At 32.2% G+C, this 72,089-nt stretch overlaps 1 protein-coding gene across 1 annotated transcript; it reads right to left on the bottom strand.

Moving 5' to 3' along the window:
- Positions 1-14,438: 14,438 nt before the first annotated feature.
- Positions 14,439-53,829, bottom strand: LOC124365422. Its single transcript, XM_046821403.1, has 2 exons — positions 53,485-53,829; positions 14,439-14,489 (listed from the first exon to the last, which is right to left on the bottom strand). The coding sequence occupies exons 1-2, from the start codon at positions 53,827-53,829 to the stop codon at positions 14,439-14,441; spliced, it is 396 nt and encodes a 131-aa protein (XP_046677359.1).
- Between the last annotated feature and the right edge of the window lie 18,260 nt (positions 53,830-72,089).

Genomic DNA, 72,089 nt, shown 5'->3' with positions numbered 1-72,089 from the left:
TTGTTTTAAATATGAAATTTTCCGTTGATAAAATGTTTTTAAATAAAAAAACACATTTTTTTATAAAATAGTTTTTTGTATTTTTACAGACGTTTGTGAAACCAGACAGAAATTGGTGCAAAGGGACTTTTAGTTATTCATGTAATACTATAGTTTATATTACCCCATACATTGTTATATGGTTTAATTTTTGTTCTTATGCTAGGTTCATAAATATACATAATGTACATCATAGGTACATAAATGTATTACACAAAGTTTGAGGTCCAGTGTATCCAAAACTCGTTGCCTTTGTATAATATGCACAATCAAAGCATGATTTTCTCAAATAATTGTCATTGATAACCCATGCATCAATGACAGTTACGATTAAACAGTTATAAGTGTAAACGCTGTGGACAGATGAGACGACGCTTGTACACAATTAGTGTAATAGGTCTACAACGAACCTCACAATGAAAGGGGGCGCTCAGAACAACAATGTTATGATGATTGTTGTTAAATGTGTCACTGTGTGCGGTTATTTCCAGGAGCTCAATTTTTTATTCGGGATATAATTTTCGTTTGTTTTTTTTTAATTAAAAAGGAAATTATAAATAAATATAAACATTTAAATATTCAGAAAAACTTTTTAATGTTATTCTTATTTCATATCAATATTACGTGAGGATTCACGAATCATTAACTATAATAACAGTTAATATGCTTTGAAACGAAATTAAAATAACTAAAATAGAGTATAACAATAAAAAGTAAAACAAATTGAAAATGAACAACTTCTAAGTTTTTTTCCTATAATAATATCAGGAAGTTATGGGCTGATAGACCACTTTTGTCTGTTCTGGAAATATATGACTAATGTTGAAAAATATTCCGGAGCAACGTATTGATATAGATAAATGGGTAATAGATGCCTTAGTGACGAAATTGGTTTTAATACTTTTAATCTTTCCATAAGACAATCTGATAAATTAATAGCTTTATGAAATGTATTTCCGTAATTCGCGAATAATGCAGGCAGGCAAAAATAAACAGGATGTTAACAGGAAAGGAACTTTGTGAACAGCAAGGGTAGTCTTAATAACAAAATTTCCAATGATTCATCTAACTCTCACATTTGGGATGAGCGTAATAACTACATTACATTACCAAAATCTGGTGACCACATCAATAGTAGTTAAGTTGGAGGACCTTGGCTATAATTTCCCTAAGCAGCCAAAAACGTAAGAATCGTATTATAATAAGCTTAGTTATCTGTAAAAAATAATTGCACCCTACAAAAATGTAGTGTATGCGATATTTTATCTCTTCCCATGCTAAAATAAATAATTTTTTTTTTATTTTGAGCGATTATCAGATACATATTTTTCATAATAACTCACGTCGACATATTTCAATATATTTTACTGGTTATAACTTATTTGGAACAATTACCAGAACAAAACGTTTACTCAAGTGAAAAGAGATGTTTTTTTAATATCAAATGTAAAATGGCAAACTTTCAGCAATTTAACGTCTCAGGGCAGACCATTTCACAACTTTGGACCGAAATATGAAAACGTCCTTGACCAATCACCAACCTTACTTAGTTAAAGTGTAGATGGTCATTCTGCCGAGTGCTGCGGTAAACGATCTCGCTGCGACTTCTTAGCTAATCTTTAGTTTTCTTTGCCAGTCCTGATTTACATGTTACTCTCTTTAATACACTGCAGCTGAGCTGCCAGTTCTATGTAGAGATCAGTGCATTTATTAGCATTCAACTTAAGACCATGTCATCCCGAACACATCCGTATTATATTCAATTCAATATTTTTTTATGGATCCATGAGCATGTGCGGTTCATTTGCAGGAGAGCCAACTCCACGCTTGGCTTCGTCTTTCGTTTCTCTGAGGGGCTGCATGTTGACTCTCTAGTAACATTGTATAAGACACTAGTGCGTCCGCTCCTGGAGTACAACTCTTCTGTGTGGGCTCCGTATCAATCTACGCTCATATCGGATATTGAGAGAGTCCAGGTCCGATTCATCAGAGTTATTGGCTGCCGAATGGGATACAACTACCTTGAAGTCCCTGTACCACTACTGAAGTCTCACTTCTGTCTTCATGACTTAGACATTCGCAGAAGGATTCAAGACTCAGTTCTCCTCATGAAGTTGATCAATGGTGTTGTGGGCTGCCCTGAGCTGTTACAGGAGCTTCCTTTTCACATTCCTGGTCGTACAAGATCCCAGGACTTGTTTGAGAGGCATCAGTACTCTACGTTATACCAGCAACGCAGTACGCTCCCACGCCTTTTACAACTCGGCAATGAGATAGGTGGATCTGTGAACTTTTTCTCTCCTGGTGTGGCTCGATTTCGTGGCCAAGCCGTGCGCCTTCTTACTGCGAATGATGGAGTTAGTGATGAGCGATTGGTGACGCCTTTAGAGGGTTACATATCAGTGTGATGACAAAAGTTGAGTGCATCAGTGATTCTTCTCTACACATTCTGGCATCGTGATTGTACTGTAATAAGAAGTTTTATAATTGCTTGTTATCTTGTTTTTTATTGCTTGTTAAATATTATAAATGTATTTATTGCTTGTTATTATATATTATAAGATAGGTACTTTATTACTTGTCGAAACTTCATATTCTACTGAAAATTAGATTTAATTATACACGCATATATATATATATATTATACGCACACACAGCTCAAACCTCCTTCGAACCGCACCGTTTGTGGCACCGTTTGTGATTATTGCCATATTTGTTTTAATTGTTCATATAGTTGATGTTATTTATTTGTTGCTTGTTATCTTTAAATATAATATTGCTTGTTGTAATGTATTATAAGATAATTTATCTCTTGTTGAATCGGATTTAACATTTGTTGTAAAATGGTGTATGCCGTATATAAATAAATAAATTCCAAATTCATTCACAGTAGAGTTTTCCAACCCATTTAACCCAAAGGGCTTTAACCCCCAGCAGGGAAAAATTTTGGCTGGTTTATACCTTCCAGTTGAACCCACCATTGGGCACAGCAAAAACCGATGTGTCACTTAAATCTGGGCAACCGTATGGATGTCTAGGAGCGGCACATCACTAACCGCAAATTTTGAGATTCTGGGGTTCATGGGCAATTCGATAGGTCTAGTCTACTGTGGGAGATGATTATAGGAGTTGGTGGGGTTTGTGACTTTTGAGATGTGCTGTCCTAATTCTTCCTCATGGATCTCGATAGGAGGCGGCCCCTACTCCCTAACCTTACACATCCTGCATATCCTATCATTCCGGAAGCAGCGCAAAGGTTCTTACAGAACTAAGTGCAATTTATAAGCTTCTTGTTCTAAGAGAATACCCAAAAGGGCGCAACTTGCTGTCGTTAGAATATTGATGCACTGTCGAGGGGTGCATACAGTTGTTCAGATCTGATGTGTACAAAGTGAAGAGGATCGGGTCCAGACAACTTCCTTGCGGGACGCCTCTAGCTTTCACCCGAGAAGAAATCTTTGAAACCATCCTCATTACTTGTTACCTCCCAACAAGATGTGACCTAAACCATTTTACTTCATGATCTCTAAAACTGAGACAATCTATCTTGGCAAGCAATGAAGTATGGGATAATTCAGTCAAACGCCAGCGATTAGTCGAGCATGACTAGTGAACTACACCGGCCTCCGACACCAGTCTCAAACAAGTTGACCAGTTCATTAAAAGTGTCCTGTGGTTTTTTCTGACCAGACTGAAGTTTAGGGAGAATATTATGCTCTCACCAATAAAATCAGCAATATGTGTCATAATCAGTTTTCTTCTTCTGGATACGGCCACGAGAATAAGAAGAATATTGAAGATATTAATTATAATGGTCCTATGGACAGACATTTAATTTGTTAAAATAACAATATTATAAAAAGAAACATTATATTTAAATTAAAATCTTATATATCCTGAAGGAAACAGGATTTTTCCGGACATTTGCCATCGTTCAGTGAAACAAGAAAACAGTAACACTACGTTTCGAGATCTGCCATTCCTGTTCCCCTTCCCTTGTATTTCCCGCCATCTTGTTTTAGCCAGCCGTCACGATTACCATTGGCTAGTCCTTCTGGTCAGTCGTAGGTGGTTAGTAGACGATTGAAGACGTATTGTGACCTGTATTCCGTAGTTTTAGTTAATGATTAGTGTTTTGTATAGTTTTGTATTAAGTGCATGTCTTTAGTGTTAGTGAAGTTGACAAACAACATGTAGGTTGTGATTCCTGACTTAGGCGTGCCACAACGCTTTAGTAAGATTTGTTTATTTTAACCTAGTTTGTAATTATGTATTAGGTTAGTTTCTTTACCTGAAGAAGAGATCAGATTGCAGATCTCGAAACGTAGTGTTACTGTTTTCTTGTTTCACTGAACGATGGCAAATGTCCGGAAAAATCCTGTTTCCTTCACAATCCTTCCATCGTCAAAAATAACCTTCAAACTATATATCCTATTATAATAATGAAATGAAAATGAAATGAAATGAAAAATTCTTTATTTTTACAAGCAAATTTAGGGCCGCATGGCCCTTTCTTACACTTAACCTGTTGCAATGTAAAATTTAAAACATTAAATAAATATTACCTAAGAATAAAACAAAACATAATAAAGATAATAAAATAAAGAAATAATTACATTTACACAAAGTAGTGAAATTACTGTAATATTTTAACGTGTAATAATTAAAATTTAACACCTTAATAAATTAACCATCTCTACTATTCTTAAAACATAAAATATATTTATATTTTTAATATACAAATAAATTAAAGTATTTATTGCTAAATGAACTTTTTCAAACACAATCTCACATTCATCCCTCTGCCAGCGTCACGCCCACAGCATCTCAGACCGGAACTGCCCCGGCTAACCGTTTAAGATACATATCTTTCAGTTTCGCCACAAACCGGGAACTGCTATCGATGGAAAGTAATTGTTTGGGGAAGGGCATTCCACAACCTACAAGCCATTACATGGAATGACTTATCAAACACTGCAGTCCTGTGCTGAGGCATTCTCAAAATGTATGAGCCAGAGCGAGTGCTTCTTACACCTACATGAGACACAGATTTAAAATATTCAGAAAAAATATCTTGGAAAACCAAATTTCAATATTGAATGAACTAGTTTTAAAATTTTGATGGATCTTTGATCTTTTAATTTTAGAATATTTGACTGAATATAGTACGGTGTGATGTGCTGCTCCCGTCTCACATCGTAAACGTAACGTATACAGTAGTTTTGAGTTCTTTGCAGCTTCTCACTCAGCACTATGGTCATATCATTGATCACGGAGTTACAGTAATTGAAATGTGGAAGTACGAGTGATTTAGTCAAGAGCAGCTTGATATGTTCTGGTAAAAAATCGTTGTAAACGTTTCAGAGAGTGAATAGATGCGGAAACCCGTTTACAAACCTCCGCAACAGCGTCAGTCCAAGTCAAAGTCGAGTTTATAGTCAAACCAAGATCCTTCACCTTGTCGTAGTATGGCAGGGTGTTACCATTTACAGTTAACGTTTCAATAGTATTGAAGTTTATTGAGTTTCGTAAACGAGAGTGACAAATAATGATTGGTTTCGTTTTTGCATGGTTTAGTCTCAGGCCATGATTTTTGGACCACATAACGATATTTGTAATGTCACTATTGATTTTGGTGATACATTCATTAATGGAGTCAATTTTAAAGTGTGAATAGATTTGCAGGTCATCAGCATACATGTGATATGAGCTATGTTTAAGTACAGAATGAATGTCATTCACGTACAGTACAAATAATAAAGGACCAAGAATCGATCCCTGTGGCACCCCACAAGTAACCATTTCCCAGTCCGAAGTCATGGCATTCACTTTTACACACTGCCGTCTCCCTGACAGATAAGATCTCAGCCAAGTTAATACATGACTAGAAAACCCTATTAGCCTTAGTTTAGCTAGCAATACTTTATGGTTTACGCTGTCGAAAGCTTTTTGAGAAATCGAAAAGAGTGAGAATTGTGCCCTGTCTGTGATCCATAGCAAGCCTAATGTCATCCGTCACTTTTAAAAGTGCAGTTTCTGTACTGTGGTTGGTCCGAAAACCAGATTGATAGTCATTAAATATGTTGTTTTAAGATAGATATTCAGTGAATTGGCAGTGCACAATTCTCTCTAGGCCTTTAGATAATGCAGGAAGAATATTTATCGGCCTATAATCTGAAAATGACGCTGGTGCTGAAATCTTATTAAGAGGAACGGACAAAAGCAGACTTCCATTGTGATGGGAAAATACCACTCCTAAGAGACGTGTTGAAAATAAATGTGACTATTGGAAGGACAGCAAATAGAATATTCTTTATGAGGCGTATTGGGATGCCATCGTACCCAACAGCATTACTGCGAATACGGCGTATAGCTTTCAACACGTCACCTTGTATCACAGGTTTAAAAGTAAACTCAGGATAACCACAATTACGGCGAGGTAGGTTTTGAAGATGTTTTAAGTAGTCCTCCACTTTTTCCTAACTGAAACTTTGACTACAAGATGTAAAAAATTGGTTCAACTCATTCAGAGGTATAAGAACTGGCTGTGAAATACGTTGTTTTTCCTATTTCAAGGCTTTTAACCTTGAGCCGGTTCAATACCTATATCTCCCCGGCTCATGTGTGTTTTATATAGTGTATGTGTGTGTGGTTTATTGGCTGCAGAGACCATTGACCATTTGAAGGCGTTTGGCCTTTCCGGAGAGTGGTGAAAAGACTCCGAGCCGTGGTGTACAAGTTAGGAGTAGCTCCAGTTAAAAATTTTGTTTTACTAAGTGTTTTATTTAGTTTGCTGAGCTGTTCTCCTTCTGACATGTGCGGCTAAGTTTACGGCCCCTCACTGATGAGGTCCAAGAGATGAATTGTTTCCTCCTGTCATCTCTCCATCATGCGTGGTCGCAGAGAACCTTCGCTTTTGCGCTCTGCTGAAGGAGGGCCACCATGATGGACATTTCTTCTAGTCAACACCCTGCTTCTAGTCTTCTGTGATACCCTACTTATATTCTTTATTTATTTGTTATTGTTATTGTTGCCATTTATATAGTTTATATTTTGTTATTTAATTTTAAGTTAGTTTTAGATATATTTAGTTATTTCTTGGATTTCATTAGGAGCCGCCGCCCTTAGCCGAAGGATACCGGGTGAAATTGGCATTTCTTGTTTCAAATTATGGCGTTTCTAATTTTTGTATGCAGGTGCACCTGACAAGGATTGTTTGAGGTATCTACTACTGCAGGCACTTTTTTATTTTTTTTATTTATAGTATATATACTTATATATTTTCTATTGACTGGATAGGCCTATGTTTTGTCTTAGTGAATGAACCTGAGTATACTGACCACGGTGTTCTTATTTTACCTAGTTAGTTTTGATCCGGCATCCCGTTCGCCGCCATGGGCACGCGCTTCCCTGATGTTTGCTGTGGGTGTGCGAGCGGCGATGTAACGGTTTCAATGGTAGCAGAGCGTGGTTCGCTGCTCTCTCAGCTGTCTCCTCAGTTCTGGTTTTGTTTGTTGGTGTAGGTTAGTGTTAGGTAGGGGGAGGTTAGAGTACACAACTTTTTTTTATTAGGAGCTCGCCCTAGCACAGGATACCGGGTGGAATTGGTTTAGTGTCTTGCTTCCTGCAGACTTACCCTTTGCAGGGAGCAAGGGACTCTAAATTGCTTAACCGCTAAATTTATCTAACTGTACTCTACTTCTCCCCCTATCAATGTGTTGTTTTGTTATACTTATTGCTTCTGTGTTTGTAGGTTGTGGTTAGTGTATATTTGCAGGGTATCCTTCTATTGGGTAGCAGGTGTTGAGTTCTTCACTTGGACCTCGTCAGTGTAAGCCTTTTGTGAGTTGAGTCCACTTAGGTTACTAAGTAATTGTTGCGTACGCTTTGTTGTTTATTGTTGTATTTATTTGTCTTAATTGTTTGGTATGGCGTTTTCCCTGGTGCCTGAACATCTACGCAAGCCCGAGTTGGTTTTTGAGGTCCTGGCGAGAGGACAGAAGCCCGAGGGAGATGTGAGGGCATTAAGAGCTCAATTACGGGCTTGTATAGCGTTGGACCGCAGCTGGAATGCAGAGTTCCAAATTAACACAGAATTTGAGTTTTGTAAAACCCGAATGGAGGAATTAGAAGACGATATTAATTTTGAGTCACTTCCCATGTTCGGGTCAGCAAAGGCTAGATTGGCATCTCAGCTTTTACATTGGCGTGACAGAATAGTTTTACTTATGTCAGCTCCTAGTTTAGACTCTGATATTAAAAGTTGGGCTTTTTCGGCCAGTAATAAATTAAAACAAGCCTTAGATGGTTTGAGTGAGGTGCGCTCGGTGAAAGAGAAGGGGGTACTAATTACCGCTGTCACTCCTACGGAGGTTCCCACTACCATTACTTTTGCTAACCATCCACCGGCTCTTTCTTTCGAGCCTCCCAGAGTTACTATGTCTCCGATGGGTAGTGGCCCTCCTGAAGCGGCTGGTGAGGCATCATCTATAGTTGTGCCTTCCTTTTCTAGCTTTGGCAAACTGCCTCATCCTTTGGGGAGTGTTTTACAACACTTCCCCAGAGTTGATGGACTTGACACTAATTTACTTATCCATTTCCTTCTGGAAGTTTTTAAGCTAAGAGAATTTCCTGGTATGACAGATGCCATGCTTATGCAGATTTTAGCGCAGTTTTTCCTTAAGGCCGCTTTTTGATCGCCTTCTAGACTGCCTTAAGAGAGGTGCCACCTTTGACCAGTTCCACGCCGAGATCTTGGAGTTCTTTGTACCTGCTCGGGTTAGGGAGCGCTTGCGGGTGGAACGCGTTTACCGTCCTCAGGCACCAGACGAGACGTTGAGCCATTTTTGTCGGGGAGATACGGGATGTAGCCCGGGTGTTGCGCTTGAGCTTGAGCGAAACGGAGTTGGTGAGCCTTATTTTGGAGGGCATTAAACCTGAAGAACGCTCCCGTTTGATTTTTTGTAGCCGTCCCGCATCTTTTGCGGATTTGGACCGCCTCTCCATCATCTCTAGAGGGGTTCAGGATGCGGATGATCAAAGGGAGGCCATGTCGAGGCATCTTCCTCACTTGCCTCCGGGGCCGGTCCATGCTCCGGTGCAGTCTGAGCCAGCAGCTGCTCCTTCCCGTAGGCAGCCTCCTACCTGTTATGGCTGCAAGCAAGTGGGACATATTAGACCGTTTTGTCCACTTAATAAAAAAAAACTAGTAAGCTTGCGGACGAGTAAGCCCGACTCGTGCCGTAAAGGTAATTTTGAGGGCAAATATGTACCTAATTTTGATGGTAAAAGGGTAGCTGGTTTAATACAGAACAGAAAGAAAACAGAAAGAAATAGACTTGGGGACAGTTATCATCGTTGGCCGAGAGGGGAGGTTGATGCTCTGGCTGCGCAGGGAGTAAGGGCTGCCCGCTCAACCTGCCCACAAACTGGATGTGCTTGTGGGGAATGTGGTGCAGAAGGCCCTGGTTGATTCTGGGTCAGCACGCAGCCTGATTTCTTTGTCGTTTTTTTGAAGATCTAAAATCCTCTGGGCTAATACGGCAGGTTGAGCCTAGTTCACTTATCTGCTGGACTGCTTCACCCACACCTTTACCTATTATCTGTAGTGCCCAGATTCACATCAAAATTAATTATTTCTCTTGGGATTGGAGCTTTTTGGTGGCTAAGGACCTGACTTTTCCTTTCATCTTGGGAGCAGATTTTATCGGAAAAACTGGCATGATTTTGGATTTGGCCTCCAGTCATGTTTTCTTTGCTTTCGCCAGGCGGGTGCTCGTTCCCTTTTTCAGATGTCGAGTCTAGTGGGACTGCTGCCTTAGAGATGGAAGATAAGAGCTTGACTCCTCCTGACCAACTAGGACATCTTACGCCGAAAGAGGCTGAGGACATAAGGCAGATTTGTTCCAGTTTTCCTGAAGTCCTAACTGACAAACTGGGCACGACCAATCTCTTGGAATACGAGATTCGTCTTACAGACACCCGTCCTGTACGTTCCCATCCATATAAGCTTGCTCCGCCCAAGATGGAAATTCTGAGAAATATGATTGATGATTTACTTAAGAGTGGGGTAATCGAGCCGTCTTGCTCAAATTTTTCCAGTCCAGCGTTTCTAGTGCCGAAACCTAATGGGAAGTCCAGATTGGTCCTGGATTATCGAAAGCTCAATGCTCAGATAGAAATTGACTCCGTGCCTCTCCCCGATTTGCATTCTGCTTTCGACTGGTTTGGTAAGGCCAAGTATTTCTCCATTTTTGATCTTAATCAGGCATATCATCAGATTCCTCTAAAACACGAGTCTCGACCTCTCACTGCCTTTTGTGTGCCTTGGAATTTGTACCAGTTCACCCGAGTGCCAATGGGCTTGGCTGTGGGGGCCCAGACACTCACCAGACTCCTGGATTCTATCTTTCATGATGTCAAAATTTAAGTTCGTGTTCAACTATCTGGATGACCTGCTTGTGTACAGTGAGAGTTATGAGGAGCACTTGACTCATCTAGAGGAAGTTCTAACTAGGCTGCGAGAGTCTGGCCTTACCGTCAATCCTGAAAAGGTGAGTTTTGCTCAGCCTGAAATATCGTTTCTGGGTCATCTTGTCTCTTCTCGAGGTGTTTGTATTGATCCAGAGAGAACCCAGGCAATCAGGGAGTTTCCTCCTCCTAAGGATGCCAAGGGGATTGCCCGTTTTGTGGGAATGATAAATTTTTATCGTCGTTTCATCCCCAATGTTGCTGAAGTGGCGGCCCCTCTGAACTCTCTTAGGAAAAAGGGTGCCAAGTTTGAGTGGGGTGAAGCGCAACAGACTGCTTTTGAGCAGCTGAAAGAGGCAGTGATGCAGCCTTCCAGTCCTTGGCTATGCCTGATTTCAGTCGTAAGTTCGTCTTGCAAACTGATGCTTCCTCCTTAGCCGTTGCTGCTGTTTTATCGCAAGAAGTAGATGGTATCCGGCAGCCCATAGCTTATGCTTCACGCACGTTAACCCCTTGTGAGAAGAAGAGTTGTTCTGTTTATGAGCTGGAGTGTTTGGCTGTCGTGTTTTGGAATTAACAAGTTCAGGCGTTACCTAGAACATAAAGAATTTTTGTTTGGAAACCGACAACCAGGCTCTTTCTTGGCTCCTTGCCCACCCCCGTCAGCTCGGGAAGATTGGTCGCTGGGTAGTCCAGATTTCTGCCCTTAAGTTCACAGTGCAGCACGTGCGAGGCACCCAAAATATCATAGCGGACACTCTGTCACGCATGTATCACTTACCCAACGACCACCAGAATTTATCAGAGCCGCCATGTTGTGGCGTGCTCCTAGACTTTCCTCTGGCATTTTCGGACATTGTTCCACACCAACTTAAGGATCCCGAGCTGACTGCTATCATCAATGAGCTTAAAAACGGAGGTGCCTACCCTCCTTATTTTCTGTACCGAGGTGCTCTATGCTGCCGTGACAAGCAGCGGAGAAAACCTAAGTTAGTGCTGCCAAGCTTTCTTGTACCGATGGTCTTTCAGTATTTTCATTCTTCTCCTGTGGGCGGACATCAAGGAATTCATAAGACCATCGCGAAGATTAGGGATCAGTTCATCTGGAAAGGTAATGGACCGGGATATTGCAGCTCGAGTACGTTCTTGTGAACTGTGCTCGCTAAGCAAACCCGCTCAAAATACCAAGTTGGGTCTTTTGTCATCTGAGGTGGCGGAAAAAACCTTTGGAGAAGGTTTTCATTGACTATGTTGGGCCTCTCCCGCGTAGCAAGTCCGGAAATAAGTTCCTACTTGTTTGTGTGGATGCCTTCTCCAAGTTTGTTTGGTTGTTCCCATTGCGGAGTGCTACCGCGCAGCTCACGGTGCAAGCACTTCGTAACCATTTTTTTCAACACTTTGGAATCCCCGCCACCTTAGTTTCCGATAATGGTTCACAGTTTGTCTCCAATATCTTTAAAAGAATGTGCTTTGGGCACGGAATCCGCCATGTGACTACTTCCCCTTTCTATCCTCAGCCTTCTCACGCCGAACGGTTTTAATCGCAATCTTCGATCTGCTCTCATTGCCTTTCATGCGGAAAATCAGACCACCTGGGATCAACAACTACCTTGGATCCAATTTGCCTTTAATACGGCCCAGCATGAAAGTCACAAGGCGGTACCTTTCGAGTTATTATTTGGCTTTCCGCCAAACAACCCTTTGGCGAACCTTTGGAAAATTAGCGATCTTCTGCCACCTCCTGGTACTCCCAATGTGAAAGCCACTTGGGAGGCAGCCAGGCGGAATCTCATTCGGGCTAGGGAGTTAGTAAGGAGGAAGTACAACCGAGGTCGTATTGCCAATCCCTTCCAGGTGGGGGATCTAGTTTACTGCAAGGCTCACCCAGTCAGTTCGGCTGTGGATAAAAGAGCTGCTAAACTTTGCTACAGGTGGACTGGTCCCCACCGCATCTTGAAGTTTCTGACTCCGGTGGACTGCCCGACTGGGAGATCCTCAGTCCGGGAAGATTTTCAGGAAGGCGCACATATCCCATCTGAAGCCTTGCCGGAGTCATCCGTGATTTCTCTTTAGTCTGTGCGGGAGGGTTTTAGGTCCAGAGGCCTGATCACCTCTGCTCTTTCTTCCTGATCAAGGTTCCTGTTTTCTTCTTTGTACCCACGCAACTCTTGGAGTGATTTCTTGCCTCCAACTGGATTTTCTTGGTTTTCCCTTCTGCAGACTTCAGGTTTCCGGTTTATAATTCTTCAACCATTGGAGGGGAGAGGCATTTCGTTCGGTTCTTCTTTTTGAAGAAATTAACAGAGGGGAGTTCCTCCTTTTGGGGGGGGGGAGTCTGAGCCGGTTCAATACCTATATCTCCCCGGCTCATGTGTGTTTTATATAGTGTATGTGTGTGTGGTTTATTGGCTGCAGAGACCATTGACCATTTGAAGGCGTTTGGCCTTTCCGGAGAGTGGTGAAAAGACTCCGAGCCGTGGTGTACAAGTTAGGAGTAGCTCCAGTTAAAAATTTTGTTTTACTAAGTGTTTTATTTAGTTTGCTGAGCTGTTCTCCTTCTGACATGTGCGGCTAAGTTTACGGCCCCTCACTGATGAGGTCCAAGAGATGAATTGTTTCCTCCTGTCATCTCTCCATCATGCGTGGTCGCAGAGAACCTTCGCTTTTGCGCTCTGCTGAAGGAGGGCCACCATGATGGACATTTCTTCTAGTCAACACCCTGCTTCTAGTCTTCTGTGATACCCTACTTATATTCTTTATTTATTTGTTATTGTTATTGTTGCCATTTATATAGTTTATATTTTGTTATTTAATTTTAAGTTAGTTTTAGATATATTTAGTTATTTCTTGGATTTCATTAGGAGCCCGCCCTTAGCCGAAGGATACCGGGTGAAATTGGCATTTCTTGTTTCAAATTATGGCGTTTCTAATTTTTGTATGCAGGTGCACCTGACAAGGATTGTTTGAGGTATCTACTACTGCAGGCACTTTTTATTTTTTTTATTTATAGTATATATACTTATATATTTTCTATTGACTGGATAGGCCTATGTTTTGTCTTAGTGAATGAACCTGAGTATACTGACCACGGTGTTCTTATTTTACCTAGTTAGTTTTTGATCCGGCATCCCGTTCGCCGCCATGGGCACGCGCTTCCCTGATGTTTGCTGTGGGTGTGCGAGCGGCGATGTAACGGTTTCAACCTTACGCCATAAGTCGCTTGACGACTGTTTCCTATTCTCAAAAAGACCTCGAGTATATCTCAGCCTGGAATTACGCAGAAGTTGTTTAACCCTGTTTCGAATTAAACGGTACTGATCCATAAGTATCTGGTCATTAGAGCGCCTCGCTCTTCGATATAAGCTATCGCGATGGGCCATCAGGCTAAGAATATCCTTTCTCATCCATGGCACTGGGTGCCTCTTATTTATTCGTTTTGTCACATAAGGAGCATGTTTATCATAAACAGATAAAATTTGTTTATTAAAACCATCCACCATGTCATCAACAGAGTCAAGATTCTCTAGGTTATGCCATGGGAGCAATAAAATATCGGACATAAATTTAGCCTCATTCATGTTTTTAAAGTCTCTATACTTGATAAACCTAGTTTTAATCTTAGGTATATTTACTGAATAAACGCAATAGATTAGGTCATGTTTTGATATGGCAGGGACTGGAAGCTGCGCATGAAGGACGATATCTTGTGGTTCCGAAACCACCATGAGGTCAAGAAGTGTGTCAGACTCGGCAGTGTGATGAGTTGGCTCCAGTGGCAGTATTGTAAGATTACACGAGTCAAAACATGGAAGTCAGCTGTCTGTAGTTATAGTGTTGATTATTTTTCATCAAATCAGTGTTGAAATCGCCCATGATCAATATTCGACTATATCTGTGCATGTGGTGCAAGAGATCATTTTCAAAATCTGTCATATGTCCAACTCTGGGTGGGCGATAACACACTCCCAGTAGTAGTACATCTGAACCAGACAAACCAATTTCAATAAACATAAATTCTGGCCCAGCCGAGTACTCAGAAGGCGAAAAAAGAAGCGGTTTAAAAATTTAAGCCCTCCCTAATATATACTGCAACACCTCCGCCATTTTTTCCTGTTCTATCATTCCGTTGCAAAACATAACCAGGAAGGAAAACTTCGCTTGACTTAATACTCGGCTTAAGCCAGGATTCCGAAATTCCAATTAAATCAAACTGTTGAAGGCCAAAAATTTCTCTAAGCTCATAAACATGCCCCCTCAGCGATTGCGCATTGATATGAGCGGCTTTCAAATGTCTAGGATAGGGAGATAAGGAAAGAGAGAGGACATCAGCTGTGGATGGTGGCGAGGAGGAGTTGGTGAAGGCGGGGAGGCGACCGGTGTGGCGAGGACTGTGTGGACCCACTATCCCGGGTCCACAATCAACGGCGCCGCGACATGCCCGCTCCGGACCGCGCCCGCGACACTGACTGACTCACACACACGCACACACACATACAATACTCTAATTCTACGCAATAGGCCTAATACATTAACCAAACACATGCCATGACAATTTCGGCTCCTTAAAGTTAATGAATACAATGTTAATAGTATAAATTTAAGATGTCTTTCAATGATAAAATTAAAAGCAAATGTTCTGAGAAGGAAATAAATAGCCAATATGAACTATAATAGTATTAAATAAAAAATAAGATTCGATGAGATATTCAGTTTTACAACATATAACCAGAAACAACAAAATAAACAATATTTAATATAAAACAAAATAAACTGATTAAATAAGGAGTAAATACTTTATTATATAAATTAATAATACCCTTAACAATAAAAAAAATATATACATGCAATTAATATAAAACAAAAGAACTGATTAAATAAGGAGTTAATACTTTATTATATAAATTAATAATACCCTTAATTATTAAATGAAAAAATAAATAAATAAATATATATATATATATGCATGCAATAAATAAACTAAACATATCGATGTATACATATATACATACATACACATACATATACATATACATATATATATATATATATATATATATATATATATATATATATATATATATATACATATATACACACATACATACAACATACATATACACATACAGACTACATTATGTACTGTATATGTTAAAACTTATTAGCTATTGGAGGTGCGCAGATTTGTTGCCGGTAGATCCGACAGCCGAGTCGCCGAACCCCTCCCCCCAGTTCCGTCGACCCACAACACTCTGCCATCTCTAGTCCAAGTGTTTCTAACACCATACAGCAAATAATTGTACACTTAAAACGAGCCTGTCATATTTTAACTGTCTAAATCTCCAACCCTAACAGGGCGTTACAGTAAATTTAATATTTGTATTCCATATAGACAGCATAGGCCTAATTGTGAGCAAATAACTTGCTAAGTGATGTGCAACTATTCAAAAGGTATAAAATGCACAAAAACAAGTTATTATTTTGTATTCTGTGTGTATGTAGCTGTGTTGGCTTCTCCATTAGCAATACAGTTACGTAACGAAAGCTACATCGTACGAGAATATTCAGAAAATCATCCCCAATAAAAGGTAAAAGATTGACCCAAACAAAAGGTAACATAATTCTCCCATAGCAACAAAGTAAGAACCCAATATATATAGTGTCATTTTTATGCTGACATGATAAAATATACAGCTACTTTTAATGTAATGTTTCCTTTTCCACTCCTAATAAATTTAAGTGAACACAGTTCTGTATCATATTCATCGCTTTAGCTCATAGTATTTTATAACTGTTACTAACAAGTCAATTATTGAATGAAAATGAATTGTAACGATGTTTCATAATGTTCTTACTCCACCACTTCACTGAATAAGCTTCTTGAGTACCTGTAGAATTATTTTAAATTACATATTTAAATAATTTGGAACAGTAAAATACTTGAAATATATTCCTAGCAACCCCTGATAAGCTTTTTATACGCTAAACTATCAGTGTATGGCAGATGTACAGTGTCACTGTCACAGCCAGTAAAACACAAAGTAGCGTATAATGTAAACAATCTCCCCTCATGTATTACACGTCCCAACAGTCCCCCGAGGCCATGCTATATACGAGTTATTACACAAGCAATATCCTGTAGAAAGGACTGATTAAAATGTATATTAACTTATACTAAAGTTGAGGGGGGTGTACACCTGTAAATAAACGCTAGCCTTCAAAGCTGACAATTATTCATAGTATAAATCAAATTGGATTGTAAACTGACTAATCGCTGTCTGACTTAATAGCTAAACAAGCTCTATAAACAAAACTTAGTACTTGGTCCTAAAAATTTCCTTTATATCAGTATAAATCTGAATATACGACTTCAATACTAAATTATTAAGTTAACATTAGTCCTGTTATGTCTATATATACAATGGTCAAAAAGGTGTTTTACTGCAGGTTTGAATGCTCTATTGTTTCTGTTACTACAGTATTTATATTTCCATAGTAATACTCTTTTTCATAGAGTGCTAGGTTAATAATTATACTAGAGATTTTTATTTGAAATCTTATCTTTTACCGGAATCAAACGGCAATAGAATGAAGTGTATCATTTTTCACAAAATATTTCTAAGTAAAACGTATGTGTATATTTGTTTGATTAGTAAAATCTTACCGATTGATATGCACTTTTGAATCAAACTTCATTGCTATACAGGCAACATCAAGATCAATGATGGTGCATGCTCCTATATATGATTTATCTGATAGTTATATATCATTGTTATAATGATCTTATGGAAAGACATAATGGCAATGAGAACACCTTACTTGTAAAAAATGAACAGATAAGTTCATATTGTATAATTGTTTGAACAAAATGAGTAAAATCCTATGGAATTTTAAAGTTTGAGGTTGAATCACATGAAGCATAACTATCTCAACTAATAAAACAATATATGTTTATATATTCTTGTTTAGTAAACGATGCCAACTTCAATATTACACCTCAAATACCTTAGAGAAGAAGTGTAATATTATGAATGTTGGTAGGTACTTTTGGACCAAGACCTAGACCATCGAATGAATATATTTACTTGGAACGAAAATACCAAAAGAAAGTGCGAAAAGAGGTTTCTGATATAAAAGCAAACTTCTCATACTTGTGTATGTATGTATTTTCTTGAGGCATCTATCCAAAACCTAATATGGTACAAAAATACATTAAACCGAATAGAATAGAAATACTATAATAAGGAATTATATGTTACTCATTAAATATAAGTAAACTGGGTTCATGTTACAATGCGTTGTACAGTTTCTTTTATTTTCGAAAGATTGAACCATCTGTTGTATCTTATGTAAATTTACACAGCTTTAGTTGTCGACAGGGTACACAACTGCATGCCTAAACAAAATCAGCAAAAAATCAGCACCTTAAATGCTGTTTCACTAAAATTTACAGAAATTTACTTGGTTACTGACTCATATGCACACAATTTAATGAACACATTGTATTAGCTTGTATTATAAACTTCATTGGAGAGATTATCATATAGTTAAAACCGAAAAAAGTAACTTTATTTATTACAAATAGTTTGCTCTAAAGCCAATTTCACACTTATCAACATAGGTAAACAAATATTGATGATTTAATAAAGATAAATTATTTGGTTGTTCAAAAAAACCACACTAATTGTGTTGCAATATGTAAATTGTTACAACAAGAACTATAGTTGAGCTGTCATAAATCCACACATGACAATAATAATGTATGTAGAATTTGCTACATAGACAATTGAAAATGTATTTACTAGATATATCCAAAAAATATTTTAGAATTCATATAGTGATGTCAAAATAAAGGTAATATAATTAATGTAATTTCTCACGAAAGGGTCCGCCGATGTAGGAATGGTATAGTAAGACAGCAGGGTTTTCTGGTAGTCTACTTTGTTATTGGAATTTCAATAGGGGTAGGTTTGGACTGAAAACGAGTTTCTCTGACCTTGTGATTGGATAGTCGGAGGCCAATCAGTGGCTCAGTGTTAGTTACCTGGTTAGAAAGAAGAAGAGGTCGCTATAAAAACCTCCGAACGCTCATCTCGGCGTTTTTGAGTTTCTTTTTGTGGCTTTAGTGGCTTGATTTTCGGTGGTTTAAGATATACTTCTTACTCTAGAAGTCTACGCGGGATTTTGCGTGTTTCTCTTTTATATTATAATTTTTCATATGGTAAATTTATTGTGAACTAATGTTAGCTTTATTTTACAGGTATTATTGTATTATATTGATTCAAAAGGGAAATAAGAAGTATCAAAGTCTTCTAGAGAATAAATGTCGTTGCAAATATTGTTAAAAATCTTCACTGGTCATCTTAAAAGTCTTAAATTTGAATTTAATTTTAAAGTTACTTGTAATAGCCATGTGGAAATACAACAGTTAGAATAATTGTTATGTCTCAAGATATAAAATTATTAGAAAAATATTTTTGAGTGAAAAATAGTTAAACTACAGTTTTAACTTTGAGTCTATACCTACTATAACAGTATGTGACTCTATTGGTACGAGGAATATTTCAGAAAATGTTTTTGTGTTCAGTTTTAGTAAACCTAGTTTATATCATATTTAATAAAGAAAAGTACATTTTATTTTGAATTAAATTATAAGTTTCATTATAGTTGAGATTTATAAGAAACTTAATCTTTTACTTCCATTTATTTTTGAAAGAAGAAGTTACTTTAATTTAATTCATTTTATTTAAGGAATGAAAATATTTACTTGAGAAAAATTGTACAACTTTTATTTATTTTAAATAACGGTTTAGACTATTTTGACATATATTATAATCATATATCAGTAGTTTGAATTGTATACATGTGCTTTAGTGCAATTAGTATTTGTGACTGAAATATAAATATCTAAAAATACAAGGATTTTTTTTAAATTAACTTTAATTTAAAATTATGGAGCTGCTAATTGATAAGCAATTTTAAAGTGATTTCAGAAAGTATGATCTTGTCTATCTACCCTAAGAAATGAATTAATTACATTTTAATACTGGATATTTAAGCGCAGTTAAGCTAATAAAAAAAATGCAAGGGGAATTTGTGAAACGCATATATGTGTACTATCTTGATTGGCCTCACGCAGTTTATGAATTTGGTCGATAATTTTATTTAACAGTCTAGCTTGTCTACTCTAACAAATTAGCTAAGACAGATACATAGTGAAACATGGCTTCTGATGACCTCTTCAAGACAAGAAACCCTGGAGGCTAAGGGATTGAGGCTTACCTTTCTGTGAAATACAAGGGGACAGAACTTCAATCCAAATGTTTTAAGATCTCTAGTAAAATTTTACTAATAAACATTGCGACGCACACTCTCATTTTAAGTATTTTATAACAAATTAGTATATGTACGCATTGTTTTAAATAACGGTTTAGACTATCTTGACATATACATCCACAAGTTAGTTTTTTTAATAGAATACATGTGCTCTAATACAAAATTAGTATTTAATGTATAAGAATCTTTTATTTATCATGACATAAAAACAAACTTTGGCCACTTTCATGCTTAAATTATTTTAAGCATGTATAAAATAAGTTACTAAAAAACACAACACCACACAAGTTTGTTAAAATCTCTTGAGGGATACACAATAATGATCCATGAGGGAAAGTAGTTTTTTCTGTTACCACTCAATAATAGAATATTAGTTAAACAATGTTTGTCGTTTAAAGTATAATCCTTATATTTTACAGTTATATCTATCCTATTTCACCAATGAAATAATTAACATGCTTGTTTTTTTTTTACTTGAGAAGTAAGAATGTGTTTACAACTACATAGCGAAACCAATTTTGGCGTCAGAAAACAACGTTGAAAAAACTTGTTATTTAGCTTCTATTTTATGTCGTCTTAATCTATGTTTTAACCATCCTATGTGTAACTTATAAACCTAATTATTATGGCATTATTCATGACTCGTGAGTTTCTAATGTATTTTAATCTCTTATTACCATTATTATCAGTGTGTATTATAATTTGAAGAAAGAAAAATGCTATTTATTCCAAATGTTATAAGACGCAGTTAGCTGTTAAAATGAATATAAGCACTGACCCATGTATCCATCAGTAGTTCACCGACCCAGAAATTTCTATGTCAGTGGGTCAGGACTGAGTAAGTGCTTACGATCTAATTGCTAAGGGCTGAGCTGCAAAGCCGAATTTGTTGCTCAGATACAGTTTGTTGCTCACATATTAAAAGTAAAATTAAATATTTGTAGTAAAACTTATTTTTTCCGGTAATTAATTAGTAAGTTTTTATTTATGAAGATTACTATGGATATATATCGAGATCAATTTTTAAATATATGTATTTGAATTTTTTTCCTTTTGATTCTAAATTAAATGTTTGGTAGGCTTTCAGAATATTTTATTTAAAAAAAATAATTAATTCGAAATTGGATTCTTGCATGATTTAGTAATTAACAAAATCTCAACAAGCAACACTACTTTTCCTTTCAAATTGAAACGAGCTGAACCAGTATATGGTTGTATGAATAATACGAGGTACTTCTATTACAGTTTCCAAGCACCACTCGCCTCGATAGCCGCGGACTGATCAACCATGGAATGAATAGTCCTCGCCATAATCAACAAGCGTCAGCGCATACGTCCTTCACAATCAATCGAGTCAATAGTGCGTTGTAATTTATTCTCTTTCAATACGTTGCCTGGTATTTTAAATAGGTATTTTATATTCTTGCCTGAAGTAAAGAATGTTGTCTTCACGTATATGCACGTATTAAAGACTAAGAATGTTAAATAGTTGAACTGCAATGCACTTGGACTCTATCGAGTACCGTACAGAATACAAACGAATTTTTAAGCATACGTAACAAAAACTACATTTTATTTTAAAGTTCTTGATAAGAAAAATTTGGTACTATAAAAATAAATTATTTGTACTTTTTAAAACGTATGTCAGACTTTAAACATATTATTATATTACCCACGATAATACATAATGTATATTATATATTTTAGTTTTGTGAAGCAGAAAGACAACTGAGTGACACAACCACTTATAAAATTTTAAATAGAGATCTTAATGAAGAATTTTGTTCAAAAATATGTAATTACAGAAAGAAAAATGCCTTACAAGAAAACTTAAGTGATCATTCCATCAATTTACTAATAAATAAATCTCCGAAAACACCAACATTCTACATATTGCCCAAAATCCACAAGAATATTTCTAATTCACCAGGAAGACCAATTGTAGCTTCAATATCTTCTCCAACTGAGAGAATTTTTTCTATTGTTGATGACCATTTAAAAGAATTTATGACTAATCTTCCTTCTTTCGTGAAAAATAGTAATGATTTTTTTGTACCTTGTGAAAAATGTAGCTCTTCCTGAAAATACTAAATTAGTAACAATCGATATCCAATCATTGTACATAAATATTGAACACCAACAAGGAATTGATTCTGTTAGATTCTACTTAAACAAACGTCCCAATAATACACTTCCTTCGTCAGATTTTCTTTTAACATTAATAAATTTCATTCTAACTATGAATTACTTTAGGTTTCAAAATATCTTTTATCTACAGCAAAAAGGGACAGCCATGGGAACAAGAATGGCTCCTTCTTATGCTAATATTGTGATGGGCAAGCTTGAACATGATTTTCTAGAAACACAAACATACAAACCCATATTTTGGAAACGTTACATTGACGATATCTTCATGATATGAACATATAGTCACGAACAATTACAACATTTTTTACAATTACTGAACACGTTCTGCAACTTAAAATTTATGTGGGAGATATCTGATTCAATTGTGAGTTTCCAGGATATTGATATTTTTATTGAAAATCACAAGTTGAAAACTAAGATCAGTATAAAAAACACCAACACATTTCAATAACTACATTATGACAGTTGTCATCCGTCCCATGTCAAAAAAGCCATTCCAAAGAGTTTAGCTAAAAGAGGCCAAATTTTATGCAGTGACAAATATCACTTAGGACAATATATTGATACTTTATTATCAGCATTTTCCAAAAGGGCTTATCCACGCAAACTTTTAAACAACAAACTGAACACTAAATCACTATCAATTGGAACAAATAAATCTAAATTTGACAATAATGATCCAAAGTTTTTAACAAAATACCATCCTGGACTTTATAAAATTAACAATATACTTACCACAATATACTTAGTAGCATACAGTTTATTGGACAGCTCTGCTTCAACTAAAAACATTTTCAAATACATTCCAAAAATAAGATTAAGAAAACCACCAGTTTTGAAAGATAATTTAGTCCATCAAAAATTACCTAAGCACAAAGACCAAGAAACCATGGCAGTTGGGGTCACATCCTTGCAATAAACCCAGGTGTTTAGCTTGCAACATGTGCTCTACTTCAAAAACATATACAGGTACAAGTGGTTCTACATAAAAATCATACAGTATATTTGGAGACTGAACATGCGAATCAAAAAATATTGTTTACCAAATTCAGTGCAAGTTATGCCCTAAAGACTATATTGGCTCAACGATAAGTTCTCTTAGAACAAGGATGAGAGAGCACAGGTATGCATATAAACATAAGAAGACAGAGCAACCTCTAGTGGCACATGGTTTAATACATAATTTAAATTTTGACGAAATATATTCAGTGAAACTAATTAGAAAAATATCAGAAAATATAAGTACAAACAGTCTAAGAACCATGGAACAAGCCCATCAACTCGTCACTAAATCAAACTTTCCAAGTGGATTAAATTTGAGGTGACTTAGTCAACAAAGTGAATTTATAAAATTAAACCATATGTTTACCATTATATATTATATATATATATATATATATTATATATATATATATATATATATATAATTTAGATACCATACAGCATATTTAGTTATAAAATGAAGTAATCCAGTCATGTAGTAAAGAGTAATTTAGTCACGCAATGAAAAAAATGCAAGTATACAATAAAGATTTATTCAGCCTTAATGTACATAGTAATAGAGTAATAGCATGAAACGTGATCCAATCGTACTGTAAAAAGTAGTGCAGTAATACTTAAGTGATCTGATTCAACCCTGTATTGTACCTCAGGTCGCCTTCTGCAGTGATCTACATGTACACTACAGCAATACGGTCATCTAAAAGAGAGTAATGTGGTCATACATTGCATGCAATGAAGAGCAATCCAGTTATATAATAAAGACTGATTCAGTCTTACTGTTCATAATAATACAGTAATAGATTGAAACGTGATCCAATAGTACTACAGTAAGTGATATGATAATAATTGGGTGATCTGGTTCACCACTTTTTTTTGTGCCTCGAGTTTCCTTCAACGGTGATTTGGTTGTACGATAATGAAATACTGTCACCTAAGAAAGTAAGATAGTCATACACTGCATACTATGAAGAGCATTCAAGTTATATACTAAAGTCATCCAGTCATTCATTTAAAGCAATCCATTAAAAGTGTTGCTATCCAATTGTAATAAAGGTTGATGTAATAATGGTTTAGTGGTCAAGCCTCATAGTGACAATGACTTAATAGTAAGAGTAAAAGTAAGTAAAATGATCTAGAACAAATTTAGAATGATTTATATACGCATACAGAATAATATAGTCATATTATATAAATAAATTCTGGCATATAATATAAAGATAGTTTGAAACAGCGTTCAGCTGAGAAAATATGTATGTAGAATAATATTTGAAAACTAAAAATATTACAAATTCAAATACAATCGTCGATAAATGTAAATTCCACTAAACCCCTAAATAATTTATTTTAATTTATACACAGATTGGTTTTCGAATGGTAGTATTACAGCTATTATTTAAGATATACCACAATGCTGAATGTTCTTGCATGGTCTCCAATAACATTTTCAGACACAAAATTATCCTCTCATTAATATTATCGGCACCGGTGCTGTATTACTTCTAAATAATTTATGTAATAAAATTTATGAAGAAACATTTTTAGCACAATAACCCTTCTTCTTACTAGATAGTAAACAAAGCACACTGCACAAGCCTATAATTTAATGAGACTGAAAACATAAAACTTCACACAACAGCATTTACGTCATATGTCTTTTAACTTTGTCGGCCTACAATATAAAATGCACTTTATGCCACAGATCCTGTTTCACCATTAGGAAACCCTGACACATTAAATAGGTTTCTGTACCCATATTCTGAATTTTCTGCATTACATTAATTATAGGAAAGGGTATGGTAAATGTGGCTTATTTTTTTCAATTTTTCCGAACTACTGCCCTCATTCTTTTTTACGAAAATTCTGAGTGATGCCGATATGGCTGTGATATTTACTTAAAATATTAACAGGAGTGTACAACTTTCCTATCGTACTTTAAATAAGTTTTCTTTCATAACTCTATCTAATAATAAGCTTATTTTTACTTAAGTTTCCTCTAACACACGTAGTGTGTGAAAATAGTACGTTGCATTAGTTAAAATTAGATTGTTGTTTTAAGTTTGTCTTTTCCTCCATTACTTCCGTAGTTCGACGGAAGTCAAAGAGAATATATAAACTTTTACATAAATTTGAATGAACCCAGTAATTAATTGAAACATACATCTCAGTAAAATTATATAACTGCTACGAGTATGTTAGTTTGATCTTTAAATTTCTTTAAGCAGGGTGCTGTAAAATTATGTATTGTGTTACAAAATAGTTTAGGTAGTGTGCTAGTTTTTTTTATTATTTGACTTAATAAAAGATGGCTAAACAGAGGCCTGAATACCTCCATAATTAATTTCAAAGTCAAATTTCCAAAGTCCATGTCTTTACTTTCACTACATATAATAACATTATTTAAAAAAAAATTAAATTTCCATATCTGAATAACTTTTGATTAAAAGTATCAGTTTTTATCGACACATAATATACCGAAATCTATGCTTCTTCAACTGCAGAGTCATTTACGTATAACCAATAAATTACTAAGAGCAAGAGGGAAAGCGCAACTCAGTTCCACCGGTTAAAGAGAATCAATGGATTGTATTTTCTTATCAAGATTAAAAGCCTTGGCGCTGTTTAAAATTCAAGAGTGTTTGTTTCTTCAAATTTCTGACAGTCCGCTAAGAAAAAAGTACTTTCTTTGATTGAAGTTCAATAGAACTTCCTGCGAGGCATTTCATTTCAAGGAGACAACACAATTCCATTACGTTTATAATATTCCCTTTCAGGCTAACGTTTTTAATATTTTCAATTTGGAGTAATTCAAATTTATGATATAAACTGTTTACAATGTTTGTTTCATTTTAAATATCTTGGTTAAGTAGGGTAGTATGTTTCAATACTCAATATGTTAATATGTATTAAGCAATAGTCGTAGAGCCATTAGTTTAGTATAAATCAACCTTTTAAGTCGTGATAGTATACGCCAGACCACGTGGCGAAAAACAGGACTAGCTGAAATTGCATGCAAATTTCAAGTACATAGCGCATGTCATTCTCGATAGATAGATGGCACAGAGATAATCAGATAGAAAACTATTTAATCCCAGACATCCAGAACAAATATTTTTAGTGTTTCTAACATTATGATAATCAAACCCTGTACTGCTTAATTAGACAAATTTACAAATGATTTAATTACTGGTTATAATAAAAATCACACAAATATTATTGAGGGGTATGTACTGTTGCTTTTTTAATAACCAGAAAAAGACATACATATCATATAGACACACGGGCAGAAGAATGGTTTTACCAGCCCACATAGTAGCAGCAACATATATACCTAAGTAAAATAATGTTTTAGCTCCTAACTCATTCTTGAGATATCACTGAGTTATAGACTTGTAAACATCCTGTTAATGCTCATACAAGTTCTTTTAAAGGTTATGCGCCATAATAGCACTTAATATTGCATTTATATAAATGAAACATCATCTAAAATATTAATTATATAAGTCTCTCTGTAATCCGTAAGAGAATTTTGTAGTCCTGTCTATAATTGACTGCCAGTTGTAATTACTAGATGAGTATGATGATTGGAATATATTGGCTGTGCTCACTTCAAGCGATTGCCATTGTACATTTACAACGAATCGGGAACCGCGTACAGTACTTGTAACCGACAAGACCACTCCAAACACCAATCACAATCATCATTATCTTTGCCCCTAATTTATCGATTTTAAGCTTGAAGTTTCTACGATCACATACTATAACGAGTATATTATTTTGTAAATAGTATGGTAACGGAATCAAAAGTAACTTAAATTTCTTATACCTTTATATTTAAAGTCTAAGTCTTTATATTTTCATTTAAATTCATAAAATTACCCTTATACTTAAATATTTTATAACTTCCTTAAGTACGTGTTTATAAAGACTACATAAAATAATATGTTATTTGAACGTAATCTCTTTCGTTTTTTAATTGTAAAGCAATTTAATTGTATGTCTAGAACAAAATTAAATTGCTGTTTATTAGTTTCTTAACTGATTTATATTACAACGTTCATTGAAAATTAAGAATGACCCTTAATTCAGAAATTTTTATACATTATATTTAATACCAAGTAAGAAAAATGGAGTACATAATATAAAGTGAGAGTTTCAGGAATTAGTTTTCGCCATAGCTAGATTCTTTTATATAAGTGATACTTTATATACTGAGTTTTACTACCCACGCATAGTGATATGTTTCCAATGGTTTTTAGCATTTCTGAATATATGGTGACATATTTGCTCATAAAAGTTGTCTTGTAAAGTAGTTTAATATTTTCATTCTCATCTAAGAAACGTTAATTAAAAGTTTGAATTTATAAGTAAAATGATTAAGGAGTTGTAAAGTTATTCTTAAACTCATGTCGTTATATCTCTGTCTGTTCGTCCATGGTAGAAACAATCAAAGAACACTCATGACTCATAGAGACTTGAAATTTCGTGTATAGATTGCTCTTGATCCTCGGAAAGATTTATAGTTTTTGGGGTAAAAATTAAAGATAAACACTTTTACATTTATCTTGTGAATATTCATGATTGCAAATAGAAAGTACGCTGGGGAAATTAATTTAAAAACTTTTCAGATTACAACTATTTGGCACATAATCATGTGACAGTATAAAGCGTGTTATAATGTTACTTTGATGAATATTTGGAAATATTTTCGTTATACGTTATGTGGGGTCCTTCGATACTCTGCTATGATTCGTAATTATTTTGTAATTTTTACTTTAATATTAACATATAAAATTATGTATATCTTTATTGAGCAGCCTACTATGGGACTTTGATATCATTCATCACATGGAAAAATATATAATGAATCAAAACGTCTATGACGTAATGTGTATACAGCTGTTGGGGTTTAAATGAAGTTTACAATGCGTAAGTAATAACGAAACTTGCAAAGTTACATTGAGTATAAAAAAGATTGTAAATATTTTGCGAAATTTATTCAACATTAAAACACGAAAATTAAATATTGTAATATGAAAATATACCTTATTAAACAAGTTTAAAATTTTTACTTGTTGTGATTTAAATTTTTAATTTATTTATGTCGTGCCAAAAATCTACCTATAGACTTTAAATGCAGCATGAAGCGTCATGCATAAATAGACAACATCTTATTCTGTGATGGTGCATGCCAATCTATAGGATTTGGCTGTGCGTCATTGAAGCCTATCAGTATATGAGCCACAATTCACCTTTTGTCTGTCGGGATGTGTAAATATCCCTTTTCTCGGCGATTACCTGTGTGCCTGTTTGTCCATAGGATATCAATAAGAATTATAGACTTTAGACTGCATGCCACAACAAGAAACCTGTTACTAGCCATAAGCGGCTATTGTGTTTTAGTAAAAGTACAATATTGATTTACTTTAAATCTATTGAATTATACGAAAATATGTATTTTATATTCTAATTTAATACACGACATGAGTCATTTTACAGACAAAAATGATATAATGATCCAAATAAGATTTCGCCTAGCCGTAGTGCTCACTGGTCCTGACACTTATTAAACTTATTAACAAAAGAGCAAGTGAATTAGCAGTAATTCATTAGGCACAATACACGTTTATAATAAACACAGATAAGACAAGACCACTGCCCACTGTCCCACACAATGGCTATTGTTGTCTCCGTTGGGTTGTGAAAGGGTTGCTAAGTATTATAGAGACTGTTATACTGGGTGCGATGATTTGTTCTGGAAATTCCAAGCTTATTATTGTTTCTCACAAACCAATTATTAAACATTATGTTTCAGTTCTTGTTGACATTTAGATTATACATGTGTTGAATATTTTTTATGACAAACTTTAGATTTAATATTACCAAAGTGCAAAAAATATGACTTATATTCTACTAAATGGCCCAGTGATAACGAAGTTTACCTCATATAAAAAGTTATTGAATGTAATTTACATGTAAATATCTGTTCATGTTGTTTTAATGCGAGTAAATATGTATTATCTCAATAAGACATAGTAGTAGACATAATAAGACATGGTATTATTGTTTTTGTCTAATAAGAAAGACAAAATTCTATTTCAGTTTTAATGAGATACGTTATAGTTCTCTATTTAGTTTAATATTTTCTGGTTCTGTTCAATTATTTTATTGTAAAATATAAGAATTAAAATAACTGAGACTTTCATGGATGATGTGGAGTTTCAAAAGAGTTTGCGTGGTATAGCCCAGATAGTGAAACATACTCTACATGTGTGTCAATCGTATATTATGTTAAGAATAATATTTTATATTTATTAAATACAAATATTATATTGATTTTATTGTCCAGCACAGTAGTGGAATGTCGAGTTTATTTTATTGTGCCTTATCAATAGGTAGATAACATGGTTATGGGGAAATCTGTGAACATTGCATGCAAGATGCTTGTGATTTAATGTTAATGAATTTGACGTTAGATTATTTAAAAAATATTAAATTGTAAAAATAATAATGATTTAATATTGGATATTACATGTTCATGGAAACAATGTTCTAGTATCACACAATTCTAGTATTTTTTTGGCATTTTAGAATAGATACTTGTAATAATTACTTGGATTTTTTAAGATTTCACTAAATTATGTTTTTTTTTTAGATTAGAGAATGTTAGGGAATAAAATTGAGACAAATAATAGTCTTTAGTTTGCAGTAAGAATGTATTTCATGTTAGTTCATATGTAACTCATTGACTGATAAGCAGCAGTAATCAGCAGAGCTAATGCTGGAGGTGTAGAGCTGTACTTAGTTTCCTTGTTACATTTAAAGTATTCTTATAGATTTAATATGTCGAATTTCATTACGGAATTTAGTTTGTAGTTTTTTACAGAAATAATCAAAATTTAAAAAAAATCTCCCTTATGTAAATGTAGTAAATCTTTCTAAATTTTAAATTTATAACTTCAATACTGTCGGAGCATCAAAGTTGTACCACAACAGTTATTATAATTTTAAGAAATATTATTTTTAAGTTTAATTTAATTATTTAAAAATAAAATACTTAACTTAATTTTCAAGTGACCAAAAATTATGTTTTTTATACATTACGTTTTAATTCTAACTTTATCTTATAGTTTTGATTCAAGAAGATAAATATTTCAGTTGACTATTGTGTTTACGATTTTGTTTTTTTTTTATTAACAGTTTATTTTGTTTTATCATAGAAGGTATACATTTTCATTTATTATTATTTAATTTAAGAAAATGTCTAAGTTCGTATTAGAAGATGATTATTTATTTTAATTCTTGTGTGTCTTTAACTCTAAGGTACACATAGACTTATTAAATAAAGGGGCAGTGTAACATTTCTTGATTTATTTGAAAAATCTAATATTTCATAAAAAACTGATTAGTCTGATGTAAAATGTATCCTGATTTTTATAATTATATAAATTTATTGTAAAATAATTCCTTAAATTTCTAGTTGAAATCGCGTAATGTAAAAAGGTTTTAATGGTATACTACCTTAAGCATAATTCTGAGTTGCACGATTATTCATCGCTCAATTAGACCATACAAAACAGAAAAGCTATGAGGTAACACAATACATAAATGTTCATCAAGCAAGAATTGTATTCACATTCGGTTAATATTTTGATGAAGGACGGTATTTATGTCAGGCAAAAAAATATATAACAATATGTTTCGGCGCAGAAAAATGAAGAAGCAGTTTTATTGGCTCCTTATCTCCTAATCAAGCTAAAACTTTACCACTACAACTTAAATATAAAAATATAAATATTTTCTATCTACTATTTGGAAATTTTTTACAGATTTTATTGAGCCTTAAAATAAAAGTTGCATTCCTAATTTAAAATATAGTAGATTATAAATGTAATATAATTAAAACAAACCTTTAACTATAATATTGAATTTAATAATCACTCATTATTTTCTCGTTATTTTCCAGATGAGAAGACAGACTGAAAGGTGTTATATGGAGATGGAATGCTTCAGTTCACTATACGGGGGTGATGCAAACTTCTGTAAAGTTGGGACAATAGCTTTACAGTGTGTGACGTACAGAGCTAACTTTGTACTGTCTCATTCTCAAGTATCTCATGGAATCACTTGATGAAATAACTAACACCAGTAGTTCCTATAGATCGAATCCAGACATTGTTATTTACTTTAAGGGGATTTCTAATATTTAGTCCTAATTGCCATCTGTAACTTGAAACGGCTTAAATATCACCGTTCTTTGTAATACACATGGAGTGGTATTGTAATTTATAAATAACCACTACTCGCGGTTTTGCATGTGATATCCCATTAAGTATTAGGTACACCATAGGCATGTTCTAAACCATTTTTTTTAAACACTCCTGAAAAATAAAAAATTATCTCAGGCTTCTGGTTTAATTAAAACTATGCAAGAAATATGGAAGAAGAAATTTCGGCTACACTGTGCTTTTGGACTAATGTCCCATTTCCAGCTTATAATGTTCAATAATACTATAAATATATTTCTGCATATAAAAAAACAAACACCTAAATATGTCAATGTTCGTGTGCTGAAAAAATTGAGTATCAGATGTAGAAGACAATTATGATTATGTAACTTTAACTATAAACAAGGCTGTTATGAATTGTGTATTTTGAAAGAAGTAGGCTTATCTAATCTGTTATATTTAATTTTTAATTTAAAGTATAGAAAAGCATACTAAAAAAGGAAGTAACTTACAAAGGCCATAAATATACACACTTTAACTTATTTTTTGATCGTGGAAATAAGAAAAGCTCAACAATGGCGTCAGAAATATAATTCACTCGACCATTAGTGCTCATAAGATGAAAACCATACTAAAATGCGTGTGACGCCGTGGGTTACAGTTACTTTATAATACAAATAAATAACACTCATTTATCATTTTCATAATTTACGGCAAAGTTTCATGACAAAGAGTGAGTGTTAGGTTAGGATGCTGGCTGTATGAAAGAATCGTTAGGGCTATATTAATGAGTTGCAAGAAAGAAAATACTTTGCCAGAAGAATTACTACAAAGTTTAAAAATAACTTTCTAAAATACTATACTATATGGTTTGAAATGGCTAAATATACTTTAATATTTGTACATTCACTTACTATATAATACTACGTACTAATCCAGACCGCTAATTTAATTTTAATATTATTATTAGGTATTATTCAATAGAGCATTATGAAAATGATTAATAATCATGGATGTAAGGTTTTTAAAATATCTTTTGTAAAGGTCTATATTTAATACAATATACTACAAACAGTATTTTAGTGTATAGGAATTACTCGGTAAAAGAAAAATCATGTAAATTTAAATATTTTATTACGACTCTTAAAGGTATTACAATGTAAAGAATTATCTTGGTTGTGTTATCTACTAAAACATTCTCAAAATTGGATTATTATCACTATGTATGAAAATTTGAACATTTAATGAGCTTGTTGTATAAAACCTCAGGAATATAACTTGTGTATTGTCTAGATTGTTATATAATTTACTGATTATTTTGAAATCTATTATTACTGTAAAAAGAATATATTTGAAATATATTTCTTGAAAGTATATTTTAATAAATTATTTTACCAATTTAAAATGAATAAAATAATCGTTTTCACGATAATTGGAGCACTTTTACTTGATGAGAAAGAAATGACGAATTTAGCAAAATATTAATAATGTATACACTGTATTAAGTGAAGTCGCTTAGGCTACATCACATTACTTACAAAAATGACTTAGTGAAATAAAACTAAGAACAAACATTAAGTACTGATAGATGTTGGTGCTGAAGTGAAGAGGAAGCGGGAGAGGAGGAGAATTGAGGAGAGTGGGGGAGAGAGAGGTCAAGTTCAATAGAGAACCTGCAGTAACCCTCCCAGTAGTTCATTAGTTGGACACTTGTGAATACACGTACAATAATTGTATCTGACAATGAACGTATCATAACTCCCACTTGTATATTGTCAAGTTTCCTGGTTTATACAATGGAAGCCCGCTATTGTCACTTACAGGGATATTCTCATCACATTGTTTTTAACACGGATTTACAATTTCAATCCACTATCTAAGAAACAATGTCGCTGTACAGAATTCTTTATAAGCGCTTTTCAATTCATTAAAACGTTGTGCTTAATGGCTTAAATAGTAAACACAGTTGAAAAAGATAGATCCAAAACATTTTAATGCACTGAGTGACTCATAGAAAGTTTACAACCGATGTATATAATAATGGGCTGATCGTTTACGAGTGCTGTGACTAGAGGGGCTGTAAACTTATATCAATAAAATGTCCTTGACAAGTTTTATTCAGTTTTATGAAGAAAAGGTAATTTGTCGTCCAATATTTTAGGTCTGGAGTGCTTTTCCATTAGCTTCGATGTAACTGAACTACTTCATTATTCAGTTCATGTAATATCCATGGTAATGTTTCTGAAATTTATTGATTATCAGGACGTTTAGAGTTACCGTGTAGTTATAGTATTGGAGACTCACCACCTCGGCTCCTTACCCGATTTTAAACAATAATCAGTTAAAACATTTCTTAGCATATATGACATTAATTCCAATTTTGCACATACTAATATTAGAATCAGTAAAGCATTTAAGCTATCCACACCCCATTTTTTGTTTTCATTGAAAAAGTTTCTTAAATAAAATTTTTCAGTATATAACTGTAGCTATGGTTTAAATTTTAATATAGTTTAAAAACGTTCTACTTTAGTACAGAAGTATATTTGCATGATATTTGTTTTACAAAAGCATGCTTGGTGTCTTATTTCTATTAAAACAAATTATTCACACATTTTAATAAAGATTTTCTTATATAAAAAACATTTACAATTTCTTATTTGGTTCGGTGTTTTTTAATTGGTTTGGCAATATTTGTCAAAATAAAGGTGCTTGTAAAATTTGAACAATATTTTTTCCTTTTATATGAATAATAATAAATTTTTATTATTTAGGCCTATTACGCTGTAAAAACTGTGTAGGGTTAAGCTGCATATAAGATAAGAAGTAAGCCGTCGTCGGCCACACATGTAGTCAACTGGCCGAGGCATGACTCGACGTGACTATTTTTGTGCGTCTGATGAAATGTTATTAAATTATCCCATAACTCGTTGCCTTTCTGTAATATGAGAAATCAAAGAATGATTACTGCAATGTTTTGATTACAATTACGCTTAAACAGTGTTAAGAGTAAACGTAAGACCAATGTTCACTAACAATCAGCATATAAAACCATTGATAGTCATTTTTGTATAATAGTTCTATGTATAATAGGATATGGATGAGGCACAACACATATTTACGAACGGGAACTGTTAGTTTATGATAATTCGTTATAAGTAAACAATAATATATATTATTAATGTGACATTTTTAAATATTATTTTTCGCTTGTGTCGCATTATCATAAGTAAAGTACAATATATAGAAATATTAACAATATTTACAACAATTAGCCTTATCACACATAGAAAAATAAGATAATACTTAATATAATTAGGCTCAAATCGAATAGAAAGCATCAATTAAAATATGGGCTTTTAACATACCTCTACACTGCTTATTCAGAGATCCTTTACACATGAAATGCTTAGTAAAGATTTCTTGTACACCTCACTAGATTCGTGAGCAATGAGCTAGTAACTACATGTATAGAGTTTACATTAAAGATCTGATGAAGAGCCGAGTTTACTGTACAACTTTGAAAAAGCAATTCTCCGGATAATATGATATAAATGTTTGCTTTGTTTTTTCCTTATTCATCCTATCTGTATTAGAAAATCCGCTATATCTTATTACATCCTATTTTTTTAATACAATTTATGACTGTTCTACAATACATTTTACTTAATTTAATGACAATAGCAAAATACCCGAAGCCAAAACAAATATTACAAGACTCAGATTTGTGGGATTTACTTTTTGTTTAGATCGCATAACCTCTCATCTTTTATCTTTTGGGCTGACCGTAAGCAAGGTTCTAATTTAGATGTGATCACTTAGAATAGGCTTTATTTGATAAATAATGAATTTTAATACCTATTAATTAAAAGAAAGCACCTCCCAACATGTCATATGTTCAAAGGTAAACTTATATTAGTGTAGTACACAATAAATCGATTATCTCAACATTAAGTAAAAAAAGTTGTATCAATCTCCTTTAACTAAGTATGTCAGAATAGCATTTTTGGTGTGGTTTAGCTCTAAGAGGAAAGCCTTATGAACCAGTATTAACTTTCAAATTAGTAAAAACTTTATTAAAACATCAAAGCTAACGAAATTGTTATATTAAATCTTAAAAAATGAATTTCGCTGAGGTCTCCACTTCATCAGTTTAAATATGATGACCTATATTTGTATTGATTACTGACAATTCAAAAATTAATTTTTCAATGTATTTATCAATCTGAAATGGATAAGGATAATTTATTAATGTCAACGCAGCACACAGATGTGGATGTTTTTTCCTCTTATAAAATTATTCTCTACATTTTTGGTAAGTGTTTATTTTTAGTCAAAGCAATAAAGATGACATTCTAAAAGACAATTTATATCACCCACTGAAGAATTACAGCTGTTTAAAGTAACAAAAAAACTGTATGGAATGGACGAAACATATTGTATGGAGATCTCTGAAGTCATAGTAATAAATACTTGGTATTGCAAAGGTAATATTTATAAGTTTGATTATAGCAAATAAAACCTACAAGCACCACTTTTGGATGTTACAATAAAATTATTACTTGCCACGTCACTGCCAAAATAGAATGACAACGAACTAAAATAGTATCTTAGTAGTGTCCCTGGTGGTTCATATTTTCTTGGCAATATGCCTACGAACTTAATCACTAATTATTTAAAATGATTTCTCTTTACGTTGGTGTCGAATTACAAACTGCGGCGTCAGCATCATGGCTCAACATTGCACCTGTAGAAATAAAACGGGAGACTAGAAGACTAGAAGTCCAGAACATGAATACTGGAAGTACTAAATGTTGGAGAAGAATCATTCTACTCGAAGTTGAACAAGAACTTCGTCCTGCCTAAAACAAAATCGCGAAGCTAACTTACTTATTATCCAGATAAAGGAAGCCATTTATTGTGACAACTTATACCCATGACAAAGAGGTCTCTTCAGAAGGACATCCTCACAACTAATACACGTATTATTCTGGAAAATAAAACATCATCTTAGGTAAGTTACTTTACTATTTAAAAATTTAATTTATATAACATTTAACATAGATGTCTAGTATGAAAGTGCTAATTTATAAAATTAATTAAATGTTACGTATGGATAAGGCGCGCGAAGTGGTAACTGTAAGCTGTTGTACTCCTACAAAAGTCAAGAGAGAATAAATTACTATACGTGTCAATTCGATTAATATACCACCAAGACTTTATTCCAAGAACACCGGAAAAAATACTACCAACCAATAATGAATAGTATAGCTGCAAAAATATATGAATTACTGTTACTCATTACGGGTTAGTATTATTTTTCTCTGATGTTCTTGGAATAAATTCTTGTCGGAATAATAACCTAATTGGGACGCGTAGTGATTTTACCCTCTTGAACTTTGTGTTCGTACTACAGTATATAATATGTAATGAAACTAAATAACTGTATAAGGATTAAGATTAAAAGTAAAATTTTTATAATATGACCATGAGGTTTTGCTTCCTTAAGTGCCATAAAGTTGTTTAAAGATTTATAACTTAAGGAGATGATATTTTATAATAAAATACAATATAACAAAATTAAATCAACATTCTCTCAGCCGTATTTCGTGTAAATGCTTTAAAATACTATGTCCATCAATTTAGTGTTTCCTTTGGGTCAAATTATAAGATGATCTAAATTAATATTTAAACTCCTATACATAAATTGAACAGTTTAACGTCGTGGAATTATAAAAAAGAGTTTTTATTTTTTCTGTATTCAAAGATGGTAATGTAACATTTTTCGTGCCAGATGGTTGGATATATTATATCTATATTCATCTTTAAAAGTTCTTTAAAATATTGTACGTATGTATTTAAAGAGTTAAGAGGTGCCGGTTAACCATATACCGAGCACGTTAAATTATTAAACATCAGGTACATGTTTCGTAATAACATATTAATATATATTTTTTTTTACTTTCAATTACTATTATTAATCTAGAACACCATTGAAAAATATAAAAACCAAAACCAAAATAAAAATTTAATTTTTACTAAACACGTTGATTTTACTAAACTTATTTGTACGTGGTGATAAAGTAAATACACACTAGGCTATAATTGCAAATTTCTTGTGCTAATAATATTGATTATAATAATGTGAAAAGTATTTTAAATTTCCCAAAAATTAAATTCTTTTGGTAATGAATTTTAAAAAGACTCATAAAGATTATTAAATGTTAAAATTCGTGACAAACATGCATTTTTCGCCACTTACTTGGATTTTGAGTATCAGCATTGAAATTATGGACTGAAATTTTGGATTGGATCTCTAAAATACTCTAAATGCTTGTTTCACAGATTCTGCAGTTTCTGAAAAGATTGGAATAATCGTCAGCATAACTTTAATAATGCGATACTTAACAAAAATTCATTCTAAAATATGTATAGTTTTCAATGTTTTTGTTATTATTATTGTTATATTTATATATTGTTATTTATTGTTATGTTTATTACTGTTATTCAATAATTATTATCTTTGTTATTATTGTTAATTGTTCCATCCTTTCCGTTTTAACTTGGTGTAAGAACACAAGCCAGTACTAATGAATTAACACAAAATAAGGTATACCGAGTTGCTTTATGAGTAAAGTATTGCTTAGCCATTGGTACCGAAATATGAAAGTTAGTAATATTCCATATATTTAAAATTTATTACTGTTGTAATTAAGTACGGAATAAATCAAGATTTAATAATTTTATATAAAACCTCAGCGAGTCCTTGTACGCGGCACGTGGTATAAGGTACTATTACCTATACCAAAATTGCAAACATGCTTGTAAATTTTTCCCGACAGATGTGGTTATAATAGTATTTAGAAAAGGATTAGAAACTCTAAATTTTCTGCTATGTAGTTGTAGTACAAAATAAACATGGTATGAGTATTTCAAACCACGCGTCGCGTAACTGGCTTCTCTGAGATTCCATGCAAAAGTGATTGTATTACGCTACATATGTTATTCAGTAACATGTTTGCAATGTCATATAGTTTTATTTAGTTTATAAATTTTTATATTGTGATATTTTTTTATTTAATATCATAGTTATCCAAAACCAATGTTAAAATTGGCGGTTAACCAAAATCCATGGAGTAAAATTTGCTACTATATTACACGATGTAGGATAAATATAAACAGAAATCCATGCTGAATATAAAAATATTTGAAACCTTTTCCAGTCCCTCGAGTGATAGCATTTAGAAACACTGCCAAGTAATCTAATCATTGACATCAAACATCGTATGAGACGTTCAGATTGATAAAATACTCGTAACATATTAAAAGTGTTAATTATATATTCTCTACTGTTAAAATATATTTAGCACTGATGTCATTAAGCACAATGTTGTAATGTTTTGAAGAGCACTTATGAAGAATTCTGTAAAGCAACATTGTTTCGTACATCGTGAATTTGCACTTGTATTGTGCTGTTAAAACAATGTAATAAGAACATCCTTGTAAGTGACAATAGCGGACGTCCATTGTGTAAACCAGGAAACTTGACAATAAGCAAGTGGGAGTTTATGACACATTCATTGTCAGATACAATTATTGTACGTGTATTCACTCGTGTCCAACTAATGAACTACTGGGAGTGTTACTGCAGGTTCTGTATAGAAACTTGAATTCTCTCTCCCTCGTTCTCAACAGTCCTCCTCCTCCTCACTTCCTCTTTCACTCTATTACCAACACATATGAGAACATAATATTTGTTGTAAGGTTATTTCTGTAGGTCGCTTACACAATATGCATGGCATACCAAACAACTAAACAGTCTATTTAATTAGTTTTAATATTTCCAAAATATTTATAAATTTGTCCCGTTTTGGTAATTAATATAATGTATGCCACTTGCCGTCATATAGTGTATTCATTACTAATATTTCCCAAAATTTTATCATTTGTTTTTGATTCACGTAAAAATACTGCAATTTTATTAAAATAATGTTTTAAATTTCCGGTATTTCAAATTAGTAAAATGGTTTTCTCTTAAATGATTTAGTATGAATAGTTAAAATCTACTTAGAAGGAAGATATTTTACAGCAATAGCGTATTTAACAATATTTGCAGTAAATAATATAGCAATAAAAAACAAACACGTTATATTTATTGAGGTTTTATATTTCAACTGAATTAAATAATACAATTTTTATTTATTGTAGTAATAATCCAATTGTGTGATTTTTTCGTAGATTACGTCGCACTCGTCCATCATCACGTCAAATAAAAAATCCTTTAAAAGACAATGTCCAGTAACCTCAATAGTCCTGACACTTGTCGTTGAGGAAGAGTTGGATAGAATCATTCAGCAGCTTCCATGGAAAAGGTTCAATGATAATAATTTAATGCCAATGTGGCTCATTAAATAAAAATTAAATATATATAGTCTATTATATATATATATATATATATGTATATATATATATATTAATATATATATATATATATATATAGAATATATATATAATATATATATATAATATGTCATTGGCATAGAGCAGGAAGAGAATAGGGCTGAGAATTGATCATTGAGGGACTCCATAATATATAATGGAGTCCCTCAATGATCAATTCTCAGCCCTATTCTCTTCCTGCTCTATGCCAATGACATAGAATCATCACTTCCACACGAAAAAATCGTGCAGTATGCGAATGATACGACTGTTTCTTATGAAACAGCAAAATCAGTTTTAGAACAAAACACTTTTGATACAGTTAACAGTTGTGTTCACCATTTTCACAGGCTCATTATAAAAACAAATTCTTCAAAATCCAATGTTCTTAATTTTTCTTTGTGCTCGACAGACTGCGAATATGGCCCGGCCATTGTGTTGGATTAGGCCATATTAGAAGAGGTCTGTTCCTGTTCCTCGTAATTCCTTGGAGTTTACCTTTATCAAGGTTTTACATTGAAATTTCATATCTATTACGTCTGCTCCAAATTAGCCTCAGACATTTATGTGTTGGGGTCTCTAGCTAAACACTGCCTATTCAGGTTATGATGATGACTTATTATGGCTTGATCTATCCACATCTCACCTATGGACTAGTGCTGTCGGGTACATGTGCAAGTAACCAATTTTTAAGAGGGTTCAAGCTTCAAAAACAAGCGATAACGCTTTGTTGCAAAATTAAAATTAAGAGATTCGTGCAGGCTACTTTTCAAAAGATTGAAACTATTGACTTTGCCAAGACTCTAAATTTTAGAAACAACGTCATATTGTATGCTTAAATGCACCAACGGATGGTATGTTCACAATAGGCAGAGAAAACGATACCGAACCAGGGACACAGGACGGTAGGTAGTTCATGAGCGTTTGCTCTTCCATGCATGAGTTCATCTTATCAACAAGCTTGCCAAATTAATTTAAAAATTCGCCTAAGCATGAAGCATTTAAAAACTCGTTTTTAAACGCTGTTTATAGTCTTAAAGTTTTATATTGTGAACGATTTTATGGCGTACAACTGGGAGACCACAAAATCAGAAGACTTACTCTCGAATCGAATTGGGATGGGAAAAAATTGGTGACGAATGGAGTAGAGTGAGTGACAAAATGTATGTATTAAATGAGAGCTCGATGTGGCTTGTGTGTCAAAATTATTAGATAGTTTGACATTTGCTATACAAACGTACTTTTTGTCTCCGAAATAAATACCTGAATATTGACTATTGACATAAGCGTTTAAATAACGCAAACTAGTATATTATCAGAAGACCAAATACATGTCAAACGACTTTTATTTACATTAATGTAAAATTTGTACAAATGGTATTATCCGAATTTAATTTCAATAAACATTGAATGACAAAAAATAGTTGTTCCAAAGGGACTCGAACCCGGATCTCTCACTTTCCGGGTGAATGTGTTACCATTACACCACAGAGGCCTTACTTTTTACGATTCAATTATTTTGTATTTGGCCATTATCTGTCCCATATGCGTTTATAATAGCCAATCTAACATATGATAGGAAGATTAGATGATCGCGGCGTGTGATTTGACGGGAATTTTAAGGGAAGTCAATTTTGAAGTTTTGTTAAATGATTGACTTTTGTTAGGTAATATTCCTAAGAACCACTAGGCCCACCCTCCCGGTATCGTTTTTGAATTATTCTTGCTATATTTTTTCCAGTGACGAGGCATAGAAATATTTTTATTTAACATCTAGTGGTAATGTTAAGTGTTATTTGCAACATGTAAAAGTTACACGTAAACTTTTTAATCTCTAATACTTATTCCTATGACCTCAGAAATTTCCAACCCAATGTGTTTCGTCCATTCGATGCAAAAGAAATCCAATAGTTTAAACCAAAAATGACTTAACTTCATGTTTTCTTTCCTATTATGAACGCGATTGCTTACATATTCTCCCACTTCCCAAAATCCCAGAGAGTTAATAGTCCGTACACGTATTCTTTATAAAAAAAAACATAAAATGTTTTTATACAATCAAAAATCTACAGGGGGTTTTTTAAATAGGAATGCAACACATTCATGTGTATGGTAGGATCTTAAATAAATAAATTTAATTACTACTGCAATTCAATAGCAAATCTATTGTATGTATAAATTAAAAGAAATTATTTAGGTTTTTACTGAAGTTAACGTCTATTAACAATATAATTTATAATCCTTTATTGGAGCTAAACCTTTTCAAATAATTATTTATTATACGCCAGGATTATTTTTATAATTATATCTGTATCACATTTTATTTGTGTGTGTGTATAGATCTAAATTTATTGGTTATACTACTCATTATTTTCCTATATTTATATCCTTTAAGCAATTGCTATTTTACAACTTTATTAGTAAATTATGATAACATAAATTCTTTATTGTGCAAAGGATCGCAATTATCTTCATTCATATTTAATGAATCACTGGATCTCTTTTGTTGTGGAACCATATGCCTCTTCATTTTATGCACTGTATGACTATATTACTCTGTTTTTAGGTGACTTCATTTCTTTATTGTACTACTTCTATTCTTTGCTTGAAATACTTATGATCGTAACTATATTATTTTGAATGTCATTTATTTTAACCATTTTTCCTAATCATGGTATCATTGAAAATGTCACTAGATTTACAGGGAGAACTTCTTCAAGAAGAAGGGTGTAAAGGCTAGAAGTAGACACATAGATGTTAGGACTAGTAAGGTTCTCACATCGAGGATGAAAATGTTAATCGTCGCAACAAGCCAAACTCTACTATGAGATTTTTAGAGTTATGAATATTATTGTTACTCATAAAAAAATTCCGACTACAAACTGGACAAACTTTTACCATCCAAATTATATTCCTCTTTAAACTTATTCCTAATTGAATCTGAAGGCGGCTAATATATTTTCTAGTGATCATCATTTATTGTCAGTAGTGTTTATTATAAGATACGTGTTACGATATGCTTATGGGCGTAAGTGTTACTCAATAGGGTATCACATGCAAAGACCTGTGTAGTAATTATTTATAAATTGCAATTCCTCTTCGTGTGTATTTCAAAGAACATTGATAATTTGGCCACGTGAAGTTACAGAGGGCAGTTAGGGAATAAATATTAGTAATCACTGTAAATGAAATAATAATGTTTAGATTCCATCTATTATGAACTTGTGATGTTAGTTAATTTTCATTAAATGTTTTCATGAGAGTACTGTGAGTGACAATACAAGTTAGCTCTTTACGTCACACACTCTAAAGCTATTGTCTAACTTTACAGAAACTCACCCAAGTATAGTAAACTGAAGCATTCCATCTCCATATAATACCACTCGAAGACTGTTTATATAACTCAGAATCTTTATAAGTGATGCTGATCTGGAAGATAATAGAGTAATGGTAAGTTATTAAATTTAATATTAGTTTTTAGAGTTTACTTCAGTTAGATTAAATTATAAATGCACTATATTTTTTAATTTCGAATGAAGTTTTTATATTAACCCTAAATAACCTCTTCTACCACATTTTAGAACAATACATAACCAATATTTATATTGTTTGTAATTGGGTTTTACTATTAAGTTTCACTAGATTAGGGGTGTTTAATTTTCCAACATAACCACACTTATTTACGCTTTTTTTTATTGTTGTGCACCACACTTTGTAAGCACTGTAAAAATGGCAATGCCGTTCAATAAATAAATAAATAACAACTTATTTCTGTTATGCCGAAGCATTATCTTTTATATAACGTGTTGCCTGACAAATACCATGCCCCATATAAAAAATGGGGTGGGGGGGGGGGGGGGTGGGGGGGGGGGGGGGTGGGGGGGGGGGGGGGTGGGGGGGGGGGGGGGTGGGGGGGGGGGGGGGTGGGGGGGGGGGGGGAATACTTTTCAGATATATGTACAGGGTTTTCATAAATGAATGGTGCAATTTAAACATAAAATAAAAAGAGAACCGTACGAAGTACATTAAAAATATTTATTTCATTAGAATCTTCGTTAAAAAACAATTTTATACTGATACATTTAGTACATTTCAATGTGTCCACCACCGATAGCTCTGCAGACATCTAATCTATGGTCGATCTCGGCCCATACACTGTCCAGCATGTCTCTTGTAACCGATGATACTGCCTCATAAATCCTTTCCTTTAAATGAGCTAAATCACAGATCTTCTGAGAATAAACAATGTTTGTCACGTATCCCCACAAAAAAATCGCATGGAGTCAAATCCGGGCTTCTAGGAGGCCATGCTATTGGGCCACCTCGACCATCCATCTTTGTCCAAACTTGTCATTCAAAGCATCACGAACAAAGTCCTTATAATGGGGTGGCGCACCATCTTGTTGAAAATACACCATATTGACATTATAAAACTCGTCAATTTGAGGAAAACAAAAATTCTCTAGCATGTCCAGATACACATTACCATTAAGACTTTTCTCGGCAAAGAAAAAAGGTCCAATTACTTTGTTTTTAGTCAGTCCACACCAGACGTTTACTTTTGGTGTGTCTCGGATTATTTCTATGATCTCATGAGGATGTTCAGAACCCCAAATTCGAACGTTGTGTCTATTAACACACCCGTTAACATGAAAAGTTGCCTCATCTGTAAACATAACATCATTTAAAAATGATTCATCTTCAATCTGAATTAAGATGTAAGTTGCATACTCCACACGTTTATTTTTATCATTCGGTTTGATCCCATGCAACAGTTGAACTTTATAGGCATGAAAATGCAGCCTTTTATGCAAAATTTTATGCAGAGTTGTCACTGGGATTCCAAGCTCCAGACTCCGACGTGGAAGAGATTTTTGTGGACATCTAAGACAAGATTCTCTAACGTTTTGAATTGTTACCTCTGATACAGTCGGTCTCCCAGAAGACTTCCGTTTTTGTACCGATCCAGTTTCTTCGAATTGTTTACTCCAACGCGAAATGTTGTTTCTATGAGGGGGATCTTTGTTAAATAATCTTCTAAAAGCCCTTTGCACTAAAACAGAAGACCTTAATTCACTAAAAATAGCAAAACACTTGGTTTTTTTCTTGATGGGGAAAACATTTTTCTAGATCAAAAAGAAATGTTTGAATTTTATTGCACAATTTAACCAAAAACAATGAAACACTGTTTTCTAACACAGAGCAATGAAACTAATTGAGCTGAAGAATTCAGAGGGGGCCAACCATTTTTTTTCTACCTTGCAAAGCAAATTGTTTATAACCCTTAAAAATTTGCACCATTCATTTATAAAAAACCCTGTATTTATGTTTTCTGGGCTACAATGCAAACGCTACTACAAGTATTTAAAGAGCAAAAAGAAAAATTATAATGGTGGGAAAGTAGTCGCCTTTTGACCAAAGAATACTTTTCGGAGCTAGGGATCTATATTTTTTTACTTTTATTAGGGTAACAAAATAAACGCTACTTCGGTGGAGAAACACCTTACACGGGAAATAGAAAAATTAGGGGGAAAAAAAGCAGACCCCCTTCTTTACAAAAAAAAAATTTTTCGAAAGGTATTTATCTTGTCAGAGCCCCAATGCAAAAGCTGTACATCACCTGCATTACCTTTACCCCGGGAAAGTTGACTACAAGGGTCGGAAGTAGATGTTTGGGTTGACTGAAGTAGTCTTTTTTTTACCAACGTATGAAAGGCCGTAAGTAGAAAATTTTTTAACTACAGTAGGGTTTTTACAGACCGGGGTATGTGTATACATCGTTAACGTAAAAAATAAAGTAAACTTTACCACTGCGTGTGAAATATAATTGGTTCGAACCAAAATTTACTTCAAAAACGTGTTACACCTAATGTACGAACATGTGCGCTTTTTGTTTAATTTTTGGCCTCTCAATAATGTATAAAAATTTTTACGGGTTTTATAAAAGTGGTATTTATTACTGTATCATATATTAGCACCCATTTGAAAAAATTTTTAATGATTCATAAACACTGGGGTTGGGGGCCCCCTAAACAAAATTTAGTATTGAAAATAACAAAAGGAGCCTTTTCACAATGGGGCTCTTTTAAATAACATGCTAAAAAAAAAAACCAATTAAAAAACCAGGCAGTATTTCCCTCCTGAAAAACTCTTGGCGAAACAAAAAATACAGGGTGGGCCATAAGCCAGTTGTCACTAGCAACCCTTTTAGACTTTTTTTTTTTTCCTACTTTTAATTAGTTGTGAACTTGACTAAGTCAAACACTACAGTTTTTTTTTGTCGATATCTGAGAAAGTATGAATAGGAAATTAACAAAAAGAACAGCTTTGAGTTTTTTTTGGGTAAACATGGGGAAACATGATCATAATTATAGTGATGTTTGTGATTTGTTTGTGGAACTTTAAAAAAACCCCCCCCCCCCAAAATTTCCAAAAAAATTTAAATTTAAAAAAGGGGGGGGGGGGCCCCCCCCTTTTTTTTTAAAAAAAAATTTGGGGCCCAAAAAAAACCCAAAAAAAAAAGGGGCCAAAATTTTTCAAAAACCCCAAAATTTTCCAAAAAAAGGGCCTTTGGGCCTTTTCCCCCTTTTTCCCCCCAAAAAAAAATTTTTGGGGGGGGGGGAAATTTTTTAAAAAAATTTTTTTTTAAAAAAAATTTTTTTTAAAATTTAAAAAAAAAAAAAAAATTCTTTTCCCAAAAAACAAAAAAATTTTTTTTTTAAAAAAAAAAAAAAAATTTAAAAAATTTTTTAAAATTCCCCCCAATTTTTAAAAAAAAAAATTTTTTTTTTTAAAAAAAATTTTTTTTTTTTTAAAAAAAAAAAAAAAGGGTTTTAAAAAAAGGCCCAAATTTTAAAAAATTTTTTTTTTTTTACCTTTTTTAAAAAAAAATTTAAAAAACCCCGGGGAAAATTTAAAAAAAAAATTTTAAAAAAATTTCACCCCTTTTTTTTTAAAAAAAAAACAAATTTTTTTTAAAAAAAAAGGTTTTGGGGGGAAAAAAAAAAACCCCCAAAAAAAAAAATTTCCCCGGTTTTTTGGGGGGGCCCTTTTTGGCGGGGGGGGGAAAAAACCCCTTTTAAAAAAAATTTTTTTTCCTTGGGGGAATTTTTTTAAAAATTTATTTTAAACCAAAAAAAATTTTTTTTTTTTTTTTAAAAATTTGGTTTTTTTTTAAAATTTTTGAAAAAAAATTTTAAAAAAAATTTTTTTTTTTTTAAAAAAAAAAACCCCAAAAAAAAACCCAAAAAAAAAAAAAAAAAAAGGGTTTTTTTTTTTTTAAAAAAAAAAAAATAAAATTTAAAAGAATTTTTTTAAAAAAAAAATTTTTATTTTAAAAAATAATTTTTTTGTTTTTTTTAAAAAAATTTTTTTTTTGGGGGGGGGGGAAAAAAAAAAAAAAAAAAAAAAGAAAAAAGGGTTAAAAAAAAGGGGGGGGGGGGAAAAAAAAAAAAAAAAAAAAGGGGGGGAAAAAAAACCCCCAAAAAAGGGGGGGGTTTTCCCCAAAAAAAATTTAAAAATCCGGAAAAAAAAAAAAAAAAAAAAAACCCCTTTAAAAATTTTTTTTCCCCTTAAAAATTTTTTTTTTAAGGGGAAAAAAACCTTTTTTTCCTTTTTTAAAAAAATTTTTTAATTTTAAAAAATTTTTTTAATTTTAAAAAAAGGGTTTTTAAATTTTTTTTAAATTTTTAAAACAAAAAGGTTTTTCCCCAAAAGGGGTTTTTTAAATTTTTTTTAAAAAAATTTAAAAATTTTTTTAAAAAAGGGGAAAAAATTAAAAAAACCCAAAAAATTTAAAAGACTTCCTCAGTGATCGTTGCTTGGACCATATATTTTCTGACTTATCATAAATGACCTGCCCTAGGTACTTCAGGAGAATTTTCTTAATCATATCTATTATAGAATCTAACAAGTTTTTCTGCTAATGTATTTTGATACAGAATGTAAGGATCTTCAATAAAAGGTGTTTGTATATATATATATATATATATATATATATATATAAACACACACACACACACACACACACACACACACACACACACACATGAAAAGGAAGCCGAGAGCAAGAACAAAAGTAGGTTTATAACAAACTTTAAGTATTTAATAAAACGTTTGATAATAGTCATTTTGTATTAACTAATAACTGCAATACTTACAGTTAGTTCAAATATTATTATTTATTTTGTCTTACCTAGATATTTTTGTACTCTACGCAAAATAGCAAATGAAAGAAAGGTTGATATAAGAAATATAGGCTACTCATAATGATACATGATATAATTTTTTATGTATACATGTGATGTTTAGATGTATACATCGGCGGTCTGGTAAATGTGGTGGGCAATCACCACACATTTAAACAAAGTGTATTACACTCCCCTTTATAATATGCTAGTACAAGGTCTTGTAAAAATTGAATAAAAGTGGTTAACGAGGTAATTCTAGGACCGGCTACTACAAGTTACGTTTTTGTCAGCTAATTCCTCTGAGTATGTTTCTTGATCGGGACTTCCTCAGTGATCGTTGCTTGGACCATATATTTTCTGACTTATCATAAATGACCTGCCCTAGGTACTTCAGGAGAATTTTCTTAATCATATCTATTATAGAATCTACAAGTTTTTCTGCTAATGTATTTGATACAGAATGTAAGGATCTTCAATAAAAGGTGTTTTGTATATATATATATATATATATATATATATATATATAACACACACACACACACACACACACACACACACACACACACATGAAAAGGAAGCCGAGAGCAAGAACAAAAGTAGGTTTATAACAAACTTTAAGTATTTAATAAAAGTTTGATAATAGTCATTTTGTATTAACTAATAACTGCATACTTAGTTAGTTCAAATATTATTATTTATTTTGTCTTACCTAGATATTTTTGTACTCTACGCAAAATAGCAAATGAAAGAAAGGTTGATATAAGAAATATAGGCTACTCATAATGATACATGATATCATTTTTATGTATACATGTGATGTTTAGAAAAGGCTAAAGAAATAGAATATCGGTAAAGCCAAGCGGTTGTTAAATTATATGACACAACTAAAGTTATTCAGTTACATATAACAATTCATTATAATTAAGTAATAATTTTTATTTTACATCCTCTTCCTAATTACATTGAAAAATAATTTACAAAATTTCTGGAATACAAAAATCAAGAAATAACATTAAAATTGAAGACTATTATATAAGACATCAAACAAAGATTACATTACTATATATTGTGTTTTAAATCTGTTCAAGATGTTTCAGTTTATATGAGATAACTCAACGTCACAAAACAAGTGCCTGCCTGATAAATCTTCACAAGAGAAGTGTTTTTGAGCACGCCATACTAACATGACAACACGATATTTCTCACTCATATAAATTACTGGTAGTTGTTGCTAAGAAACAGTTTCTCTTATATTAAATATTTTGTCATCATGACAAAAAATTTATTAGGACGAATTAACGAAGAATCAAATCAAGTTTATTTTATACTTAGAGAAGAATATTTTCGCAGATTTTCCTAATTACTTTATCAAAATAATTTTAAGAATATCTCATTTTTCCGTTATAAAGATTAATATTTATGTTGAAACTAGAGAAATTCAGGAGTATGTGATGCTACGGATTTTATTCAAATTGGAGTACAAATTGAAATTTTATTGGGGAAGTGTTAAAACAAATACAGAACACACAAACAAAACTGTTTTTTATGCAGTGTTCGTAGTGCGTGTGTGTTGTCGCATTGTAAATTGCGAAATTAACAGAATTAATCTGTGTTATTTTCGATTTCTTGAAAATAAGTTTTTTGGCAAGGTTCCCAAGTTCTATGTGAGGATTCAATGAATGTGTTTACAATATATTCTGTAAATCAATATGCAACTATGTATGTATAACATACACTCGAAAAAGTTGTGTACAAATTATTTGTAACTGTCCCTGTATTTATGTTATGACATACTGATATGTCCAAAAAAGATTATATATAATTTCGAAAGTGTTAATGAAAAATTATGGCAAGTAATTTAACTTTGCCCTGAAAAATACATTACACTTCTGTACAATTCTAAGTAAATTTTGTTATCTACATCAAATTAAAATCACTATTCTACTAAATATATTCAAGACTGGATTGTAAGCTTCTTAAAATACATTATTTGTTTTATAATATTATGAGAAGCACTCCGTAACTTGAATCTAACAAGTTAAAGCGTTTTTTTATACACATATGGACTGTACGTTTATATTCTTTTAGCGAAAAAGTTTTGTTGAAATTAATAACTATTCAAGTTTTTTCAGCAATTATAAAATAAGCTAAATCTAGTTACGCATTGTTCATGAATCATGCATGGCCTACATTTTTATATAACTTGACCATGAAAAATATGCTCTCTATTGAAAGAATACTTCAAATTTCTTGATTTGTGTTTTACAAAAATGAATTACTCTTTTTTTAATTGGAGAACTTAATTAATATTATTAATTAGAGATAAGATTAAATAAAAAATTAAAAATACAATATCATTCATAATATGTAACATTATTTTCTAACAATACCACGTATCCGTGAAGAGTTGTACATCGTCATTCAACTATTTTACTGTAAACTAAAATATGTCATGTAATGAATTGAGAGTTTAAGCTATAACTGTGACCAAAGAAATGTATTAAATTTATCTAGTTACATAATGTACACTGTACAGTTTTTTTTTCGGAGCAAACTGTAAATTTAGATGTTATAATTTGTATGCAGTGTTAGTTACCCGTGTTAACCAAACAACTGGACGGAAAACCGACTCAACCGGACATTCCGTATTCATATGTATGTATGTATGTATATATATATATATATATATATATATATATATATATATATATACATTAAATTGTATAAATGGCAATAGCCTTATTTAATTTCAATAAAAATTGAATCGCAAAAAAGTACTTGCTTCCGCCGGGAGTCGAACCCAGATCTCTCACTTGCCGGGTGAATGTGCTACCATTACACCACAGAGCGCTTACTTTTTCTGATTCAATTATTTTTTATTTGGCCGTATATGTCACATATGCGTTTAAATAAGCAAACTAACATATGATTGGAAGACCAAATACCTGTCAAACGACTTTTATTTACATTAAATATATATATATATATATATATATATATATATATTATTTTTCTATATTTATTAGATATATATTTTTACATTATATATATATATATATATATATATATATATATATATATCTGTTCTATAAAAATATTTTGTTATATTAAAATCTTCATATTAAAAATAGTCTCAATAACGTAGAGTTATTTTATTTCATCCCTGTTTTGTATCTCGGCCTGCAATAAGCAGCATAAAAATGTGTATTTACCCAGAACTAAGAATGGGAGATCTGTTAGTTCTTTATATTATATGAATGATAAAAAGAATTCCAAAGTTCCAATTCATTAAAAATATTAAACACTAAAAACGATATTAGTACTATAAGACCTATAGTTTAGTAGAAATATTAATTAGTCTCAAACCAATTATTAATTACAAATGGTTACTTAGTTGACAAGAACACTGGTCCGAGTTTACATTCTGATGCTGCGGAACCATCTAGACTATACCGATTTATCTATTGGGCCAGAAAGCGTCAATGGAAGTCTAGCAACACTTATAAAAATTGGTTAAAAGTATTTGAAGTATTGATGGCTGTGGTACCCACTACACAACCTGTTAACTGCAGAGAAGAGATTTTCCCTGGTTGATATACGTAACTTCCACATGTAGAGCTCACCTCACATCCCACCGTTCTTGTAAATAGAGTGGTAAACGAATCTCAACACATACAATTTATATGGTTGTTAATTAAACCCTACTTATTTCCAATGTAAGTTATTACCTTACTCAGAATTGTGAGATAATGAAATTTGACGCACTAATCGTAATATTGCGCATCAAATAGTAGACGAATAATTTTGTTCCAGAGGTCACCTACATGTAAATGAAATTTCATGTTTAAAAGCAAATACATGTTAAGAGTACATCGCGCTATAAATGTGATATAACAAGCTTCGCCGAGGTTGCAGAGCTCATTTCAATATAATACTCGTGATTGTTTAATGTTTAATGATTAGTGTTTTGTATAGTTTTTATTAAGTGCATGTTTATAGAGTTATTGAAGTTGACAAACAACATGTAGGTTGTAATTCCTGACTTAGGTGTGCCATAACGCTTTGGTAAGAATTGTTTATTTTAACCTAGTTTGTAATATTATGTATTAGGTTAGTTCTTTACCTGAAGAAGAGATCAGATTGCAGATCTCGAAACGTAGTGTTACTGATTTATTGTTTCACTGAACGATGGCAAATGTCCGGAAAAATCCTGTTTCCTTCACAATCCTTCCATCTTAAAAAATAACCTTTCAAACAAAGAATTGATTGGGATAACAAGGCAGATTCAGCTGTGACGTTATGTATATAATTAATTACAACAAGAAATGCTCCTACACGTGCCAAACATTATATAATAATTAATTTAAAACCCTGATACTATTTACCATGAACTTAAATAATATCTACCTGATGTATGCCTACGTACGTTTTAAAATTTTTATAGGATTCCCATCATATTACATCATAAATTTTTTTACGAAGTAATATAAGGACTTCGGTTCTAAAGTTTGCGTGTGAAACCGCGGTTAACAGCTAGTGTACAATAACTGTACTCAGTTTGTTTTAATCTGCGAATTTTACGCTCTCACAAGTTTTTTTTACAAATCTAACATAATAATGTCCACTAACGTTCAGCCAAACACTATAAAGTCATTTAACTCGATGTTACTTATATAGATATTAATATTCACGTAATATTTCACCCTTATAGATAAATGTTTCTCTATATATCGTATAGTCAGATATATCGTTAGATTTGATTGTAATAGGCCTTGCTTGAGAAGTAAGCTTCGTTAACGCTTAGCTAATAACCTAAAATACTTAAAATTAACAATATTACACGTCTAATGTTACAAAAATAAATTTGATTAATTATTCCAATGTCTGGTGATAAATCTCAATGCAGGAACTCCTAAAAATCCTTTAATATTATTTATTTCTTTCCAACGGTTCCATCCATTTTCACAAAAGTATTTCAACAAATCAAACACGTAGCAATCACGATGACAAATCATAATCAATATACACTGTCTTATGTAAGCTCTAACGTGAACAACATACGCAATAACAGAGTGATATACTATAAATATGAATAACAAAAACAACAATAAATAACAAGGAATAATAACAATACAGTAACAGCAACGATAAATAAATAGTTGACCAATGCTATAACATTAATAAAATTTGGAAACTCAACAATATACTATCAATAATTACTACAATCGTAGCTGTTAGTTATTGTAAGTGGATCTGTATTAAGCATGTGTTAGGTGTTTACATTTAATAATTTGTTTTTCAGGGAGTATTTTTGAATCGTGAAAAAAGTCGATGTGCGCTGCCTCACTACCCAGTTTTAGAAGTCTGCATATTCCATGGTTTGATGAATAATATGTGGGCCTAAATCTTCTGCAGAAAAGTGTCTTAGAGCGGGTACCTCTTGGTATAGAGAAGTCTACATCCGACACTAGATGAGGGCAGTCGAGGAAGCCGTTCACCAGCCTGTACAGGAATAACATATAAATATGTTTTCTTCTTTCCTGGAGAGGCTGCAGTCCATATAGCATCTCAATCTCAGCGACGGGGGTTGCAAGATAATTATATCCCAGTTTGACTCCAAGAAGTCTTAAGCAACGCACCTGCACTCTGTTCAGCAGCACAATGTGGCCCACTTGATATGGAGACCAAACAACGGAACAGTACTCCAACAAAGGACGCACAAGAGTCTTATAGAGGATAGCCGATGTAGAGGGGGATCTGAAGTCTTTGCAGGTTCGGGCAATAAACCCAAGCATAGAAGAGGCCTTATTTTTAACATGCATTATGTGTTCGTAAGGGCTTAGGGAGGGTGTCATAATAACTCCGAGGTCCCTGACTCTGTCTACTATCTTAAGAGGGGATCCATTTAGAGAATAGTCTGAGGGCCTGGCTGTGTTGCTTCGAGTGTAGCTGATGACAAGACACTTAGCTATATTAAGCTCCATAGCATTTACTCTGCACCAGTTACTTATCCTGTCAAGGGAATGTTGGAGTTCCTCTTGGTCAAATTATTAATAATAATTTGTGCCACTTTTGCAGGTTGTACATGTTTTGTAACGTCCATTATAGTAATACTATGTAAATGGGCATGCATTACAAACACAATCATCATTCGGTATTACCTCTGCCTAAAAGATGTATAATATGCTTAGTAAATTTTTGAAACACTACTTCATTTTCGGATAAATTATACTAACAATTTTACTGAGCATTCAAACATCGTTTTCGGCTGAGAGTAAGTCTTTTTTCAGCAAGTGTTTAATTGCACTAACTTAGCATATCATCGAGTCGGGATCTTAATGTTTCAAACTACTAATAGGACCTTTCGTGCTGAGGCTCACCATTCTATAGAGATTACCCTTATATTTATATCTGGACGTATTTATTATGATGGCTTGATTTCTAAATGTACCATATTTTGGGGGAAACGTCGAACATCATAATTCAATCGGTCTTGTTCAATCTATGCACTAAGTATGGAGTTTTATAATGTAATAGTAAATTGAGCCCGCGTACTCATCTAGTCCTTGAATTGTAAAATAAATAACTTTCATTCACAAAAAAATATAAACTATAAATCACTGTCACCGATAATGTTATCCTACTAGCTTCATACCAGCATTGGGATTAAACCTGTGTTAAGTAAGACATTGAAGTTTATGCATGAAGTTATCAAATGGTAAAAAAGATTTTGTATAGTAACTGTTATCACGTATGCCTAAATAATTAAATGATTTGTGTAATGGTTTTTTTGCTATGAGACGTTCATGAAAAAATTTAAATGTATACACTATATTTCTACACAAACGAAATAATTGTATCAAATAATACCTAAAATTACCACTAACATCATGTTCCGAGATTATTGAGCACCTGTATAAAATAGTATCTGGGTTCAATTGCATTTTGATTCTGGTATGTCCATTTGCATGTGTTTTATCTGAGCGAGGCGACGCACGCCTGGTAACAATATCGATCCGAAAAGTAACATGCACGTGTATCTCTGTGTCTACATGTGTGTGAATGGTTTTCAGAATGGTTTAACGTATTGATGAGAGATGTAGGAGCAAAGTTGAACCACAGAATTATAAGGCACAACCGGATATTGTGATAATCACTCAATCACTCGATCAGAAGTTCAATACTAAATCTGGAAGTACATTAGTGATCAGCACGCTTTCTTGGTCTAAGCAAAATGCAAAAGTCGACAATGACTCTATAGGTACAATTTATTCGAAGCAGTAGTTCGATACAAAGCAGTAGCAGTATAGTAATACGACAGAAAACCTAAAAATATTTTAAAGAAATCGACAAGAATGGATCATTTATTAAAGCCTGTTACAGAACGAATATGTGCATTCTCGACATTTTTTGTATAAAACTTAAATTTAATTCCAATTGATTTGCAGCTTAATATCAGAACAAGTTCTAAATAAAATTTAAATAAAGACATAATATGTCACACACAAACACACACACATCGGAAATAATCTTGGTGAAGCCTGGGAATAGCCAATTTCAACTTAGGTTATGTCTGATAAGTTTTTGGGCAAACCCTAATAATATATATATATATATATATATATATATATATATATATATATATATATATATATATAATAGGAAATAACATTTCTAATACGACCCTTAAGCGGATGTAATAGTCAGTTGGCAAATCTGTGTAGATCTCAATTCCAAACCTACATTATGACAGTTAATAAATCACAAAAATAATGAATATAGTAAACTTTCATCTGTACGAAAATAATGAGTGCTACAACAATACAAACGGAATATGTACTAAGCTGTAAGAGCACAGCGTGGTAAAATCACACCACATTCTCTGGCTGCGTCTAGTTGATATCTCGATCCCAGAGGTCATATTGAACCTGCAAAAAACTAAATAAAATCTTATAGTATATTAACGATCCTATAAATATGTTTCATCCGTTAAATTTAAAGTGGATTTTTTTCGTCAGACCCTCTCTCACATTGTTAATACGTAGCTTCGTGTTGGACAAAATAATGTTTTACTTTTTAATAATAGTCCAAGTCAAATACCTAGTTTTTTTTAATTATAAACATTTAATTTAATTTGAGGTCTTTGTTATAATATCTAATGTGAAGGTTCTCACAAAAGTACAAGTTTATTAAATTTAAGCTTTGATTTATTTTGAATTTATAACTAGTAACAGTATAGGATTGCTGAAGTGATAATGGAAATTTCGTGTCCCTTTCAGATTCATTATTAGATATTGAGATGTATTAAACTGAAATCAAAGAGAATATTTTCTACTTGGGGAACTGACGGATTTACAAATAAACACTGGGCACACTCAAACAGGGTGGAAGCTTTTAATCTAAACAAGAAAGTATAATCCATACACTTCCATCACCTTGGTGGGACTTTGTTGCGCTTTCCATCTGCCGTGATTTAATCGTGATATTGAAAGGGTCAGAAACACCCCACGAACATTCTTGCTTTGTATTTAATCTTCTACGGATTGATGTTTGAAAGGATGAAATTTTCTTATTTCTTAAGTATGAAAGGGTTTGTAAACGCTTTAACGTTTGGACTAGTATAATAAGAAATTATAATACATTTTAATTGGGTATCATAGGATTAAAGTGTAATCTTGCCACTCTAAAGGAGAAATTTTACCCCAAGAGGCAGAGCGAAATACACTTAGGATATTAAAGTATTTCAAAATTATGAAATTAAAAAACATATATATAAATAACATATAACATTCAAAACACGAGTTTGGTTTTTGAGTTTAGTCATTGCAATGTTAATACAATTTTAGGGTATCATCTGTGAAACTGACAAAAATTTAATATATTTGTGGAAGCCAATGCCATGGGTAAATAAATTCTTAGCCCATAAAGCAAGACCCTCGGGTATAGATGTCTTTACGTACTGTAGCTAGTAGCCCTCATGATGAGGTATTGCATCCTATACAGGGTGTACATAAAGTCCTGCACGGGTATAATATTTTCTGAACGATAACAGATAAATAAACAAGATTTGGTACATCAATACTACACCTAAAAATCTACTTTTTGAAGGAACTATCAGTTTTCTGTAATATTATGGGGACGTCCCGCAAGGAGTCAGAAAGGAAATCTTAAATAATAGGAGCATAGGTCAATATGGACATCATTTTAAAGGGCTTATCTAGCAGAGTTTAATGCCGCAAACCTCACTCAAAAAAATTGATCCAGTACAAAATGGCGGCTGTTCAAAGAGCTGATCAGGCTGATCAGGTTTTCCCCGTTATCAATATATTAGGACCAAATTTGTAACCCCTTGAGGATAACTAATGTCATAATTCACACTTCTGTACAACTGACAAGCATAATGTAGTAGTTAGCTGCAGTATTCGTTTGGTTGCAGTTTTGCTTTACTGGGGTTTATGGCTACTAATAAAATGTAACCAAGTAAAATCTTTGAACAGCCGCCATTTTTTGTACTGGATCAATATTTTTGAGTGCGGTTTGCGGCATTAAACTCTGCTAGATAAGCCCTTTAAAATGATGTCCATATTGACCTATGCTCCTATTTAAGATTTCCTTCTGACTCCTTGCGGGACGTCCCCATGATATTATAGAAAACTGATAGTTCCTTCAAAAAATAGATTTTTAGGTGTAGTATTGATATACCAAATCTTGTTTATTTATCTGTTATCGTTCAGAAAATATTATACCCGTGCAGGACTTTATGTACACCCTTGTATAAAGATGTATTGCTATATATGTCTTTGACATGAATTTTAGTTTTGCAGCGAACGCTGTTTAAAAGAACGTCTACATCAAGTAAATTTACTGAATTTTGTGGTTTTCCAGGTGAAGTTTGTATATGCAGTGTGTTTGAAAAGTCTAGAAACGTCTTAAAATGTTTTGTAAAAGCAGCGATATATAAAAATTATTGTATGTAATAACCATCACCAGCCTTAATTGTAGTTGTTTTAAAAGAAATTTTTAAAGTATATATGCTATTTAAGTCATTTATGAAAGGGTGTAACTAGTTCTCCTTGGTGCGTTACTTGCACATTTTATTTACCGGAATTCAATTTTATACGTCTGTGTTGCATTTGCTTTATAAATTCCGGCATTTTTTTTTTTAATTTTAGAGTTGGCTCAATCTTCTATAAAATACCTCGTGATGCAGGTACAATATAAACTCAATCACCGAATTGCTGCCTTTAATTTTATAGAGAAAGCCTTACAGGCTAGGTTATATGCAATATGATGTGACACAACGTACTATGATTGAAGTCATTCAAGCAGTCCCGTTTCTGAATGTAACCTCTTCAAACATTTTAAGTCTACCTCAAGTGCCAGTAGAGATTTAACGGTCTTTTTGTCATGGCAACATATTATAATATTTATACATATTACACTGTATACCTATTGGTTTACATACCGTGTAGGTACGAGGTAACCAATCCTAACTGATTAGCACAAATGTAATTAACAAACATAGAGCCTGAAAACGAGAGTAAATATCCCCATTCATCTCGAGTACGGCATGTCACTCGCAAACCTGACAAATAATGCCAATCCGGATTGAAGCTAAACGCTCTCAAATTACGGCGCTCTCAGACTCCCATACGTCACGATGTCAATTACGTGATTACCTCGTTACACCGCACTTTCATTTTCAGATCGTTGTTTGTTCCGTATAAAGCTTTGTGTTCACTAAATTATGAACGTCACGCTAATTAATACGATTCTGTTCATGAGAGTTGCAACGAATTCGTTCGTCATGAATCGCCAAGAAAATTGTAAAAGCAAATTTCTTTAACTAACTTTTATTAAAATGAATGAGACAACGTAGAAGAAATAATTATTTCTATATTAATTAATAAAAACAAATAGATTAATTAGAAAAAAATTGTTTGAATGGAATTACATTCTTCATTTCAATTTTTCAAATAAGGTACGTTACCTCTTTATGAGAACTAAAACTACACTCTATAAACGAAAAACACTTTTCTTAACTACAAACTATGAATTGATTCATCAAACTAATATTTGTCTACTTGTTGTAAATAATAAAGTCATTAATGGGTTTAATCCTATTAATACTACAAATTCCAAATGTTGGGAATAATATTTGGACGTTTGGATGTATGAATGTTTGGTTGTTCATACATTTCATACTCAATCGTACCTACTAAGACAACATTCTGCATGTACATTTATTCTTTGTTTAAAGGTTATTTTTTGACGATGGAAGGATTGTGAAGGAAAACAGGATTTTTCCGGACATTTGCCATCGTTCAGTGAAACAAGAAAACAGTAACACTACGTTTCGAGATCTGCAATCTGATCTCTTCTTCAGGTAAAGAACTAACCTAATACATAATTACAAACCTAGTTTGTAATTATGTATTAGGTTAGTTCTTTACCTGAAGAAGAGATCAGATTGCAGATCTCGAAACGTAGTGTTACTGTTTTCTTGTTTCACTGAACGATGGCAAATGTCCGGAAAAATCCTGTTTCCTGTACATTTATAATATATTAAAATAAAACTATATTGCATTTTATATTTAGTCCAAATTCTATTTATTAAAAAACGTATTCCAGAATATTTTTATTGAAAGAATTAAACGCCATCTTTTGATGTGTGCTGCAAAATAGTTATGACATTAGTGTTATCTATATTTTACTTTAGATATAAGCAATATTGAATTGAAACCATTTAGATTCTTTTAGATGCCCAAAATAAATAATTGTTACTCGTTACGCTATAATGATTACCAGTATCCCATACACAAAATTCAACTAAACGAGGAAGATTATACTGCGATGACAGTGTTTTATCCCTTTCCAATCCATCTGAGGCGTGAATGCAACGTGATATCTTCTAAATCTACACTCAGACCCCTCTCAAAAGCAAAACGTTCTGCTATTTTGAATTTTTAAATAATGGATAATTATTTCGTCTGTGTTACTTAATTTGTAGGATTTTAGTTTGTTTTTGGTCATATATTTTTTTAAAGTTTATCGTCATTGTATGTACAAAATGTTACTTATATTCAATCTTAAAATGACTGAAAAATTCGCAGGTTTACTTAATTTATTTACACTTATACTTGAAAAATGTGTAGAGCTAATAAATAAATAACACAAATAAGGGTGAGATTGGGGGGATTACATAAATATTCTTTTTTTTCTAACTGACTTATCAAGTTCGACTAAACAACCTTAGAGATGAAAATATTAAATGTGGCTTTTAGGTCCATCTTATGTTCTAAAACGCACTAAGAAAGGGTATTTGTCTCTGACCTCAAGGCTCCGTCTCACTGGCCTATAGATTCCTATAAACAACAAATTGTAACAAAGGCATGTCTTTAACAAAAAGGATTTAGTTAAATAAGATGTGCTTTAAAATGAAAACCGATTACTATATTCAATGTAGCTAATAAAACGTATCATTATTTCCAAAATGAACAAAAAGCAACCTTTATGTTCACTACCAAAGTAAGGTTACGTTAATAAAAAACAGCATGAATCAATCGTAACTTAAGTGAAAGTTTTTATTTGGTAATGACTTAAGTAATGACAGAATTATTGGAACATCCCCAAAAGAAAAATTTGCTCGTAGCAACTGAACCGTCTTAATAAGAAATCTTCATATTTAAGTTAAACTACAATCAGTCTGATATATTAGTGTAGAAAATACTTTCAACCGTTGATCTCAGTTCCTTATCATTAATGAGCTATCCTTGGTTATTATTTCACCTACAAAATATTTTGCCCTTAATTATATCCATTCAACTACACAACATATAGCGCAATTGTTTTATAACAGTTTTCAGCTTAGGACACGGTTCCCTTGCCTCAATAATAGGCTATAAAAAGCCATTTCAATATAAATTTATGACATGTAACGTCTCCTTCAGTAATGGTCAATGTCTATTCCTCCTCGATACGCTTCTAATAGTCGTGTATAAAAAGGTTTTGACTCTGTGTCTTTGCCCACTGCGGTTGCAATGCCTATAACGAAATTGGCTTTCCAATTCCTATCTAGAACGTCCACGACAAATTGGTACAGTATTGTGAAGAATTGTAACTCTAATGTTAATAAAAAATACATGCATAACGTTAACATGTATATAGTGCAACAGGTATTTTATACATTTGCCTAAGAATAGAAAGCATATGTTACCTTATAATTCAAAATTATGTATTTTGATTGTTCTCAGTAAATGAAAGTAGTTCATACATTATTTTATTGTTTATTAAGTATAAGATAAATTCATAAAAACACATATTTATTAATAACAATTGGTTTTATTTATTATTTTACACTGAAAAGTAAGAGTGATTCCACGTGAGGTTTACATTTATTATTGGTCTTTAATTCTGTAGATTTATATTTTTTTAATTTATACTTATAAATATTATTTACAATATAATAATAATAAATAAAAATATACGAGTATTACAGTTACTTTCTTGTTTGTTATTTTGTGGAGTGAGAAACACGATGTTCCCAATTAAGGCGTGAACGTCTCCGATTAGTTTTAGAACTCAAACGACGGAAACTTGTGTAACACAAACAGTGGACTTAAGCTCAGATAGCTTTGGTTAAGTCTGATCAAACTACTAGCCGAACTTTAGATTACTCTAAGTTCTGTTTAGCCTAACAGATTATACGTCAGGATTGGGCTCGCAGTACAAACATTGTGAGGAAGCTTTAGCTGGAACAGAGAGCTCTGATTGCGTGTTAGTGATAACCGAACCTTCTTGACCTGTTTGATAATAATCATCTCTAAATATTAAAAACAGTTATATTATCTCGAAACATCACACAATTCTTTTCTTAAAATAATTACTTCTAAAACATTTTTGAAAAAGTCATCTTAAATAATTATTTAACTATTATGGAAACCTTTTTCATTTGGTGGTTCATTTTAAGTTACTTTTTCAAATTTAAAATATCCATAAATTTATTTATTTTATTCTTAAGACATTCAATGTCCGTTTCTATCAACAGTTTTCATTAAGATTATTTCTAAAACCTAATGACCTTGCAAAACTTAACTTTTAACTACGACATATGCATCTACGTCTATTATTTTCACTACATTTCTTAAGAGGATCAACAACCTTTGGTTGGAGTCACTTAAAGCCTAAAATTTCATAATAACTGAATCCAGAACTAGCCGGGAAACCCCAAACAACAAGAGAATAAGTGGCTATGTTGCCCGTTAAAGAATAAACGGCCCTAATTCGTGATACTTTCCGTAGTTTGTTAAAATATTTCTCATACGTTTTGAAAAGTACTATAGGTTTTATTGATAAAGATTGAATAACCGATTGAAAAATTATAAAATAAAATAAATTCACTATGTTTATATTACTTAAACCTACAAGAGTTAATATAAGATTAAAAATTAACGAACTAGCGCGATATAAAACGTGTATTAAATAACCTAAACTGTGTTTGGAATCAATAATTTATTTTTATTTTGTTTTTAATTAATCCATTTTTAAGTCATAAACCCAATGTTAACTTTGATAATGTAAGAGATAACCCTCACATTTTCTACTATTCTGTTATTTTAAATTGTTAAAATTTATTTTAAATTTTTTTAGTCATTTTAATAGTTAGTTTTTTACTGTTCCAAATACACATCGCATGTAAGGCAAATGTGGTTAGGTGTTCAAAAGAAATATTTTAGTATGCTGAATAGTTTAGACTGTAACGTTTTCAGCTGTTTTGTTACTTTCCTTAAAAAATATTATGTGCAGACCTTTAAAAATTATGGGTGGAAAAAATGTCATCACACGTTTCTTCCTAGGCGTTCTTTAAGTACTCCTTAAATCACTGTCTCACAACTATATTCACTGTGACGGGTTAAAAAGTAGTCTTTTTACTAAAGGTTATAAAACGTAATTACTGTCTGTGGGGTAGTTAATTAAAATGCAATAAAAATCGTATCCCTAGACAGTGTATTTTACTTGAAATTTGGATTCTTCAGGACATTTCAATTTTTTTTTTTAATACTGCATTTTCAAATCTCGTCATCCTGAGTGTGGTAGTAATGTTCTGTTCACTATTTCTCTCTCCCACCGGTGTAGCACGTTACCACACTCCGCATAATCCATTACTCGTACAAACTCTCACTACACGCTGGGTCTTCGATCTTTTCAACACGGTATAAGTGTCTGCTAATGAAATAAGTATAAATTTAAATTTTGCGCGAAACCTCAGTCAATCATTTTACGTGACACGTGTTGTGGCATTGTCCCATCTTGTCTGGAAAGGATATTGAAAAATTTACTTCGAATTTAAGTGAAACCGATTTTGACAAATAAGGACCTACGTATTAGTTCTGACATTTTCTTAACAGATAACGTTAATATGTGTAAATTTTTATAAGAGATATGCACGATTTTTTTAATTCTAAAATACAGTGTATAGGGAAGGAGCTTTTAGTATTGTAATAGTTCCAAAAATGTATTTGCTTCCAAGTTAAGGCTTTCAAACAACAGTCCTTATTGCTCTTATTAGTAAATTATTTCTCTGCGTGCTCCTCACACCAACAAACAGCAGTACCATGACTCAAACTCACAAATAGAAAACACCTCTTAATAAGCTGTAAACTCTTAATGAGAGATGAGTATCACTCGCTGGGGATCAATAAAGAATCCGTAGGCTACTGAATTATCAGTCACAAAAATATACAAGGAAATATTTTTGATAGGTTTTATGAATTTGGTTAAATTCAAAAATTATAATAAAATAATACCTAGCTGTTACACGTAAACTGGTTCAACTACCGTTCTTGATTGTAAATAGAATCATTCGAGTTTTAACCATGTTTACTGAAAAAAGTTTGTTTTATAGTGACTCAAGACAGCGAAAGTTTTAATGAAAGCCGTCGATTTTAGTTGTCTTAAATTGTATAATCTGTAAATAAACAAATACAGGACTAATTGAATAGGAGTATAGTTGATCAATTATCTATAGATAGCGGAAAAAGTTATGTTTCAGGAGTACACTAAACAAGAGGAAAGTTGCATTTGATTGCTTGAGACCGCGGAGTTGAAGGAAAAAATGTTTATTTGTGACTTTGAAAAACATCGGCTCCAAAAAGAGGATTTTCCTATAAAACCCGATCAGATAATTAACTCACGTAAAAATTCTTGGGCGAATAGGGATCAATACTTTAGTATATATAAAATACAAATACATGATGAGCTTCATAACTCCAATAAAATATTTGCCTTAAACATTTTAACTCTTATAATCAAATCACCCATATCATATATGATAATGAAGGAAATAATCATAATCATGTATGTATTAAAATTTATAATTTATAATTTGGATTTAAGGTTTATTTTCACCACTAAAGTATAATTTGAACAACAAGAAGGGATAATCTTTCAATTCGGAGTATACGTCAATTTTTAATTTTTTTATTCTTGAACGTAATGCGTACAAATGTTTCACTATTATAACCCTATGTTTTTATATGACTTAATTACATGTAATTGTTTTATATTTTCGTAGCCTTAGATACACATTTCTTTGAAAGAGCATCTTAATAAAATACAAATAAAATCATTTAAAACATGGATATAGATGTTTGTATATTGACTCTACTCACACATTAAAACTCTTTCAATGAATACGATCCCAAAGTTTATTTTACAAACGTGATATCAAAACAATATCGAATTATACACCGATAAAAGAAGATTAAAAGACCAACCAAACTCGTTCAAGTTTTTTGACAGCAAGTGAAGCTTTTGTACCTGTTTAGAGAAATAAAGAAAATAAATTAAACCGAAATGATTTTAAAGTAGATTATTTTGTTTTCGATCACAGAATAAACCTCCTGTTTATGTAGCAATGTAATTTTATCTTGGTCTAATATTTGTGTAAAATATATAAATATACTAAAAATATTATGTAAATACGTATTTAAATTAATTTAATGAATGAAATCTTGAACATTCCAGTTTATATTAAAAAATCGTTTTAGAACTTTTAGTATGGAGTTTTAGTACGCTTGCTAAGAATATTAAACAATTTTGCTATTCTACCTTCATGAAAATATATAAAATTAATTTTTACTTACCTAATATTCTTGACTAATATATTTGTCGGTGAAACTTGAAACTAAACTTCTGCTATTCATATCTCATCAGTTCTTCACTGCATATTATTTTGAATATTTTATCCCAATACTAAGAGCCAAAAAATATTATTAAGTAATAAAATAAATAAAATGTCTGCTTGGTACTACATTTTTCAATTTTTCAACATGTATAATACTAAGAAACAAATAAAGCGTTTGGATATAACGAAGACGTTAAGTTCTTAACTTACAGCCAGAGGCTTCTTCACGCTGTTTGTACTGCGAGCTCAAAGTTGACGTATAATCTGTTAGGCTAAACAGAACTTAGAGTAATCTAAAGTCAGCTAGCAGTTTGATCAGACTTAACCAAAGCTATCTGAGCTTAAGTCCACTGTTTGTGTTACACAAGAATTCCGTCGTTGAAGTTCTAATTCTAAAATAAAGAAACTCTTATGCTTCCAGTTAGGAATATATAACTTTATATAATTAAAATAGCAAAGTAAAAAGTAACATCTTTTATTTGTTGGCAGGATCGGTAAAATAATATGACGAGTTCCTTGTCCAATGCAAAATTCAGTATAATTATAAGTCCCAATCGGTCATTATGGAACCTATGCGCTAGTACTTCAGTAAATTACAACTGGAACAAAACATTTACATTGAATCAATCTTTCCCACCATGGTTAACTTATGTGGCGAAAGTTAACCTCTTCAGGTTCCGGGTATACTGGGGTTAATATGATATGCTCTTACATTTAACTCCTACATTAAATTTTTGGTCAAATACGAGATTTTTCTACGTATAAAATCTCAATTCACACTCACGCCTACGCTCTATACCTAACACATAAACATTTGTGATAGAAATATTTTGGGTTTAATTGATGATATACACACTTTTTAACCAGACGTTTTTGTACGGCCAATATTTGGATCACTTATCTACATACGTTAGTTACGTTCAGTCGGCAATTATTGGTTTCTGAAAGGAATTGGTTATTCATAGAGAATAATAATTATATGTGTGTGTAAGTGAAGTTGACACCCATCATACGGGAAAATTTTCATTAATAAACTCTTAGATATCAAATACGATTTATAGCTATTAATTAAATAAAAGATACTCTACACTGACTCGATACTTCTGGTCGAACGATTTACATAACGAGGGCTCGAGCCAAAATATGCTGCTACTATTTTCACTCGTCTCCATTACTTATTTCTAAATAGCTCTGTTTAAGTTTAAATTCTTTACATTTTCCTTTCATAAGTTCAGAGTAAGCACGATATAATTTGCATCATTGTTTTCAGTTTAAGATGTTTAAAAAAGTATCATTTAATTTTATATTTATAAAAGAAAGGTTATTAATTCATATTTAATTACAACTAAATAAAGCCTAAAGATAACTGCATTATTATTGAACTTGGTCTAGTATGTAACAAATTAAATGAAACTGTACCTAGAATTTTAAATAACTACATAATTAAAATCCATACACTAAACAAATTATACTAGAAGACTATGTTTTCTTTTTAAAATAAGATGAGGAGTTCAGCAGTAAAAATTATCATAATATAGTTTATTTTAAAAGATGAATAATAGTAATAGGGAAGATCCTCTTTTTACCAATATTCTGCTGAACTTAATAAGCGAAATAAGTAGTAGAAATGTTATTAAACACAATAAGGAAGAGGGTGGTTTCATGACAAGTTCCACAATACCGAAAATAACGGAACGGTAATAGAAAATAATTGATCTTGTGCTATTTGTAACTCATAATCAAATTCCGACGCCTTAGATAGCGATACCACAATATCTACTAGACTAATGTAGTACTAGGTCTATCCATTGGATAACGCTCTGTCTAATATTGATATTTCATTTATGTATTTGGTATGCAATAATTTTACTCCAAACTGTTGTGCCTCAGACTCATTTTCATTAAAAATTTATTGCAATAATAATAAATTTGTTACATTTATTCTAACCTAATTTTTGTTATGCATAAAATAAGAGAGTATTTTCCTTACTGTACCATTTAAGTAGAATTAATATAAATCTGTTTTTGAATTTGCATTATGAACCTTCAAGATGTTTTCTTTGTACAATTTATCCCACCAATATCCTTAAAATGTAAACCACCATAATCTGATGTATTATATTAATACAATTCGTGTGGTCGCATTATTAATTAAATTTAATTTAGGAAATCTCCAGTACATTGATCTCAGTAAAAGTCTTTAAAAATACGTGGGGGCCAATCGCTTAAATGTTTCTGGTGTACATCTTGTATTAGCTAGACCTAAGATTACTAGTCAGAGTGCATAAGTAGTACTTTGGTATATATAAAAGTTTTTCTTTTTGAATGTATAGATAGATATGTATGTGTTTATAAATATATAGACTTAGGTATATTTAACATATTCAATTAATGTCATCATCATTGTAGCCTTCTTTCTAATTGTATTTTTTTGTAATATTCTGGAATAATTAAATTCCGAGAGGGTAGTTTTTTGTATCATCTTGATACCACTGTAATTTATAAAAATAATTCAATTTGAGGATCATAAAATTTTTACTTATTGAAGTTGTGTTAACAAAACATGATTCTTAAATTCTTATAGTAATAGATGAATAAAACTGAATATAAGAATAGTGTTTTTTATTGGGACAACACAACAGTTAGTTTTATATGCAAGTATCGATTAATTATCACTTTATTTAAGAATAAATATGTATAAACATTGACCAATACAACGAAATAGTAGAATGTTTTTCTTGGAACAACATAACAGTTGTTATTGTATAAGTTATTCATTATCATATCATTTAAGAATAAATATGTATAAACATTGGAATTAAAAAATAGACACGTTTCAAAAATTTATTATAATAATTTCCTTCAAAAGAGAGCTGGTTGCCTCCCTGCTGCCTCACGACAAAGAGAGTCCTTGCTGCTGTGTAATATTTATAACATTTCTGCAAATTTAATTTTCATTCTAATATTAACTTATGCACTCATTTGATCATGTAAGTTTTATATAACTAGCAACGCACAGGAAGTTGATTGCAGAGATCACTTAATCCCTTCCCTTGACTCGGATTGGTTAGAGATTACGCTATATTTAGTGCCGGTAATGCCTTGTATTGGATAGTAATAACCATGAGAGAAGTAAAGTATATAACAGTGAGATTGTTCGAGAGTTCAATAATTACATATTAACGGTGTATGAGAGACCTCATGGAGAACACTTAACAAGTTAACAGCTCCTGAGACACACTTACAGTCCAACTTTGCTTGTTAAAGTGGATGTGTTATGATAAATGTTCTCCAGGGACTCACTACCCTTGTAATGGGACTACCGTTTTAGCGATTTAAGCTTATAGTGTGAATGAGTTTAATATGAAGATGAATATTAAAGTTTAATATTAGGAAAAAGTTGCATTTAAAGTGTCTAGAAGAGCCAAACTTATGTATAGTGTTTAAAAGGTGTTTTACCTTATGAAATTATTGCACAACATCTAGGTTTACTCTCCTATATACGACATACTAAAAAAATATAAACGCCATAAGCAAGGCATTAAAAGCTATTAAGCTAAATTACCATGAATAGTAATTCTCTGTGGGTATTACAATTCAATACTTACCCTATATGCACAACCAACCTACAAATAAGCTAAAATATCGTCAAGTGAAGGAAAAAAATATAATTACTCTTTAAGTTCTAAAAATGACTTGGTTAGTTTTTTATTTAAACTTATTTACTTAATAGTATGATCTAAATTGACAATGATAAATTCATTACAATCAGACATTCATCAGAATTATGGGTGAGAACACCTTATACTTAAAAAGAAATGTAATAAAAAAAATTCTACAGAGTTTATTTACTTTATCAGGAAGGTGTTGTCAGGAAGCAAGTATTTTTAAAAAATTGTCATAAGAATGGGATGCCAGCACAATCTCCGGAAATAAATAGTAGTAAGACAAGTCCCGACGTCTGTTCTTAATTCGGGTAGAGATTAATGGCAGGGAAGAGTTACTCTTATCAGGAAACTTGTTAGGGACGAGGTGTCAGGACAATAGCGAAAAAGAGACAAATAGTAAAAATGGAAATCCTAGAAAATTTATAAGGAAAATTTGAACACGGATGATTTGAGATTTCATCAAAGTGATAAAAAACTCTCTCAATAAATTTAGTTTAAAGTTATGTTTGAAAACAACAATAATTGCAGTGAATAAATTTAATTGGAGAAAATCAAGTTTAATATATTTACATTTATTGATTCCTTCAGTAGCAAACTAAATATTATGAGCCCATTTGAAATCAATTAATTATCTCCGATAACAAACAAAATTTGTCAAGTATTTTTATAAAACATTTTATCTTAAATAACACATAAAATAATAACCTTAAATTTACAAGAAATTAATTCCCTTCAATGATAAATATAATATTAGTATATCTCAAATAAAAAGCAGGATAATTAATAATGGTTGAAATACTTTAATAAGGAACAGAGTCGCTCTCCGTGAAGTGATTTTGTGCAAAAATAGTCAATATTTATTGCAAAAACTGACTGATTTTTCTTTTACCTTTGACGCCTAAAAGTAATATAATTTTTCCTGTTGCCAAAAGGGAAATGGTTGCCAAGTTTCAAGTCTCTAGGACATTTTAATCGATCGTATAGCCTAGCATAAGGAGAGACTTCTCTTAATTAACAGTGATCACATAATAGGAATTTATGAAATAAGAACTGTTTAATTGATTAGCTCCAAAATGTTCAAAAACCACTGGTACTGTATTTTTCCTTTTTATTGAGACAGTTTTCTATAAATTTTTGATATAGTTCTTAATTCGCATAATCTATATTAAATAAAAATCTATATCTAAAATAAGAATGACGTTAACAGCCTTAAAGGCCACTATTTGATATAATCTTCACTACTTTGTAAATTAAACGTGTAATACTTATGTCAAGATGCCTATTATTATTTAACATTTAAATCGGTTTCAACATTCAATACAGTATAGGACATTACTTTTTGTCCACAGCAGTTAACCATACCTCTTGTGTTTCACCCATCTGACACCTATTACGTTGTGTCTAACCATTAGGAAACTGACGTTTATATTTTCTGGAAATATTCTTGACGTCAAGTTAAACTTTATTATTTTACGTCGTTTAGTATTTAACATCGTTTCTATTACTAATGTCTCCAGTCTTGTTACTATTATGAGTGGCTACCAAGCATCGAGATTGTTCTATATTAGAAAATGAAAGTCCACATATTTTATAAACTTCCTTAAGAACACCTTAGCCTCCAAAATCAATCTGTTCTCATCCTCTCTAAAATGCACTAATATTGTGCTAAACGGTCTTTAGCAATATCAGGTTATTAGCGTCAAAAATTTAAGAACGTCTTGACAAATACAATTTCAATCCTGAAAGTTTTTGGAATTATTTAAAACATAGAAAATCTGCTTCATATTCATTATAGGCCTATATGGAAACGTGCGGTTTCGGTTTAAGTTCTAAAGTGAAAAATGTTTTTGGGAACTTTTAGAATTGAGTTTTTCTTTTCCCTTGAAATTTTCAGTCTCTTGTCCCGTCATCTCTGAAAATCTTCATTAATAATTCATTACCTTATCAGGAATTTCTTAAGTATACTTATGCAAAGCAAAGAACTGTTACAAGGTCGTTGTGAACAGACTGGTTCCTGCTAAAAATGGCGGAATATCACTTCAAGGGTAGGATATAAGTGTGTCGACAGGCACAGTCAAGTTCAGATCCACTTGTGCTGGCTGCGTGTGTTGGGAACTGCTCAAAGACTTAGGTGCAATTTGCCTTCTTAGCATGTCTTCTTAGGCATTTACAATTATATTATTATCAATTAGTTACTTGAACTATGTAGTAATTTAATACGATTCATACAATATGATCTAAATACGCTACGACTTGATCTATGCAGAGAACCGTTTACCAGTAAGATTTAAATATGTAAAATATTACAAAAATATATCATTTGTTGTGCACAACATTTATACGCTTTAATAACACTGTTACCTTACAATTTTTTTTGATATAAATGCTATAATTGTTCAGTTTTCTAAAACATGGAGAGGTGACTAAACTATACGACGACGTGTGAAATATGTTGACATATTACATAACAATATATGTTAGAAACGTGTTTTCAAATCAATGCTTGAAATTATACTACATTTATGTGAATTTATCTTTTAAAAATTTTGCTCCCATAGCGTTGACCTCTATATTGGCTTTTTAGGAATCCAAAATAATAATACGTTAAATACGAAGGAGTATTTAGCAGATATTTAGGTTAAAACTTTACATATTAATTATTTTCTGTCCTATTATAATTCATTTTCAAGTGTTGAAAAGTATTAAATTATCCAACCGAACATTCATTTTACACCTTTACATTTTGATACAGTGTTAAAACGATCCAAACAATGTCAACAGTGTGTTTAGTGGCTACCACTCATCCTGTAGTGGTGTTTGTTTGTAGTGACACCTTTGTTTCTACAATTACACCTTGAACATACTAACTAACACGCTTTTTTTGCCGTAATAGTGAGATAAAACTTTGAATATACTTATATTTTTACATATCTCATACTATTCACTAATTAAATAAAGGAAATAGACTTTATAAATATGCAATAAGATGTTATAGTTTCTGAGAAAATCATACAATATATTCTAAAAAAAAATTGTTAAATTCAATTTATGTTTAAGGAATTAATATTATTCATGAGCTTCTATGATTTATTTGAGATATTATCTTAACAATTAACGAACGATATGAACACTCTCTATATAATAAAGATATCAGGTTTCCTTAAACCGAGAAAACCTGTCATCTGTGTTACTCTAACTTATGGTTTTAAGAATACGAGTTTCCTAAAAAAAATCATTAAGCTATTACATAATTTCACTTCTTTGTCTCGAAATCTCCTCATTACGAATATTTATATCTCTGTAAGCTATTAGTCTATGGATACCTATAATAATATTGTATGAGACCACCCGATTGAGTTTTACTTTCAGTATTCTTACCTCTACTAGGATG

Source organism: Homalodisca vitripennis, chromosome 6 (genome assembly GCF_021130785.1).
Source record: "Homalodisca vitripennis isolate AUS2020 chromosome 6, UT_GWSS_2.1, whole genome shotgun sequence".
Classification (NCBI taxonomy): Eukaryota; Metazoa; Arthropoda; class Insecta; order Hemiptera; family Cicadellidae; genus Homalodisca; species Homalodisca vitripennis.
The sequence above is the reverse complement of the archived record's forward strand: the minus strand, read 5'-3'. Positions and strand labels throughout refer to the sequence as shown.

Excerpts from the sequence above, each read along its gene's own strand:
- LOC124365422 (XM_046821403.1), bottom strand. The coding sequence starts at position 53,829 with ATGGAGCTTAATATAGCTAAGTGTCTTGTCATCAGCTACACTCGAAGC. Across the intron at positions 14,490-53,484 it reads TGCTGCTGAACAGAGTGCAG|ATGTACTACTACTGGGAGTG; the intron begins GTGCGTTGCTTA and ends TGTCTGGTTCAG.